The 69,482-nt window shown below is 36.7% G+C and overlaps 2 long non-coding RNA genes and 1 pseudogene across 2 annotated transcripts; 1 reads left to right on the top strand and 2 right to left on the bottom strand.

Moving 5' to 3' along the window:
* The window catches only part of LOC116525907, a 2,071-nt pseudogene extending 594 nt beyond the window's left edge, over window positions 1-1,477 (bottom strand).
* Window positions 1,478-8,741: 7,264 nt separating this feature from the next.
* LOC116526019 lies at window positions 8,742-18,304 on the top strand. Its single transcript, XR_004257926.1, has 4 exons — window positions 8,742-8,753; window positions 14,635-14,640; window positions 15,972-15,974; window positions 17,846-18,304. It is a non-coding gene; the product is annotated as an uncharacterized LOC116526019 (long non-coding RNA).
* Window positions 17,348-37,218, bottom strand: LOC116526018. The gene is made up of 4 exons (XR_004257925.1): window positions 37,207-37,218; window positions 26,964-26,967; window positions 20,804-20,813; window positions 17,348-17,902 (listed from the first exon to the last, which is right to left on the bottom strand). It is a non-coding gene; the product is annotated as an uncharacterized LOC116526018 (long non-coding RNA).
* Window positions 37,219-69,482: the final 32,264 nt, after the last annotated feature.

The following is a 69,482-nucleotide window of genomic DNA, read 5'->3' as shown; positions in this document are numbered from 1 at the left end:
GCCTCCCGGGAGGTGGGCTTTGTCTGCGTGCACGCGAGAGACCGTCCGGCCAGACAGACTTCCGGCTCAGCTCCCCGGGGGATGGGCTCCACGCGGGCAGCACGGGCTCCACGGGGGGCAGCACCTGCTCCACCGCAGCCCGGCCTCTCAGGAAGCCCTCCAGGCCCTCCTCCTGCCCCTCTGGGTTGCCGCCGGCCTCCCGCCGTTGCCAGGCGGATGGTGGCTGCTGCCACCAAGGCGTACTTGAGGTTGAAGAGCTTGGGAGCCACGGTGGAGGAGTAGTGGTGGCCAAGCTGGCCCGCCAGGCCCAGCTGCCTGTGCAAGTCTACGTCCTCGGAGATGGCGTACAGCTCCCGGAACTCTGTGTCAAAGGGCTCCACGTTCTGCCCGGTCAGGAGGAGGAGGAGGTTCCTGTCCAAGTAGGAAGAAGTCCAGGTGAACCTGTAAGATCCAGTGGCCGCTTTGTCACCATCCACCATCAGGAACCTTGATGACAGGGCCCCTTGGTGCTCCCCATGAGCATGTAGAAGCTGACGCCTGTCACAGAGCGGACACGGATGTTCCGAATCCGGAAGTCGGTGAGCTGCAGGGCCTGACACATCTGGAAATAACTTCACTCCCGCCTCGTCCAGGATGAGGCACACTGGGACCCGGTGCTTACAGGCGACATCCACAAGGTCTCGGAAGATACCACCATCGGTGAAGAGGTCCGGGACCACAGCAATGACCTGCTGGGCCTGTTGGATCTTCTGCCTGACCACCTGCTTGAGGTGAGGCGCCTTCTCGTCCTTGAGGGGGTGGGTGAAGAGGGTGACTTACTTATAATAGTTGGGTAAGGCTGGCGGGAACATTTTTATTTCTCTTGGTTATATAGTTGGGTTTGGCATTGCTTTTCTGTAGATCCTTTGGAATTTTCTATATAAATAGTCATGTTGCCTGTGAATAATTTAATTTTTCCATGTTCTTATCTGTATAATTTTATTTTCTTATTGCATTGACGAGAAACTTCAGTACAACATAAAATAGGCGTTTAGAGAGAAGATATACTTCCCTGACTCCCGAACGTAATAGAAAATTTTCAGCCTCACCATTAAGCATGATTTGAACTCTAACTTTTTACAATTGTATTTTGCAGATGTTTTCATCAGATTAGGAAGTTCCCTTCTATTCCTAGGTTCCTACAGAATTTTGTTTATTTTACCAGGAATGTTAAATTTTGTCAAGTGATGTTTTGACATCTGTTGAAATGATCGTTTATTTTCTTCTTCAATACTCTTAGTATGGTGCATTAATTGATTGATTTTTTTGAAAGCTAGAGCAGGGTAGTTTAAATTTACTGTTCTTACTTTTTTACTTATTAATCTCCTATCAGCAGATTGCTATCATCCATACCTCTCATGTCACATAGCTCTCTTGCTAAGCCAATGTTCTTCATTTTGTATAACTCTTTCACTATTTTACCGACGTTTATATACATGGCCACCTTCTAGAAATATACTTTCCTGGTTTTCTTTTTTTGTTTTATGGTCACTGCTCTCAATTTCCCTTGTCCTCCTAGAATGTGTGCCCTCTTGATTTCATTTTCTTGCTCTATTTATTTATCTGCTCTACAAGTCTATGTTTCCAATAATCATATACACTTAGGTGACTGCCACATATAGGTCTCCAAACTAGAACTCTCTCTGGTGAAATCTATATCCAACACATTTATCTGGATATTATTTTGCAATCAATGTGTATTACCAAATTGAGCATGTTGCTTTCCCTCAATTCTTCAAAGCCACTTACTACTTTTAGTCTAAAAGTTATTAACCTATCAACTCTAAGCCCTACTTAACTTTTCAGATTTATTTATTGTTTCTTCCCTAGCTATACTCTTAGCTTAATTATATGGAATATTATAATTCCAGATCAAATCACATTATGCTATGTCACGACTCTGAGCCTTTGTACATATTGTTTTCTTTCTGTGTAATGCTCCTCTCTCTTTAAATTTCTTCTCATTTGTCAAAGATTAGTCTATTTCACCCTTTGTGGGGCCTGGTATCTACACCTTTCTGCACTGTTCAGTGTCAGGCCACTGATGATTTACTTACCTGTGCTTTCAAATCATCTATTCACAACTGACAACATCATGCTGTAATGTTGTAAGTATACTGTTATAATTGGTTTACATGTTTTTTTTTTTTTTTTTTTTTTTCACATCCTTTTGGTAGCAGGGACTAGATATTGATCCTTTAGCACCTATAAAGGCCCTGATACATAGCTGGCAATAAATCCACATTTGTTGAATGAATAGCCTTAGGCAATCTTGAGTCCTAAAAATTTCAGCACTATAAGTTGAAATCAGACCTTGGTATGGTAAAATTTGCCAGAATATAACCAGCAAACTAAGCGGGGAGGTTCTGGCTGTATGCTGAACAAGAGGGAAAACTTCAGTGAGAAGGTGGAGTGTTGAGGGTTAACCTTAAGAAACATCACATAAATCTGGGTCAGATGAGGGCTTTGTAGGAACTGAACATCACCATGGAAAAGTTTCTCAGACATAGAGGGCACCGGAAATGGAGCACAACGTGGAAGATGTCAACAGCATATATACGTCAATTTAAAATTACTGTTGCTCAGCTAATGGCTTCCTATATCGTATGCCTCTATGACAAATTTCTGGAGGCTACAAGTATGAAATGACTCACATCCTAAAGATGAAGAACCATTTCTATTGAACACTTGATGACTGATAACATCATAAAATTGATGCTGCATGACAATCTTAACTCCTTCTTCCAAAGGTTTCAGAGGGTCATTTCTTAAACTTTATCCCTTATGCCCAAAGAAAGTTAAACTTTTGGTTTTACTTTAAAAATCTATGTTTAAAAAAAAAAAAATTTAAATATAAAAGCCACTCTGGAAAGCATTTGCTTAATTAAATTAAGCTGTAGGCCAAAGACAAAATAAGGGCCAAGGATCTCAGACTGGAAAAGAAATAAAGTATGAATCAGCATCTTACTTATAATTACACTTGAAAAGCAAGGTCATTTTTGTTCTGACAGTATAAAGGAAGCTCTGTGTTTCAATAAGAACTGTAATAGAAACATTTTAACTGTCCTCCTCTTAATCTACTTTGTGGAGTAACTGATGCTTTGAGTTCCCCATCTAAAACATAATGACTGGGGCCAATGACACACTGAAGCTTGTGACTGTGCCCCAAAAGAGGGGTTAGCAAATACGGCTCAAGAGGAAAATCTAGCACACTGCCTGTTTGGCTTTTATTTCATTTTTTAAAATCTGTGATAAAATACACATGAGATTTACCATCTTAAACATGTTAAGTATACAGTTCAGTGGTATTAAATGTGTTTATAATATTGTACAACCATCACACCATTTATCTCCCACATTTCATTTTATAAAGCTGAAACTCTGTACCCATTGAATAATAACGTTCTAATCCCCCCTGCCAACCACCATTCTACTTTGGTGGTTGGCAGGGGGGATTAGAAAGTTATTATTTATCCATTCTACTTTATAAAGTAGAATGGTGATTGGCAGGGGAGATTAGAACGTTATTATTCAGATTTTGACTACTCTAAAAACCTCATATAAGTAGAACCATACTAGAGTATTTGTCTTTTTATGACTGGCTTATTTCCCTTAGCATAGTGTCCTGAAGATTTATCCATGTTGTAGCCTGTGTCAGGTTCCTTTTCTTTTTAAGGTTGAATAGTATTTCATCATTATGTAAATGCCACACTGTGTTTATTCATTCCTTCATCAACAGACACTTGGGTTGCTTACACATTTTAGCTAATGTGAATACTGCTGAATTAGTATACAGATATGTCTTCAAGACGCTCCTTTCAATACTTTTGGGTACAGACCCAGAAGTAGAATTACTGGATCCCATGGTAATTGTATTTTTAATTTTTTGATAAACTCTCATAAGTGTTTTTCCATAGTGGCCATATGATAACATTATGATAAACAGTGCAGAGGGGTTTCAGTTATGCTGCAGCTTTGCCAATGCTGTCATTTTCACTTTTTAAATTTTATTTTTGATACTAGCATCCTAATAAGTGTGAGGTAGTATCTCATTAGTAGTTTTGATTTGTATTTCTCTAATGATTAGTGATGCTGAGCATCTTTTCATGTGTTTATTGGCGATTTATATATCTCCTTTGAAGACATGTACATTCACATCCTTTGCCACTGTGTGAATCAACGTGTTTCTGGTAAATTTTTCTCTAGTTTTAGAAATTGTCTATATGTTGTGAATATTAATCCCTTATCAGATATATGATTTGCAAATATCTTCTTCCATTCTGTGGGTTACCTTTTTACTCTACTGATAATGCTTTTTTGTACAACATATTAGAAATTTTGTAAAATCCGATTTATTTTTGTAGTTGCCTGTGCCTTTAATATACATCCAATAAATCATCACCAAATGCATTATTGTCAAGTACTGTCCTATGCTTTCTTCTAAGAGTTTTACAGTTTAAAATTTTACACTTAGGGTTTGATCCATTTTGAGTTAGTTTTTTTTATTGTATAAGAGCCCAACTTTATTCCTCTGTATGTGAGCATCCAGTTTTCCCAGAACCACTGTTGAAGAGACTATCCTCGACCCATTGATTGGTATTGGCATACTTGCCAAAGACCATTTGACTGTATACACAATAGTTTATTTCTGGTATCTCTATTCCATTTCATTTTATTGGTCTATATGTCTAACTTCATGCCAGTACCACGCTTTGAGATCAGGGAATGTGAGTCTTCCAACTGTTTCCGTCTTCTTTTGAGATTTTTTTGGCTGTTTGTAGTCCTTTGGGATGCCACATGAATTTTAGAATATGTTTTTCTTGTTCCCCCCACCCCAAATTCATGGGATCTGGATAGGAATTGCATTGAATCTGTAAATTGCTTTGGTAATATTGATTTCTTAACAAAGTCAAATCTTTCAATCCATGAACATAAAATGTGTTTCCATTTATTTATGTCTCTTTAAATTTGTTTTAACAATTTTTTTCCTTTTTTTTTTGTTCTGGTTTTTGGTTCTCTTTGTTATTATTTTTTGGTTTTCATTGTACCTGTCTTTCATTTACTGGGTTAAATGATTCTTTGTAATGCTATTGTAAATGAAGTTCTTTTCTTAATTTTGGGGAGTTGTTTATCGTTAAGCTCTAAAAATGCTACTGACTTCTGTGTGTTGACATAGTATCCTACTACTTTTCTGAATTCATTTATTTGTTATAACAATGTTTTGTTAAATATTTATGGTTTTCTAAGTATTAGGCTTTATCATGTGCAAGTGAAGATAATTTTATCCTTTTCAATTTGCTGCCTTTTTTTTTTCCCCATAATTTATCTGACTGGAACTTCCTGTATTATCATGAATAGAAGTGACAACATGAAGGTGTATTTTCCTTGCTCCTTATCTTACAAAAAAAGCTCCCAGTCTTTCACCATTGAGAATGGTGTTGACTGTGAGTTTTTCACAAATGGCTTTTATTATGCTGAGATAGTTTTCTTCCATTCCCAGTTTGTTGAGTATTTAACACTCATGAAAGGATGTTAGATTTTGTCAAATGCTTTTTCTGCATCGATTGAGATGGTCATGGTTTTTGTTTTCTTCAGTCTGCTAATGTGGTGTATTACATTAGTTAATTTTCCTATATTGCATCTTCCTTGCATTTCAGAAATAAACCCCACTGGGTTATGTTATATAATCCTGTATGCTGCTGAATTTGGTTTTCTAATGTTTTGTTGGGAGTTTTGCATCTATGTTCATAGGTATATTGGTATATAGTTTTCTTTGCTTGTATTTTCTTTGGCTTTGGCATCTGGATAATACTGAACATAGCATAGGTCAGGATGTGTTCTGTTTTTCTTTTTCTTTTTTTTTTTTGAAAAACTTTGAGAAGGATTGGTGTTATGTTTTTCTTTAAATGTTTGGTAGAATTCATCAGGGAAGCCTGGGCTTTTTTTCCTTGGGAGATTTTTGAGTACTGATTCAATCTTCTCACCAGTGTGAATCTTTACAGATTTTATATTTCTTCATGATTTCATCTTGGTAGGTTTTTTGTTACTAGGAATTTGTTCATTTCATCTAGGTTATTCAATCTGCTGGTGTACGTGTTTATAGGTCTCTCTTATAATCCTTTTATTTATGTAGAATTAATAATAATGCATTTCATCTCTGATTTTGGTATTAATAATTTGAGTCTTCGTCTTTTTGCTTAGTTCATCTGAACTAAAGTTTTGCCATTTTTTATATTTTTTCAAAGAAGAAAATTTTGTTTTACTGATTTTTTCATATTGTTTATTCATATTTCATTCATCTGTGCTCTAGTCTTTGTTATTTCCTTTCTTCTACTTGCTTTGGGTTTAGTTTGATCTTCTTTTCATAGTTCCTTACGATGTAAAATTAGGTTGTTGATTTGAGATCTTTCTTATCTTTTAATGTAAGCACTTATCGCTATAGAATATCTCTTCCAATGTGTTCCATATATTTTGGTGTATTTTCTTTTCATTACTCTTTAAGGACGCTGCCCCAAAACAGCAGAGTTGAATTATTGTGTCAGAGACCTTTTTGCTCTCAAAGCTAAAAGCACTTATGTATGAACAATAATGGAAACATTTCCCCTAGAAGATTTCCACTTTATGAAATGTATGAGGCAGTTATGTTGTTTCTAATCCTTAATATCACTTGTGTTTATTATTAGAGGCAAGCTAAGTTACGTAAACACCTAAGAAACTGATGACACGTGAGTGCAACAACAAAAGCTGATACTATTTGAACAGATTGAGTTCGGATTTAGAAAAACAAGCAATTATCTAAAATGTTGATATTAAATTGGTTTAAAATCATGTTAAAAAGCTAGGATTTTAAGATTTTTTTACAACTTCCTCCATTTTCACTCCATACTATAGGTAGAAGCTGGAAATTGTAAACAATGCATTACAGATATAATTCGTTGGCACACACAAGAATGATATGGAACCCAATCAGTAGACCTGTATTAAATGAACAAGCCTTGGCCTCTGATTAACAGTTGCCTGGGCCAATGTTTAATGTCGAAATATGGTTGGTTTACGCATTAGAGGAAGTTTATTGAGCACTAATAAGATAAAATTATCCATGTTATTACCTGTGCTCAACAATAAAATTTGAAGGTGATTAATCTGCATTGAATATTGAAATATATATAAACGAGAAGTTCTTTCCTTCCTAAATAATAAAATAAAAATCAGAGCAGAATAAAAAAATTAAAAATTATAAATCATAGTAGCCACTGGAAGCAATGCTGAACTCACAAATTATAGATCTTTTTCTTTTTCTTTTTGTATTTTTATAGTCATCAGAAAAATCACTAAATCTTAAGGCTTTTGAAACCTTTTATGGTTTATCTTTACCAATTTTCTGTCCTTATAAAAACAAGAATGTGCCGAGTGTAGGTTATTCAACAATAGTTGTATCAGTCCATTTTCACATTGCTATAAAGAACTGCCGAGACTAGAAAGGAAAGAGGTTTAATTTACTCACAGTTCAGCATGGCTGAGGAGGCCTCAGGAAACTTAAAATCATGGTAGAAGGTGAAGGGGAACCAAGGCACCTTCTTCACAAGGCAGCAGGAAGGAGAATTGCCAGACAAAGAGGGTAAAGCTTTTTATAAAGCCATCAGGTTTTGTGAGAAGTCACTCACTAGCATGAGAACATCTTGGGTGAAACCACCCCCATGACACAATTACCTTGACCCCGTCTCTCCCTTAACATGTGGGGATTATGAGGATTTATAATTCAAGATGAGATTTGGGTGGGTACATAAAGCCTAACCATATCACTAGTCCTAGACTTACACATTGTATAAAACACTTGAAGAAAAAATAATTTCAATAAATATTTATTTATAAATAGCACTTTTTTTGCTTGTGAAGAAATAAAAGTTACTTATTTATCATAAAATATAGCTGTTGATTCAGCTAGTTCAGGAAGCTCTGGAAATGTTGAAAAAGGTGATATAAGTATGAATGCCTGAGGTACGTATTTTTTAAATTAAGAGACATTAAAAAATCATCAAGTTACAAAATTTATTTACTTTTGTTACATTAGTGGAGAATAAAATTCAAATAAATTTGCTAAAGCTTATATAAAACTTGGGCTGAGGTTGAAAACTACAGAAAATTCTGCACTACAAAGAGATAATCAGGAATGTAATGTTACTAATCTCTCACACACTGAAAGTTCCGTTTACAGAAATATGACATACAACAATGGATTGGTCATACTTTTTTTCCTAAAATTAAGAATGAAGTTGGAATCATGTAGTTTGTGACAGAAACAAACAAATCAAAGTGTGGAAAGGAATAAGAAGAGGAGGAAGTAAAAAGAGGTTGAGGAGAGACCAAATAAGATAAAATATTTATAAATTAGGAGCTGGAGACAGTCTAGATATCATTTTGTTTTCAGTTGAACAAGAACACAAAGCAAGTCAATAATATGCATTGTATAAATGGAGATATTATATTGGAAAAACTGAACTTAATTCATAAACAGCTTTACTGAAATCTTAATATATAGAAACAATAGCCAAAATCACTATTTTAAGGTAAGTATGTAAAGTGTAAATTTAAATCAATCAATTACTAGTATCGTTTAAGAATTTGAAAACTATTTTCACTAAAATGCAAGGAATACTAAGGATAAAATGATGGAACCTTAGACTGAGTAGAGACTTTGTAGGTTACCTAAATCAGTCTGCTGCTTAGTACTGTCAATACAATCCCATTTAAGTTCTGGCTCATGAGACTGCATCATACTTCACTAAGGAGTTTCCAGAGGGGAAAGAACCACCGGGACTAGCTCCAGCACAAAGGACTGAGGGAGAACAAGAAGTCAAATTCTGGGAATGAGAGTAATAATATCAAGTCCAAAGAAAGGGACCATTCTGAATGGGAGCTGGAGCCAAGAGTGAGAAACTCGGCGTATTTTGAGCAGAAAAGAAAGACTCTCTGGCATTGGGTCAAAGAGGCTTTGTGACAGTGGTTCACATTTGTTACTCAATGGGCACATGGGCATCTCTGGATGTTTTGGGCTGGCTTAAGGAATCTCAAGTAAGAGTAGATGAATGTAGTGGTTTCCTTCATTACATCTTGAAAAATCATGCAGCTTCTGTTTTGACACTTCCAGTAACAAAACAATTTTTACTCCTTTCTTAGGAAGCTGTTTGTTACATTGACTCCAAATTTTCACTTTGACACTCCTTTTACCTGTGAAGAACTAAAAAAATATTTACTTATCATAAAATATAGCTGTTGATTCAACTAGATCAGGAAGCCTGGAAATTTGAAAAAGATGTATGAATATCTATCTGAAAGAGAGACATAAAATAAGAACACTTTAAAATATTAAATAGTAACATGTAATATTAAATATTAAATGTTCTCTAAATATTTCATTCAAAAGGATAAATATCTTGATTCTTCAGTAATCCCTAAAATGAAATCTATACTCATATTTTACTGCTTATATAAATTATCTTTGTATATACTTCAGTTTCTCTATCTATATATCATAAAGAAATGAAGATCATAGACTTGTACCTTAACAGAGGTAGTAGAATTATTACTTCTAATAAATTATGGCAGATATTATTAGGAGTCAGGCAACAAAACTGTCTCAGAATGAGCTAAAAGTTTATAATTATTATTTGTTTTTTTAAGATGGAGTCTTGCTCTGTAACCCAGGCTGGAGTGCAGTGGCACGATCTCCGCTCATTGAAACTGCTGCCTCCCGACTTCAAGTGATTCTCCTGCCTCAGCCTTTCAAGTAGCTGGGATTACAGGTACCTGCCACCATGCCCGCTTAATTTTCGTATTTTTAGTAGACATGGTATTTTGCCATGTTTTGATCTTCTGACTTCAAGTGATCTGCCCACCTCAGCCTCCCAGAGTGCTGGTATTATCATAGTCATGTATAATCATTAAGCTGTATTCACACACTGCTGCTGCTCAGCAAGCTAAGTTTCTCTCATCCTCTATATATGCTGCTGAACATTTGAGCATGTTGACTTCTCTTGAGTCAATATGTAAAAAGCACTTATGAATATTAGTTTGTCAAAAACCTAATAAAATTCAGAATTTTGATGTGGCTGTCAAGAAAGTTAATATGATGAAAATAATTGAGGACATTTTGTCTGGAGAAATAGAGAGGACAATTTGTCTTTAAATATTTAAAGATAAGTTAGATGAAGAGGAATTAAATTTTGCTTAGCATCAGGGGAGAAGCGTGGTAGTAGGATATTTGGGTTTAATAATATATCATGTTCTCTTACTTGCTTTGTACATTTAAACAGCACATGTCCTCTCTGAACTTTATTTTTCTGGTTTGCCAAATGGAAATTTAAAAAGATTCATACCTCAAAGCATTGATGAAATAATGTACTTGAAATTAACATAATGTAAGTGTGCATACTTGGGCATCACTTGACTTCTCTAAGCATGTCTTTCTCACCTGCCGAATATTTGTTCCTTCATTCATGTGTTTATCTAGTATCTTTCACCTGTTGAACAATGCTTCCTGTCTCCTCAAATCACAGAGACTACCATTTTCTCCTGTGTTTTCTTTCTTCGTGGAATAGCCTGGGACAAAGGCAGAAATCATACCTCCTGCTTCCCTTCAATGGGATAGTTTTATAACTTTTTCCTGGGTTACTAGTTTCTAAGAGTTGAGAGTAATTCTGCCAACTTTTAATCCTTCATGGGCAAAAGTGGAAGTCTCCGGTATTCTTTATTGATATATATGTATGTGTAAATGCATATTTAATGTATTTATTAATAAGTCCTTACCAAACGTGACAGTGTGCTGGCATAATTGATTGAATGTGAATAAGATGCAATTTCTTTTTTCCCAAAATATTAAAATCCCTGGAAGAGAAAACTTAAACAGGCAAATACAGTAATAAGTATAATATGATGCATTATATACCAACTGGGCTATGTCACATGTAAAATTATTTACAAAAAGAGTGCCACAGTATCACTTGATTGAAGATCTTGGAGAAGCCTCAGAAGGAAGTGATATATTTGATACAGATCTTGACACACAAAAAGGATTTTAACTGATGGAGAAGAGATGGGAAGTTTTCCATTAAGCCTTCCCCAATCTCTTCAGTCAGAATTTGCTACTCACTCTGCTGTATTTTGTTTTCAGATTTATCGTATCAATTATCTGTGATTGCTTTATAGTGTAACTGTGTAGGTGGATAACTTTATCACCTCTATAATAGCAGTCTTCTTCAAAGCAGGAGCTATAGTGTAAGTGATTCATCTTTACATCATTCTCCTTCAAATTTGAGTGTAAAGTCCTCTTGATCTAGTAATGCATCTTCTGCCTTCTTGCCAAATGCAACAAATCTGAGAAAGTAATATTTATGAAATGAGACAGAAACTGGGTGTTAAATTGAATTGGGGAGAAAGGATTGGGGGAGGATTGATAACATAAAATGTCACTAAATTGCAGGTCAAATCTCATCATAATATGCTTGAAGAAAATTGGCCAAATTTTCTGTATTGTATTGCATTGTGTTTTGTCATATTAAGAACTACTTGAAATAAGTAGATCAGTAATAGATTTTTCGTTTTTTTTTTTTTTTTTTCCCTAACCAAGGATGTCTAATGTTGTAGTATTTGTTTGAATGGGTTTTATTTGCACAAAACTTGGTTATTTATGTAAGATGTTTTCTGTAAACACAGACATAGGCTTATAATGACCTGAGAAGGTTTGAAATGAGGTAGGAGTTCCTTCTAGTATCCTGAAGGGAATTTGGAAGAGGAATAATCAGGAAAAGCATGCACACAACTATAGCCTTCAGTTTGTCTAAACTTTAAAGTTCAGGAAAATGTGACATAAATAAATAAAAAATTGGGGGAATTACAGATTATAGTCCTAATAGAGCAGAAAAATTATGTATTAGGCTTAAAATTATAACTCATCAAACATTACAATTAGTAAATATTTAGAAATTAGTGCACTTTAATAAAATGATGTATACAGTTTTGAACAATAGTCAATAATGTCATTAATATAGGGGTATTATAGCTTTTTTTTTGTTTTAGTGAGAAAAACTGTAGTAGGTTGAATAATGGCTACGTTGAAATATCAAGTCCTAATTTCTGGAAAGTGTAAACATCCCCCATTTTAAATTTATTTATATTACATTTTTTTTTACCATTTTGCATTTTTAAACGTTTTTATACATTTAACTTTTATAAAACTCTCATTATGAGTTTTATAAATTAAAGATAACGTGAACAGTTACAATTAAAATATTAAGATAAAAACTTAAACACTATTTAACATAAACATCAGTAATATTATAGACTTTTATTGTGAAGCTTTTGATATAGAGAGGGTCAGTTATTGTATCATGAGTATGTAGTTATCAGTATGAGATTGGATGAACTGAAGTTTAGATTGGGGAAGCCAAATGGCTTATAGATGTGATACGAAACTCTACAATGAGAAGCCTACCTTGGCCTTTTAAGGGCATATTCTCGAAAAGTTTTGTATATGTTTAATGTTATCAATCAATCATGTTTCAATTGTCTCATGGTTAAATCTGGGGTAAAATGTCAAATATATTGACTATTTAATTTTCTCTATATTGTTATTTGAAGTTTCATATAAAAATTTTAGGCATAATTAGGAACATAGATATTTGCATAGTTTTGATCTAAGTTTATGAGAATGTTAGTTTACCGAAATGGTACCATTTTAACCAGCAGTTCAGTAAGCACTTGTAAATTATGAAATGGCTGTCAATAAATTTGTTTTCTATGAAATATTTTATTAGAAATCACTTTTGTTCCATAGTCCAGGATTAGTTTGAGATATCCACTTGTGCACAGTTTAAAGGGTTCAAAAAGGACCTGAAGTCCTAGAGCTGATAATGCACAGGTTGATCTCCACAAGAGAAGAAGGTGGTTATGAAGAATAATGGTGCTGCTACAGCGTTAACTTTGTGTACTTAGCATGGGATACATTGTTTTAATCTTTTAACTGATTAAAACAATCTTTTGTGTTCATCTTTTTACTGTATCAGTTAAAAGTTTTCTTGTTAATTTTCTGTCTCATTGATCTGTCTAATACTGACAGTGGAGTGTTAATGTCTCCCACTATTATTGTGTGAGAGTCTAAGTCTCTTTGTATATTGTTAAGAACTTATTTTATGTACCTGGGTGCTCCTATATTGGGTGCCTATATATTTAGGGTCCTTAGTTCTTCTTGATGCATTGATCCTTTTACCATTATGTAATGCCCTTCTTTGCCTCTTTTGATCTTTGTTGCTTTAAAGTCCATCTGATCAGAGACTATGTTGCAACTCCTGCTTTTTTTTGTTCTCCATTTGGTTGATAAATCTTCCTCCATCCTTTTATTTTTAGCCTGTGTGTGTCCTTGTGCGTAAGATGGGTTTCCTGAATACAGCACACTGATGGGTTTTGACTTTTTATCCAATTTGTCAGTCTGTGTCTTTTGATTGGGGCATTTAGTCCATTTCATTTAAGGTTAATATTGTTATGTGTGAATTTGATCCTGCCATTTTGATGCTAGCTGGATGTTTTGCCCATTAGTTGACACATTTTCTTCATTGTGTCCATGCTCTTTACCATTTGGTACGTTTTTGGAGTGGCTGGTACTGGTTGCTCCTTTCCTTGTTTAGTACTCCTTTCAGGAGTTCTTGTAAGGCAGGACTGGTGGTGATGAAATCTCTCAGCAATTGCTTGTCCCTAAAGGATTTCCTTTATCCTTCGCTTATGAAGCTTAGTTTGGCTGGATATGAAATTCTAGGTTGAAAGTTCTTTTCTTTAAGGATGTTGAATATTGGCCACCACTCTCTTCTGGCTTGTAGGGTTTCTGTGGAGAGATCTGCTGTGAGTCTGATGGGCTTCCCTTTGCGGGTAACCTGATCTTTCTCTCTTGCTGCCCTTAGCATTTTTTCCTTCATTTCAACCCTGGTTAATCTGATGATTATGTGCCTTGGGGTTGCTCTTCTTGAGGAATATCTTTGTGGTGTTCTCTGTATTTCGTGGACTTGAATATTGGCTTGTCTTGCTGGTTGGGGAAGTTTTTCTGGGTAATATCCTGAAGAGTGTTTCCCAGCGTGGATTCATTCTCTCCATCACATTCAGGTACACCTATCAACTGTAGATTAGGTCTTTTCACATAATCCCATATTTCTTGGAGGCTTTTTTCATTTCTTTTAACCCTTTTTTCTCTGTTCTTGCCTTCTCATTTTGTTGCATTGAGTTGATCTTCAATCTCTGATATCCTTTTTTCTGCTTGGTTGATTCGGCTATTGAAACTTGTGTATGCTTCATGAAGATCTCGTGCTGTGTTTTTCAGCTCCATCAAGTTGTTTATATTCTTCGCTAAGCTGTTTATTCTAGTTAGCATCTCATCTAACCTTTTTACTAGGTTCTTAGTTTCTTTGCATTGGGTTAGCACATGTTCTTTTATCTCTGAGAAGTTTATTACCCACCTTCTGAAGCCTGTTTCTGTCAATTCATCAGATTCATTCTCCATTCAGCTTTGTTCCCTAGCTGGTGAGGAGTTGTGATCTCTTGGAGGAGGATAAGTGCTCTGTTTTTGGTGTTTTCATCCTTTTTGTGCTGGTTTCTTCCCATCTTAGTGGCTTTATCTACCTGTGGTCTTTGTAGTTGATGACTTTCAGATGGGGTCTCTGAGTGGATGTCCTTTTTGTTGATGTTGAAGCTATTTCTTTCTGATTCTTAGTTTTTCTTCTCACAGTCAGGCCCCTCTGCTGCAGGACCCCTGGAGGTCCACACCAGACCCTGCTCGCCTGGGGAATCACCCCCGGGGGCTGCAGAACAGCAAGGGTTACCGCCGGTTTCTTCCTCTGCTATCTTTGTCCCAGAAGGATACCCGCCAGATGTTGGCCTGAGCTCTCCTTTATAAGGTGTCTCTTTGGTATATGGCGGTTGGGTAGTTGCTTGAGGAAACAGTCTGTCCCTTATAGGAGCTCAAGTGCTGTGCTGGGAGCTCTGCTGTACTGTGCAGAGCTGCTGGGCAGATACCTTTAAGTCTGCTGCAGCTGAACTCATAACTGCCTCTTTTCCCAGGTCCTCTGTCCTAGGAAGGTCAGCTTTATTTATAAGTTCCTGTCCTGCTGCTGCCTTTTTTCGTAGATGCCTTGCTCTGCATGGAGTAGTCTAATCACAGTCTGCCAGCAGAGGAATTGCTAAGCTGCCGCAGGCTCTACCCAGCTGCTGTGTGAACTGCCTTGGTAGTGGTAGACTGCCTCAGTAGTGGGGGATGCCCTTCCCCCCACTGAGCTGGACCATCCTGGGTCCAGCTGCACTTGCTGCGAAACTCTCAATCCAGAGCGTTTCAGATTGCTTGTTTGTGGGGGTGGTACCCTCTGAGCCAGATTGCCTGGCTCCCTGTCTCAGCCCCCTCCCTTTCAGTTGAATGGGTGGCTCTGTCTCCCCGGCATTCCAGGCACTAGTCGAAACAGCCGCCCAGACTTGTGTGAGTTTCTGTGCGCCGACCCGACCTGGTACGGGCTGAAACCGCCACACTGAAAACTCGTGGTGCTTTTCGGCCCAGGAATCTCCTGGTCCGTGGGCAGTGAAAACTTGTTTGGAAATGCAGTGAGCACTCCCCCTCTGCGCTGTTCTCACTGGGAACTGCACTCTGGGTCTGTTCCTATTCAGCCATTTTGGATCCTCTTTCCAGCATTCTTAGAAGTTTATAGATAAAACAGGTTATTTAGAGAAATTAGATGACTAGCTTAAGGCCCCAGGAAGAATTAATCTTAAACCGCTCGGTTCCTCTCTCAGGGTTTGCAGGCGTGTGGGTCAAGAAGGGCCTTTACAGATGGAAGTGGGAAAACTTTATAGTGGGCAAAAGGGAAGCCTCCGGGTATGCCCCGATTGGAGGCTGTTGATCTGAGGAAGTTGTCTGCTAGCAATGGGGCATCCCATGTGATTGGTTTGGAGAACAGATTCAGCCCCTCTAGTTGGTCCCAAGTCGGAAGTGGGCACTCAAGTTAGGGAAACTGCCAGTTATTAATGAAGTCCTGGCCAATTTTCCAGATATTATTGTTTGCCTTCATGAATTGCTACTAGAGACAGCAGTCTGAGTATCTACAACTTGACTTCAGCAGGCTGGCTCACTGGGTTAATTATTGTACATAAGATGTTGGTTTAATATACAGGTTGCTGCAGGTTACAGGTTGGAGTTCTAGTTTTGTACAGGGTTTAGCTATTGTCCACTTGTATATGTGGATTCTCACTTTGCTGTCATAGTGATACATCCAAAACACAAATCGTACTGGTGACTTCCCTGCTTAAAATCTTTCAGTGGTTTCCTGTGTCCCCAGCATAAGTGCAAAGGCCCTGAGCAGGACACTAAAGATGCTCGATGTTCCCACTTTTTCCTGTGTTTGTGGTTTTATTCAAGATCACTGCTGGCAAAAGGTCGTGCTGATCCTAGAGCAATAACATCATTTGCATTTCCAGTGCATACACTAGACTGCTTGACAGCTCTGTTGATTGATGTCCTTGCAGGGAACACCCTCCACCCACTGCTTTGTTCTTCATCGCCTTCATTTCAGCCTGTTTAGCCACCATCCTCTCTGGAAGCCTGCAGTGAAGGTGTTCAGCTCTTCATCTGTGCTCTCAGAACACCACGTGCCAACTTCTGCCCCAGGACTCAGAGCATCACATTCCAATTCCATCTTCATGTATGTCTGTCTCCCATTCCAGACTGTAAGCTTCCCAACGGCAACATCTGTTTTATTTGTCCTCTTCCCTGGCACTTTGAACAGGTCCTGGCACATATTTAATGTAGTGTGCTGAATCAGAGTGATGGGGGATTAGGACCAACATATTCCAACTTCTGTTTGAGAGTTCTTTCTAGTAAGAAACATCTTATGAAAATGTGACATTAAAAATAAATGCTGCAAAGTAATTTCGAGTGGTCCAATGGAACCAAATATGATTAAGGCATTTTCAGTCTGTCCTCCATGGCATTTCAGAAAATGTCTCTGTCCTAAGCTTAAGTGTGATGAGCAGTCTGCAACAGCTATTGGAAGGCAAATCCTGTTCTTTGCCTGACAATCAAAACTGGATAAATGAGCTCTTCTTGAAGCATTTGTTTGTGTACTGGAATGTAAATATCTGCCACTTTTCTCATTAAGACTTCCGTAAGAGAACTCCAACACCCTGAGCAAAGATCCAACCTTAAGATAAAGAGAAACAGCAAATCTTAAAAACAAAAGTGGTAAAAATGGCCCCTAGATTGATGGCATACTTTTGAAGTGGTACCTTTCTGCCAAGGCCGCTATCTGTAGGGAATGTGAAGGTTCTTCTTGAAGACCAGGGGAACGTCACTAGGACCGTTGTCTTGTAGAACTGCCTCCTGCTTTCCCTCCTCCCTAACTCTAGATGAGTGCTCTCTCCTTATGTGATATTAAGGATTTTTAAGATATGTAATATGTAAGAATTTTAAGCTAAGTAATAATAAGGATTTTTAATATGGGGCAATAGTCGTGTGGGAAAGGATTGGATAGTCCTTTTATGGGGGAATGTGCTGTAATTGAGTGAAGAGAGTTTACTTCATGCTTATATACAATTATATACATGTGGGGAGCTTTTGGATGTGGTTTTGTGGGAAAATGTAGTGTGTACAAATAAGCATTTGTAGTACCTTAGGGTGTTCCAACCTTCATATTCTCCCTTCTCATCCTAGCAATTATTCCTATACTTCACATACCTAAACAACAAAATATAACATTCCAACCCTTAAGTCAATGCTTATTCTGAGTCCTAGTAGCTGACCTATTTATACTCACATGAATTGGAGGTCAACCAGTTGAATACCCTTTATTATCATGGGACAGACCGCATCTATTAAATATTTCTCCGTCATCCTCATCCTGTACCACTCACTACCCTTACTAATTGTAAAGGCAGTTATAATTGTTCTGTAAACTACTCTTTTCATTTCCCTTCTTGCCTCACCAATCCAAAGATTGGTGCTTCCTAAGGTGTACTTTTGATCTTGTCATTCACCTGCTCAAAATATCACAGTTTCTAAATGCCCAACCTATAGGCATGCGTCCAAGATCATCTGTTCTTAGTCCACGACTTGTCTTTCTATTTCTAGTTTACTATACAGTCTTTGAGTTATACTCCAGCAATTTCAGAATATATCTTGCATGGTCCCACGTCCATAAATTTCTTCACTTGAAATTTTCTACATGTCCATAATGGTTTTGCTGATCTTTTTATCTCAGTTTTCTAGACTCACCTGAAAAGGCTGGGGAGGAAGAATTTATTAAGTATACAGATTCCTTGGTCTGATGGCAGCTTATTACTTCTACCAGAAGTGTGCTTAAGGAAGCAAAATTTTGGGGGAACATTTTTGGGGGTGAAAATGGCTAAAGAATCAGTCTTCAAGTGGTATCAGTCAGTATATTATGAAAATTGTTTTACTTGGGTTGAATGACACAGATTAATAAAAATAGCAGACTCTCCTAGTGACATTTTATTCATACGTCATAGAAGAGGACAGCAATCAGTGACCCAGATCAGACATTATTATGATCTTCATTTGGATTTGGTGGGCTTTAAGAAGATTGATGGCAGCATCCAAATCTATAATATAGATTTTGCGTGCATCTAGATGCTGCATTAGTAAGAAGCACCCAAAGGGATTACTCTTTAGACTAAATTTTAACGAGTCCTTGTGAGAAATAATCCAGTATCTTTCATAACACTTTTGTAGTTGGTAAAACTTTATACCTGGGTAATTATGTTTTCCAGTGGATTATCAGCACAACAAAAGGCCCTGCATTACTTATTATTTTGTATTTATTTATTTATTTTCTTTAGAGAAGGGTTTTGCTTTGTCACCTAGGCTGGAGTGCAGTGGCGTGATCATAGCTCTCTCCAGCCTCAAACTCCTGGTCTCAAGTGATCCTCCTGCCTCAGCCTCCCAAAGTGTTGAAATTATAGGCATGAGTCACCACACCTGAATTTCAGGCCATATATTATTTCCCTTGAATCGCCATAGAACCTAGCAGTGTTCCTTTTAGACCAGAAAGAAACCCCTAAATGTTAAATTCTTGAACTATGGCAATATGAGGGAATACAGGTTGTTTGATATTGTTACAGAGTGATAATTTGGAGGTAATAACAGGGTATTTTAATGCAATTTTATTCAATTTAGAAGATACATCCCCCCCAAAAATTTAACTGCCCTATGATTCATAGTCTTAACTAGAAAAATAAAATTTAGTATTAGCAGGCATGTTAAACTTGCAATATAACAGAATGTGCGTTGAAATAATTTGACTCGAAAGACTCTGTACTTTATGAATTTTCAGTAGTTGAGGTGACAGATATTTGTCTAAAATTTGTCATATTGGTAGTTGCACAAGAATATTCTCAGTCCAAGCTTAAAAGCATGTGTCATCCTGGAACCTGGATAAATACCAACAATATGCAGGTGCGATGAAAGAAGGAACCAAAATGGCATAGACAGTTTTGAAGTAACAGACATTCTTGCTTCAGACACTTACTAACTGGGCGTAAAACCAGGCTGAATTGTCTTAAGGAATGTATATTAATTGTGGTTTGAAACCTGGCTTTGTCAATGGTGTGTCTTTTCTTTTTTAAATGCAGGTGCCTATTTAAATAATTTATAGATGACCTTAATTAGTCATGGATTGTTTAGTGGAGATCCTTGTTAAATTTGTAAAACAGATAGATCTACAGAGAACTGTTTTTGGTAGATCAAAGGCAATCTGCAAAGTTTTGGTGAAAGAATGAATTGAAACTACAGTGGGTGTTCCACAACAGGGAACACTCAATTAGCTGCATAGATTTTCCTGGTGTTGGGTGTTTTGATTTGAAGCCTCATTACTTCCGCTGTGTCATTAGGTAGCAAATTTACTTCATCCAAATTGAATTAATCCATTATCTAATTAATACTCATACAATATTTTTAACAGTTGAGGGAAATTGGGGTGGAGGGGGGAGGATGACAGATGTGGATGTGCCATAATTGGTAGTGTACCAATTAAGCCAATCAGATATGACAAATTGGATTAAAAGCTAGCAGATCCAGGGATGTGTTTTGCCTTTCTTTTTCCTCCCCTGCAGCTGTAATGCAAAGTGAAAAGAATATTCAGTGTGTACAAATAAACCTTTGGATTAGTCATGACTGTTTCATGCTGTACTGTACAGTTGAGCAACATCTTTAGGATGTGACATTAACTGGGAGGGAAAGAACATGTTGTTTGTTCTACCAAGGGATAGTCTAACTTGTTACTGTATGTGGCTCCTACATGTTGTTTCATGACATACGACTTGTCCTACGACACCATGGTGTATTAGGAATGTTCCGGATTCTAAATTTGGTGAATCCTTATATAAATGGTGATCTAAACTGGAGAAAAATGACAATTTAGTTTTAGGTAGACAGAGATGAAGAGCATGAATCTCAAAAGTTGCTCTTACGTCACCAAGTGTAAAGACACCGACGGGGGATTGTGACAAGAGCTTCTGTCTGTCCGTCTCGCACATGCAGCAGGCACGGCCACTTGACAGCAGCCACATTTTCCACCAGAGATTGATATCACTTTACAGATCTTCCACACACAGATTTCCAGGGAGCCACTACCCATTGATTGGACCCAACCTATTTTCCATTGTGAATTTACTATCAATTTTATATTACATTAGACCAACCTATCAAAAATTACTCTGTATCTTCTACCATCTCTTGCCTTCATCAATACACTAGGTATTACAGATGGTGAGTGAGTAACTCTAGAAGTCATAAATAAGTGAGAATGAACCATACAAATTTTATGATTGTAATAGGAAGGGAGAAGACAAACTTCAAAGAGCTAATGTCACTCCAAGCTTCTTTTTTTTTTCTTTTCTTTCTTTTTTTCTTTTTTTTTTTTTTTTTGAGACTGAGTCTCTCTCTGTCTCCCAGGCTGGAGTGCAATGGCATGATTTTGACTCACTGAAGCCTCTGCCTCCTGGGTTCCAGCGATTTTTTTGCCTCAGCCTCCTGAGTAGCTATGACTACAGGTGCACATCATCACACCTGGCTCAGTTTTGTGTTTTTAATAGAGATGGGATTTCACTACATTGGCCATGATGGTCTCAAACTCCTGACCTCAAGTGATCCACCCAACTTGGCCTCCCAAAGTACTGGAATTACAGGTGTGAGTCACCACACCTAGCCAAAGCCTCATTTCTTGAATAAAATCTTAGCTTCTAAATTGTTTTGTCTTCAAATTCCACACATCAGACATTGAGGGTAGGTGGCATGTATGCATATGAGTGTGAAAGGTAAGATTACAATCGTGTAGTCTGTGTACACTCAGGCCTGCAACAGTTGAGTAATAGTCACTAAATTAGAACCAAACAATGGTTCTCACTGTCTTTCCCTAAATCTTCATTTGTGCCGCTAGCAGTTATGGGCTAAATGATGAAAAGGTATGTGATATTCATATTTCATATTCTGGCATCATAATGTCTCCTGCCCTCTCCGTTCCCATCCTGAGCTTTAAGTCAGCCAGTACCAATCTGGGTCTCCCAGCTACTGGGTTTCCAATAGCAATGAGATCTCAAGAGTCCTGCTTTATCTGTGGCTCACATCCCAACCTATGTCCCCTTGCCAAGTTTCTTACTCTCTCTCTACCTGCTCTAGTTGCCCTTGTTGACCTCCTGTCTCTTGTGTCCTGCACATAAGATGCTGAATCTCTGGCACTGATGACAGTTCCTTTCTTAGGTCACATTTTCTCTTTGACCTTCAGTTTGTGCCTGCTTTTGATGTCACCATGTGTAGCACAACTGGAGTTTCCTGGCTTCCCTTTACCTGGCCAGTGTTCCCCCTGAATTTGCCTTTTATCTCACAAAAGTTTTTCTTGTAACCATAAGAGTTTTTCTTTTCTTCCCTTTGTGCAAAGGAAAAAACCGGTCACTTCTCAGATCCCAGCTCCTCTTTTCCTGGTGCCCTCATTTGACAAAGTGACATCTAGTTATTGGAAAGTGGCAATTCCTGTTACTCCATGAATAATGTAAATAGGCTAATTTGAGGGGTACAGCCCCATTTCCTGTTTAGAACTTACTAGAGAGGCACATGCTTTTTGAAAATTGCTTTCAGAGAAAAATCTTCCAGACCAAACTTGCCCAATCCGTAGCATGCAGGTTACATGTGACCCAGCACACCTTTGAATGCAGCCTAACACAAATTCCTAAACTTTCTTAAAACATTATGATTTTTTTTGTGTGTGAATATTTTTTAGCTCATCAGAGATCATTAGTGTTAATTTTATGTGTGGCCCAAGACTATTCTTCTTCCAGTGTATCCCAGAGAAGTCAAAAGATTGGTTACTCCTGTTCTAGATTTTTATTAAGCTAAAGTTCATAGGTTTCCTTAGTTATTCAGGTTTCCTAAGTTTCTCACCCTAGTGTTATTTTTGTCTCCCAGGATTTGATCCTGGAAATTACATTTCATCAATCGTCCTATCTCCCTAGGCTCTTCTCATCTGTGGCAGTTTTCCAGAGTTTCCTTGTTTTTTGATGACTTTGCCAGTTTTGGGCAGTCGGGGTCAAGTATTTTGTAGTGTCTCTTAATTGAGATTTTCCTAATGTTTATCTCATGATGGGACTGAATTCTGAGTTTTGAGAAAGATCACAGATGTAAGTTCTGTTTTCTTCATATCATGTCAAGGGAACATACCATCAACATGGTTTTCCACTGTTGTTGTTAGTCCTGGTCACCTGGCCACAGGAGTGTTTGTGAGGTTTCCCCACTGTAAAGTTATTCCTCCTTTTTAGCAGTGTTTGGGATTCTGGCATAAGTCATAGATGTCGGCCTCCTTTGTATTGTCTTCCAGGCTTTTGGTATTAGTCCCTATGAACTGGGCAATCACATCATGCTTAAAACAGTTCTGCTGTCTAAGAACTTCTTACTTCTTCCTTTTTTTGGGGGAAACAAAAACTTCTTTGGGTTTTTGTTTATTTTTATTTATACTTTTAGTAGATGCCAGGTAAGGAAGGAAAATAACTGTGATCCTTGTGGTGAAACTCTTCTGCATCTTGGCTGTAATGGTGGTTACATAAATGTATACATGTCATAAAATCACATAGAATAAATCATACACACACACATACAAATGTATGTAAAACTGATGAGATCTGAACACAGTCAATAGATTGTCAATATCAGTTTTCTGCTTGTGACATTATACTATAGTTACGTAAAATATTACCACTGGGGAAAGCTGAGTGAAGGATGAATCTGTATTATTTCTTACAAACTGCAGGTGAATCTACAATTATCACAAAATAAGAAGCTTAAAAAGACTAAATTATCAAATATAATTTAAAATATCTGTGTAGTTCTTTTTGTCTTTTGAATGCATCTCACAAAGCCTATATTTATAGTCAAAAATATGTATTTTAAAGTCACTTGAAAGAAAATCTGTGGACTTTTATTACTAATGCAATATTCAGTTAGAGTTATTGCCCACTTAATTTGTTTTCAATATCAGAGATTTCTTACTAAATAATCGGTAATGTATTTACATGATTCAAAAGTTAACAATAATATAAAGAGACTCCTAGAAAATCTTGCTTCTTTTAGTGCCTCTTCCTTTGTTTTTCCCCACAACCGTTTATAGGTAAATATTTTCTTATGTCATACTTACCTTTCCATAGTTTGTTTGTAAGAACAAATAACTGCCTTATTTTACTAAAGAAATCAACATACAATATATGCTATGATGCATTTTGCACTTTTCTTCAGTATATTTTAGAATAACAATATATTCTCTCTTTATCATAATACACAGAGAACATCCTTATTCTTTTTAAAAACTATATTATCTTTGACTGCAGGGATGTACCATAGTTTACTCAGTTTTCTTTTGCTGAACGTTGAGCTAACAGATGATACCACAATGAATAACCTGGTACATATGAAGTTTCTTACTTATTCAGGAATATCTGTAGTGTGCATTTCTAGAAGTTTGATTGTCAGGTTTAAAAATTTAAAAATTTGTAATGTTATTAGGTACTGTCAAATTTTCCTCCATAGGTATCAAACCATTTTCCACTTCTTCCAGAAATTGCAAGTGTCTCTTCAACGGCATTATTTTCAGACTTCTGTATTTTCCCCAATTTGATAGCTAGGAAATGGTTATTACCATAGTTAATTTTTGTTCATTTTATTATGAGGGAGGTTGCACATCTTCACAAATGTTTAAATGCTATTTGTAATCTGTTTTATGTGTGATTTGTCTTTTTATATCCTTTGTCTATTTTTTTCCTGTTGTGTTGTTCTTCTGTTTCTCCTCAATTTCTAGAAGTTTCGAATGTATATATTACATATAAATATATACTATATGTAATCAATATGTCTTTTAAATACATATCTGTGTATTGTATTATTTATTTATTATATATTTTATAAATACATATGTATTTATCATATATTATGTAATATGTATGAATATATTACATGCAATTCATATATAATGCATATGCATAACTTACATATTATATAGCATAATATATGTTAATAGAATATATATATAGGCAACTCTTAGAAATTTAAATATGTATACATATATGTAGTCATATTTTGGAGTGTCTTCACCGAAGATTACTTCTTTGGGTTTTTAAACTGACATCCTGTGGCTCAAAAGGAGATAGAGTGAGGATTGGCCAAATCAAATGCTCCATTTTTAACTGTTCCCAAACTAGAAGATGAACACAATGAATACACATATTATGATTGGACCACAAAGGTTAACACAATCAGTTCCAGATATTGATCTGAAAGCTCAGAATAACAAACACATTCCATTAGGAATCATAAAACATTCCATTAGGTAATAAATGAACCCACTACAATGCCTGGTGACATAGTAGATAATTAATTTTATTGAAATCATTAATGATATTTGGAATGTTTTATTTATTTAAGAACATATTACTGATTGACTAAAATATGTTAGCTATGTTAATCTGAGTTCCGTGTGTCTCAATTATGAGTGCTTTTTACCTTGTATTAACTACATCAGTTCCTCCAGGTAAAAACCTAACAATTGTTGTTGTTGACATGATTGCAACTATGTAAAAAAGGTACATACAGCAAAGTCTTCTATGAAATACACCAGAATGGTTGTCACTTTTCTAGATGCCAAAATAATAGATGATTCTCAACTTCATTCTTCTTTTATATATTGTCACATTTTCCACAACAAATTTTACTACACTGTTAACAGTTAAACATGCTTTATTTTTTTAAACATGCAAATGCTTCCACTGCTGATACATGTAGGCGGTTGGCCATATATAGGCATTTATTCCATATTTTGACAGTCGTTCCATATTTTGGTCCCTTTGCAATGGAAGCTATAAAACTTCTTACTGGGGAAGTTTAGGTAGATAACAAAAACTGACTTTGTCCCTGGTGCAATAGATTTATTAAAAACAAGCAATACAAGGATATGATTATATATCTTAGTTTCTGATAGCTATTCCTGATATGAAAATAGCTGAAAAGAGATCCCAGAGCAGCTAGGGATTCTTCTGTAATAAACTATGGCTGTCAAGATCAGAGCAAATTCATCCATTCTCTGCAGAGTAACTTTTATTAATTACATGAGCATTGTTTTCTTCCTGGCGAGTTATTTAAGTGAGCATTTTCCCCCACCACTGTCATTAGGATGTGGCCAGGCACACTTGCACTTGGAGTAGTGTGCTTTGAGTCTTTTATTTCTGACTAAATTGCTAAAAGTCAGAGATTGTGTGGAAATGGACTTTGGTACCAACCTGCATGAAGCAAGATGTTCTCCGAGTGCACCAAGGTTTTCCTTTGAAGTCTGTTAAAGGGAAAGTTTTGCTTTCTGACAACATAGAAATTATTCTTCTAGACTGTGCTTTGAGTTTATCAATTTGTGGAGGTCATATCCAGAGCAGAACTACAAAGAATTGCATTTGGCAAGCACTGAAGACCATTGACATGTAGAAACACTCTATGCTGAGATAATCTAGGGTACAGGGGAAAGGGTATTTTTAAAAAAGGGGAGAATCAAGGGCATGATAAACTTTACTGCACTAAATGTGTACTTTACTTTTATTCTTCAATGTATACACCAAAATATTAAATTATAAAAATATTCATAACCCTCTCATTTGCAAGACTTTCTATTGCTGTTGATGGTGCTGATGACGTGATGATTGTATTTTTCTTGAGCACTATGCATCCCCGTAATTCTTTGAACCTTTTCATACTTCATACTTCAGACCACATAATATTAGGGGTTAAAATTAAGCCAAATTAACGAGAACTCTTATAATTTTGACACTTATTTTCACTAGAACTTGCTGAGTCTCCAAGCTTTGTGCAATATCTGCATTTATCTTTGTGAGTCCCCAGGGCAAGCTTTAAGGATACTCATGGACAGATCTGATGAAGTTCCCAGTGTAATCATGAATTAATTCTCCTATCATGGCCCTAGGCCTGCTTTTTCTGACACCACAACCAACGCCACTAAAGACACATCAAATTTTGGAGAGAGTGTCAAAACAGCACAGTCTTGGTCTCGATACCCACCTCTTGAAGATGAAGCTGAACTGGGTGATGAGAAGGCTGCCTTTATTACTGATTTGTTTGACATGTTTATACATAGGCCTGTACCCTGAAGTCTCATAAGAGGAACATGCTTCTTGATTTAGATTTTTTAGCCCATTTTTCTCACTAGAGTTTAGAAAGCAGCTCCTGGAGTTTGGCATAAGGAGATGACCGATTTCTGAGACTGACCTGGGCTGCATTATCTGCTTTCATCCCATCCAGTGATCAAGCCCCTTCCATCCGAGTCTCACTTCCTTCTTTAGGTTTAGCTTACTATTCTCTAGGGGTCCATCATCAAATGCTTTGACAGGCAGTAGATCTCTTTCTAAGTTCTTCTATATTGTAGCATGAGTTATATGTCAGAAAGCATGGCCTTATTCTTACCTATACTAATTATTAACTTCCATGAGCCTACACAGTTTCTTATATCTGAATTTCTCTTTTCTCATTTGTCAAAAAGGGCAGAAATACCTCCCCAAGAGAGGTATAAAAATGACATGATGTAACATATGCAACATTTAAAATGTCTTTCTACTGTTATAGACTCTAATAAGGCAATGCATTAGCACTGGGTAGCTTAGAGCTGAGAATCTTCTGGAGGAAAGCTGGGAAAATAGTAAGTTCTCTAGCCAAATAATGGAAAGGATTAGGTTCTCCATATTTCTCTCTACTCCAGAAAATTCCCTTCTGGAGGAAAAAGTGAATTTAGGTAGGAACAATGATAGTAGTTTTGAGAAAAGGGAAAGTGATCACCCATAATGCAACCAAGAACATGATATCAACCTCACGTCTGTGGAAATTCTGGCAATTAAAATTCAAAGCATTTTATGAATTATGCCAGGTGAGCGAGTCTCTAGAGGCTTCAAGATTTTACAGCCTAGAAAGGTGGGAAAATATCACTGGCAGCAGCAGAGGTGAAAGAGAATTTACAATGAATCATCTAGAAGGTCTCAACGTCTATATACGGTCTTGGATTTGAGATATTTCCAGGACTGCTGAGAAAGGGAAATGTCTCCTCAAATCAAATATATCAACAGAGTAGCTACCTGAGAGCATCATAACAGGTTGCATGCATTATGGTGTTATCATGATCTCATCTCTATTGTAAGACAGAAGGAAACATATCTTAATTATCTTGGTTTATCTCAAAGTATGAGCTCATAGCCTTGTACATGATAAGCTATAATAATTTTATAATTAATTTTATAACTGTTGAAATAAACATGCAAAGACTAAATTTGCCTTTAAAAAGTTATTTGACTATTGTGTATCTGACTATGACAATTCCACATAGTTCTTTTGGCAGCTTTCCATTGTCCCAGCAGCTACTTCCAAACTGGCAGCCTGCTGCATCTGAAACTCACAGGGAGTGGGGCTCTTTGGCACAGAGGAAATAGACAATGTTTTGATTGCTCTATGAATGGAGTAGAGTTGCCCTGTGATGTGATTTCTTCACTATGAATATGCTGGTGACCTTGGCTGAATTATGCTACGATGTGTTCCTTACACATTTCTTTCTCCTGGCTTTTGTGCAATTACCTTCATTCAGTTCACCAAGGTGGCTTCTCCTGTATTAAGGTTTTATCTTATTTTTTTCCATGTTTAGTCGCATATAGCCAGAGACCAATAAACATGTCCTTCATTCTCAGAAACTGATGGCAATTCAGAACCTCATTTACAGAGGGCTTTGTCCTGCCACTTTCTGTTAAATGGAACTGGTAGAAATGCAGGGGAAAGTTGGCCTGACTCTGGCTTTGACTCTGCATTTTCAGAGCTCACATGCTGTTGGAAAGAATAATCATTAAATAGGTCAGGCAAGCTCAGGATTTCAATTTGGAGAGTTTCACTGAATTTGAATTAGTTCTAAGGTTGTGAGAAAAAGGGTTTGCTCTGCTATTCCATACCAGCAATATAAGTCTGAGAAGATGGTGGCAGGCTGTTGGGGAAGAATCCTAATGGGATCCTATTGATGAAAGAAAATGTTCAATCCTTAAGTATGCCATATAAAGATCTTCCTCTTTTAAAAATCCATGGAAGGGTCATAGTTTAGAAAAATACTTGCAGAGAAGCAAATTATAAGTAGTCAATTCATCAACATTTTGTACAGTGCCTACTTAGAACAAAGACAATGCCAACTTTCAACAAATTTTTATTCATGAATGCTTGCTGTATCCAGTCTGTTCTTACTGAAATGTGATGTTAAATGGAGACAAATTAGATTACTGATAGTCAAGAATCCCTGAAATGCTGTCTCACCTCTTGAAGGTCAGTTTTTGTAGGTATAAAATGGGATAATAATTCTTACTTCGGTTGTTAAATGAGACTTTTCCTATTGCCTTGGAGTTTCAGCAAAAGTTGCAAAGCTGAAGATATGATTGTTGATATCTAGGTGATAACTAGGTGGTAGTTGAATCCTTCCTTATTCTAAAGATTAAGCTGAGCAGGAGCCTAGAAGCCTCTCCAGTGTTTACTCTGACCCTCCACCTCCCATCTCAATAGAACAAGAGAGAAGACTAGAGAATTTGGAAACGTGTCTAGGAGGTCAACCCAGTTGAAGTACTGGGGCAATTTCTCTCCTCCCACTGTCAGGGAGTAGAGAGCGTGATCCCCAGGCCAGTTAGTTGGAGGGACTTTAAGAGGATATTCACAGAGATGTCCTGGCTGGAGGTATTTTAAGTTGTGGAAAATCATGGTGAGGTGAAGGTGAAAGGTTTCTGAGAAGGCCTTTATTTGTTCCCTTAAAAGTGAGGCCCATAGAGGATGCAGAGACTCTTTGCCTGAAGAATGCTGGAGGTGAGAGGCATGGAGAAAGAGGAGAAAAGGATCAGGGTGGGGCTGGCCCTTCTCCCCATTTGACAAGAATACATACATTTTCTGTGAGGCAGAAAGATGCTGTTAAATTCAGTCAGTCCTGAGGCAGGGAGATTTTGGCAATAAGGGGAGAGTTGGATGTGAAACTGCCATTGGTGGCAGGGAAGCCTGCAGAGGCCAGACAGAGTCCCGTTTGGGACTGTTTTGGGAAACTGCAATGTAAAAGACTGTGTGTGTGTGTGTGTGTGTGTGTGTGTGTGTGTGTGACTGTGTGTGTTTGGGACCGCCTCCTGAAGAAACCCACCTGTCCTCTGACAAGCATCCTTTCATTCATGAGTACTGATAAGTGAATACATCAGTGTCCAAAAGTTTTTGTGATTTTCTTCTAATTTGCAACACATGCTGTTCACTCTACACCCCTCCTCAAGTGCAGGCGCACCGCCACTGGTCAGTACCTCAAAGTCATGAGCATCAAGACTGAATGTAAAACACACCAGTGCATAATGAGGGCTCAGAAAGGAAAGCTCTTATGAACACAATAACAACGACTCTGTGAAAGAAGGTTGTGTTACAATAAAAAGTCATCCTATTTCCGTATTACTCTGATAGAAACATTTTTGAAAAATCCATCAAGTAGTGTTTAATAGAGTACACACCTTATTCTTGACTTAAATAATAAAACTAAAACTATTACTCTGAAAAAATTTTCCCAAAGTATTATTAAATAAGTACTTTAATTTAATAAATGATTAAAATCATAGAAACAGGCTGGGCGCGGTGGCTCACGCCTGTAATCCCAGCACTTTGGGAGGCCAAGGCGGGTGGATCACGAGGTCACGAGTTCGAGACCAGCCTGACTAACATAGTGAAACCTTGTCTCCACTAAAAGTACAAAAAAATTAGCTGGGCTTGGTGGCATATGCCTGTAATCCCAGCTATTTGGGAGGCTGAGGCAGGGGAATCACTTGAACCTGGGAAGCAAAGGTTGCAGTGAGCCAAGATTGTGCCACTGCACAGGCAGGAGAATCACTTGAACCTGGGAGGTGGAAGTTGCAGTGAGCTGAGATCATGCCGCTGCACTCCAGCCTGGGTGACAGAGCAAGACTCTGTCTCAAAATAAAATAAAATAAAATAAAATAAAATAAAATAAAATAAAATAAAAATCATAGAAACAAAAATACAAATAAACAAGTTGTAAATTTTTATTATTTTAAATCATTTCAGTTTATTTTCAGTTCAGGTTCATTAGCACTAAAATTTAAAGGAAAAATATGGGCTAGAAAATAGGGAAATAAAAAATCACTTATCTGCCATTATATCTTCCTAATTATTTTTGTTTGTTTTTCACACCCCCTTTTCCAATATTTTTCAAGCTACATTTTCATGATGATATATTCATTTATTCAAATACCAAGAGATTTTTCAGTGTGTGTTGTCATTTGTGTTTGTGCTACACCAAAGGAGTATGGAGAGAGAAAGATGCAGAGATGGTCAGACAGCAATAGAAAAATACAGCCAGGGATTACTCGAAAAAATGCAGAACTCCACAACACAGTGGGTAACACTTTTAATTAAATTTATAGACGAACTGATAATACAATTGGTAATTTCACTTTTGTTTTCTTTTAAATCGCCTTTAATTCTTAAAAATAAGATATCAGTAGTATGATTTTCTACTCTGAGTTACAGTTGTTCAGATTCAAGCTTAGGACATTGTTGTTTCTGAGGCATCTGCCACAGAAAAATACGTAGGACATATATTCTAAACCTTTGTAATAATCTCCACAAAGATGAATCTGATGAGTTACAAACAGCTGGAACTTACATGGGCCTGTGGGCCCTTTGTTCAAACAGCTAATCATTTTTTCCTGGTGGTATCAAGTGATAAGGGTAGAAATCATTCAATTTCTTGACACTAGGTCAAGAGAGGCAGGGTTATTTCTTTAAGCCTGTAGAGATCTGCTTTGAAAAGAATGGAGTGGTATGTAGCACTTTTCAATGCCAAATGGCCTATTTAAGATTTTTATCAGAGATTCTTACTTCTAGTAATGTCAAATTCGAATATTCTGATCAAACCTTCAAAGAAAATGCCTGAAACTCCTTAGACATAGTAAAGAGCTGGCAAGAAAGTGACGAGCTCCCTGGCCAACATCTAAGAGGAAATAAGAGAGTGTGCACCAGAGCACCGAAGGGATAGAGCCACTTTAGCCCTGAGGGTATTTGTGGAGCTCAGTGATTTGGGGCCCATGGACTCACCAGGAGAGGAGTCAAATGGGGGAATGCTCTGCATTAATCTCAGATCCCAAAAGGTATCCCTGTCAGAGGAGAAGTGAATTAGATTTACAACTCCACCTCACTACCACAGGGAACAGCAGGGAAATGGCTGTTTTGTGTCTTAGGTTGAGTTTCATACAGCTGACTTTAGAGACTGTATTAGTCAGCAATCCAAGAGAAGCAGAACCAATGAGAGATTATCTATCTATCTGTCTATCCATGAAACATCTATCTCTCTATCTCAATATGTATTGATGATAAGAAATTGTCTCATGTGATTACAAATGCTGGGAAGTCCAGTGATCTACCTTCTGCAAACTGAAGACCCAGAAAAACCAGTGCTATAATTCAGTCCAATTCTGAAGGCTTGAGAAGCAGGGAAGCCGAAGGTATAAATGCCAGTACAAAGGCAGGAGAAACTGACAAATGGTGTCCCAGCTCAAGCAGGGAGGCAGGGACAAAAAGGGACAGATTTCTTCTATTTCTGACTTTTGTCCTATTTAAGTCCTCAACATCGGGTAGGGTGATTTACTTTACTGCCCACTGCTTCAAATGGTAATCTTACCCAGAAACACCTTCACGGACTCACTCATAAACAATGTTTAATATGAGCACCGCATGGCCCAATAAAGTTGACATAAAAAATTAACCATCACAGAGGCAGATTTGAGTACAAAGAGTTTATTGGCAGCCTTGGTGGATGCTGTATTTTGCAGCTTATATTTCGCCTTCATGAAAGGCACACTCATTCCCCTACATCTGTGAGAGTGTGGGTTGCAGCTGGCTGTCAGGTGAATACCTCTCCAGAAGTTGCCCTCTGCTGAAGAGAGCTCCTTATCCATGGTCACCCTTTCCCTGTTATCAGCCATATCCATTGACTCGTTTGTGCAGGGTATCTACAGACCTGGCCTTTTTGTCTGAAGGTGAGAAATCTCTGAAGGTCATTCCTATCCTGAAGCTCCCTGACCCTGAAGTGGGGTCAGTTGAGGCTTCTGCTGAAACTGCATTGTGGTTTAGTTTTTCTGTCTCCTCAATTCTGTTTAATCTGCCTTTACAGATCCTTCAATAAACCTCTTTTATATAAAATCTCAGAGACTTGGACTTTGTTTCCTGGGAAACCAAACTGACAATAAGCAATTCCAGAGAATGTGGATATAAGCTAAGAAAGGGAGGAAGATGAACAGATTGTATTAGGCAACTGATTAGTGCTCAGAGAAGCTGCAGCTCAATCCCGCTGGAGAGCCCTGTGAGATGGCACAGAACCTGCCTCAGAGGGACAATGAAATTTGACTATTTTTCACTACCAATTTCCATTCATCATCAATTGGGAGTTGTCAGGCCTGTCCACTGTCATGTCCCCAGCATCACCAGCCTGCCTGGAAAATACGTCAGGACTCCTCCATGATCCCAGGAATATCAGGGGACATGCAGTAAGAAGCACTTCAGAAATGGAAATGAGGAGTTCTGACGGGATGTGATCAGAACATCAATGACAGTCACTATAATTTGATTTTAAAGGAGCAGAGTAAAATAAGACAAAGGAAATAACCCAACTCAGTAGTTGTGGCAAAGATTCAATTCCAATATGAATTTATACCTCTTGAGCACCCTACCTCTCCATGATCCATGGACTTGACACCCTGTAAACTTGCTTTAAGTGGGTATAGACTAGTACGGACTCCAAGATCCTGAATGAAGGAAGGTCAAATCTCCTGTAAAAGCAGAACCCATTATCCTAGATATTGGTAAATACCCACATATATAATTTTAAAGAACAATATGAAGAGAAAAGTAAACATAAACTCAAATTGAGAAATTAAGGAGGCACAGAGAGGGAAAACCTGTTGAAGCAATAAAAAGAAAACCTAGACTTATAAGGACTCTGGTTTAAATTGATTTAATTTAAATCAGTTAATGAAGAAAAGTCAAGAAGCATAACAAAAATATCAGCAAAATAGCTGCTTGGGAATTTAACCAAAAAGGCAATCTGAAGAATGGTTGGTAACATGTGATTAACCAATATAAATAAATCTATTTCTTGGAATAGATTGCATAACAACTAGTTTATTATGCATAGAGGAAAAAATATAAGCTTGAGTATATTTGTAGCAATAGAACTTTATAAGATGACTAGGCATATTTGAAAAAATAAAATGTCTAGAAACGAAAATAAAAGTTTCAGTCAATCCAAAATTAAATAGTAGAAAGATTGACAGCTGACTAGAATGTGTTGATAAGAGAAATGACAGATGTCAGAAGAAATTATGAAGAATATAAAATTGGAGAATGTTAAAGTGTGTGGTAAGAGGACAAGGGAAGTATGCTCATAATTGGAGTTCCAGAGTGAAGAGGTAGTACCAAAAAACATTTGAAAAATTAGTGGCCAAAATTTTGAAAATTTGCTGAAAACTGAAATCCACAGATCAGAAAATAGCAATAAAGCCAAAGATGAATAAATATAAAGAAAACCACAAGTCACATAAACTATTGTTTGAAATATGTGATAAAGATATCATAGTCAGAAAAAAAAGGCTAATTACATATAGAAGAGTGAAAATAGCAATTATAACCTGACTTTTTACCAGAAACTATTCAACCCAGAGAAAAACCGAAATGGAATATTTGAAGTTCCAGAAAAAAGTAAAGATTGTTAAACTAGAAATCTATACCCAGAATGAATATTTTTTAAACATGAAGGTGAAATAAAGGCGAGAGACTCCATTGCCAGTAGATCTGTACTACAAGAAATGTTAAGAAAAGTTCTTTAGGCAGTAAGAAAATGATACCAGATGCAATTTAGATCCATGCAAAAGCTTGATTAGTGTCAGAAAAAGTAAACTGTGGCATATTCATACAACAGCATGCTATTAACAATATAAAGGAACAAACTACAAATACACATAAAATGTAAATGAAGATTATAAAATCTTTAAAAATATTTGCTGAATAGTACATATTCATACTGAACAGTTTCATTTATGTAAAGTTGTAAAACAGGCAAAACTAATTTATGGTGACAGATATCAGAACAGTAATTTTTTTGGAAGTGTGGGTGTAAGGATAGGCTCAGAAGGAGCATGAGGTTACTTTCTGAGTTCATAGTAATATTTTATATTTGTATAGAGGTTTGGGTTTCAGAGGTGTATATGCTTTTCAGAATTTAATAAATGTACACATTAGATGTGTTCATGTCATTTAAGTAGATATATAGCTAGAGAAAAATCTAAACAAATATTGGACTCTGGGAAGATGTATGCTGATCTATGGGGAGGTCTGCTATCTGCAATGTACTTTGAAATGTATCAAAAAGAATAATAATTGATAGAAAAATAAATTGGCATATAGTAATATGGTAAGGTAAAATAAAGATGGAAGCTATACAGGTGCTCACTGTATAGCAGAGACTTCAAATCTGCTCTGTGTTGGAAATTGTTTATAATCTTTTAGAAATTAATATTGAAAAATGCTTCATGACATTGTGGATTTCTTAATGCAAGGCACAAAGAGAATGAACCCTAAAGTAATAGAGTGATTAATTCAACTACATTATATTCAAGAACTCTTCATCAAAAGACAAGATGAATGGAACATAAAGATGAGCTACTGAGTGCAAGATGGTATCCACAATACCTAATTTACCTAGTTTCCAAATCCTACAGAGAACTCCTACAAATCAAATTAATTGATTTAATTTAAATCAATTAATGAAGAAAAGTCAAGAAGCATAACAAAAATATTGAGCAAAATAACTGCTTGAGAATTTAGCCAGAAAGGCAATCTGAAGAAAGGTTGGTAACATGTGATTAACCAATGTAATTTAATACCATAATACCGCCCCAAAATACCATGAATATCTCAAAGGACCATGTATATTTACAAAGTCTAAAACACATTATGCTACTGAAGATGTGGACTACTGAAACTATACACTGTTGCTGTATTTTTTTTTACATCAGGAAACAGACATTATCTAATGAAGTCAAATATGGAAAAATGTGAAAAAATAAATACATCCCTATATTTATAGAGAAAATCTCATATATGTGCCAGTATGGTGAATGTATGATACATTTCATTTCAGGCTTGTACACTCCTTCTCTAAAAATACAAAAAAATGTCAACCCATCAACTTGGAAAGAAACAAAAACATAAGTTGAACAAGAGAATCAAGACACAAAAGAAAATACATTGTATATAAAGTTCAAAATAAGGCAAAACAAAGACTGAGGCGGGTGGATTACGATATCAAGAGATGGAGACAATCCTGTCCAACATGGTGAAACCCCAAGCCCCATCTCTACCAAAATTACAAAAATTAACTGGGCATGATGGTGTGCTCTGTAGTTACAACTACTCAGGAGTTTGAGGCAGGAGGATCCTTTGAACTCAGGAGGCGGAGGTTACAGTGAGCCGAGATCGCGCCACTGCACTTCAGCCTCGCAACAGAGCAAGATTCCGTCTCAAAAAAAAATAAAATAAAATAAAAAAGGAGTGCATATCTAATTGCCTGAGAGGGCAGTGACTTCCCTGTGCCTGGTAAGGATTCTTCCGGGGCACTGGCAATGTTGTATTTCTGCACCTGAGTGGCAGTGAGATGCTTAGTCATTTCATTTGTTAAAATATACATATATGTATAAACATGAATATGTTTAGTTCACTTTTCTATAGTCATGCTACATTTTACGAGAAAATAATCATAAAACAATATTACTGATAATGATTCTATATTTTGACATAAGAATCACCAAATGGCATTTTTCTTGAAAAAGAGTTTATCCACTGACTTTTGACAGTCTCTTTAGTGTCCCTTAGTCCCCTCTCTCTGCACGCTCCTCCAACATGCTTTTTTCATAGGATGTTGTGAAGAGGGGGTTCAGATACCTCCAAAGCACACAGCTGGTACTGTGTCAGTTGATGACTTGCCCTAAAGAGACGCAGTTTGTCTGTAAATCCTGATGTATACCTCCCACAGAAGCCAAGGCACCCTGTTACACTGGTGGTTCTGTGTGATCTAGATGAGGCTGGCACCTTTCCACCACTAGGGTTCTCTCTCACATTGATTCAGGGCCATCAAACACAAGAGAATGTGGTAGGCATCAAGGATGCATAATCACATAGTAATAACCAAGCCATAGTAATAATTATAAAAACAACAGCTAGCTCTTATTAAGTATCTATTATGAGCAGTGTATGAGTCAGTTCTCTAGAGGAACAGAACTAATATGAGAGATGTATATATGAAGGGGAGCTTATTAGGAGAATTGACTCACAGGATCACAAGGCGAAGTCCCGTGATAGGCCATCTGCAAGCTGAGGAGCAAGGAAGCCAGTCCAACTCCTAAAACCTCAAAAGTAGAGAAGCTGACAGTGCAGCCTTCAGTCTGTGACCAAAGGCCTGAGAGCCCCTGGCAAACCACTGGTGTAGGTCTAACAGCCCAACAGCTGAAGAGCTTGAAGTCTGATCTTCAAGGGCAGGAAGCATCCAGCAGAGGAGAAAGATGGAGGCCGGAAGACTCAGCAAGTCAAGTCCTTCCAGTTTCTGTCTGCTTTATTCTAGCCTCAGTGGCAGCTCATTAGAGGTGCACACCCAGATTGAGGGTGGGTCTGTCTCTCCCAGTCCACTGACTCAAATGTTAATCTCCTTTGGTAACACCCTCACAGACACACCTAGGAACAATACTTTGCATCCTTCATTCCAATCAAGTTGACACTCATATTAACCATCACAGGCAGGCAGTATTGTAAATACTTCATGTATATTACTTTATTCCATCCTTAATACTTCTTTGAAGTAGGCACTATTGTATTTCCCATTTTTCAGTTCAGGAAACTGAGGCACAAGTGAGTTGCTTGAGGTAATATAGCCCGTGAGTGTCAGAGCTGGATTTCAGACTCAGACTCCCTCACACTTCCTCTCTTGACTATCGTGCTTTTTGGTAGGAAACAAGTTTCAAAATATTATCTACTTGTTAAACTTGTGTTACTGTTATTTCTAATACAACATAGAGAATTAAGTAATGCATACATGCCTTTAAATCTTCAACAGAGTTGAGTGATTAGAAAGTATTTGTGGAAGAATAAATAATGAGAAGTGAGTTTTGAATTGAGTGAATATAACCAAATCTACTAGATAGCTTTACTGCCATATGAATATTTGATTCATTTGAGTCAGCTGATGACTATAAATGGCTCTGTAGTCCCACAAATAATTCAATAAACTAATCTTCAACTCTATGAAGAAGGGTGAAGTGTAAAATTGAGTAAGCAGCCTATCTCCAATTCAGATCAGTCACAGTTTAAGAAGTATTTTATGCTTTTGCTTTTACTCTTTTCTACTTTTTTTTCAGTTATAATACAAATCTTCTTTTTCCAGCATCACTTTTAGAGTCGCCAGAATGTTAATTTACAGTTGGTTTTTTTTTCTGTTATCATTATTATGACACACTTGGCTTCTGGCACTGTATTTCCAGATATTAATGAATCTATCACTGCTATACTGTTTCCAGACCCAACATGAGTATAGTAACTGTGCACCCTTCTCAATGGGGCTTGAAAACCTAACCAGGGTGTGAATAAGCCGGCTCCAAGCAAGAGCTTCTCTTAGGAGTTGGAGAGGCAGACAGCCAAATCCTACTTGCTAGAGGGATATAATTCATGCATAACGTTTCTAAGAAGTGTTGGAACTAGGAGTCAAAACTCCTTAACAATTTTATTGCAAGCCAGCCCCCTGCAGAGGTTTCAAGTTATCTCCAGCCCCCAGTTATGTGGCTCCTGATCCACAGAAGGCCTGAGAACTGAACGTTGTGAGATGAAAGAAGAGGGTTGTGTTAGTTCTTGCACTGCTAGAAAGAAATATTTGAGACTGGGTAATTTATAAAGAAAAGACGTTTAATTGGCTTATGGTTCTGCAGGCTATATAGGAATCATAATGCTGACATATGCTGGGCTTCTGGGGAGGCCTCAGGAAACTTATAATCATAGCAAAAGGCGAAGGTGGAACCAGCACTTCACATGGCCTGGGCAGGGGGAAGAGGGTGGGAGGAGATACCACATACTTTTAAATGACTAGGGCTGGGAGTGGTGGCTCATACCTGTAATCCCAGCACTTTGGGAGGTGGAGTTGGGCAGATCACAAGGTCAAGAGGTCAAGACCATCCTGACCAACATGGTGAAACCTCATCTCTACTAAAAATACAAAAATTAGCTGGGCATGGTGGCACATGTCTGTAATTCCAGCTACTCAGGAGGCTGAGGCAGGAGAATCACTTGAACCCGGGAGGTGGAGGTTGCCATGAGCCAAGATCATGCCATTGCATGATCTTAGCAGTAAGAGTTAAACTCCTTCTCAAAAAAAAAAAAAAAAAATTCAGCCCTTTGAATTGTGCCTAAACTAGCAAGAGCTATGGAAGTTTGTGGCTGTGATTTTTATTTCACTGAGAAAAGAGTGCATCAGGAGTGTTTCCTTGTGCTCTGTCGTCTGACCATCTGTATCTTAGGCCAATCCTCTTGTCACTGTAGTAAGGGTCTTTAATGTGTTCCCTGAGCAAGACCATTACTTCAGCAACTCACCCTGTCTCGTTGAATTTTCCTTCCCTGCTGGATTATTGCAAACACCCTAAAAGCATACTGCAACATCTTTCGTCTCAAAAACAGATAAGCAAACACAAACTCCATTTCCTCCAACCTTTGTCCTATCTGTGTTGCCCAATCCCTACAACAAAACTCCATGAAAGAGTTGACTCTTCTCCTTTCTCGATTGCATTCCAATTAATTTTCCTCTTTCTCTGCCAAACTGTTCTTTTCATTGTCACCCTAACACCTATGTTGCTAAATCCAATAATTAATTTTTCTCCTTGCGACTTGATTTATCATCATGATGCATGTAACTAGTACCTCTCAGCCCCCCTTGAAAGGCTGTTTTCCACTCAGCTTCCAGGACATCACAGTCTTCTATTTTTCTCCTACTGATAGGGTCTTGCAGGTTTCTCCTCATCTCTTCTAAATGCTCAAGTTCCACAGTGTTGAGGCCAAGAATTTCTGATTGTTTTCCTTTATCTGTGCTGGCTCTCCTGGTGACCACATCAATCTAATTGCTTTAAGATGCTTTCTCTAAACTGGTAGCTCACGTATACAGCTGTAGCCTGGTGCATTCCCAGAACTGCCAGGACATATCTCTTAATTGTGCACTCAATATTTCCTCTTACATATCTTTTCAGCCCCTTCCAATTTATGTATTCAAATCTGAATTCTTAAGCCTAATCTTTTCAATTTTATCCCTTTCAGTAAATGGCTACTCAGTCTTCTTATTACTTCATCCAATGATGCTATCTATGACTCTTACCTTTTCTTCAAAGGTCACATGCAATCCACCAAGATATCCACTTGATCCTATTTTTAAAACCACTTTCCATCACCAGGAATATAGTTTTCCTGATCTAAGCCACCACCATCTCTCCTTTTTGTTTTTGCAATAGATCCTAAGAGATCTTCTTATTTCCACCTTTGTCTCATCAGCACAACTGTCAGGGAGATCCCTCAAAATATAAAAAGATTATATCTCTCCTCTGCCTAAATACCCTCTGCTAGCATTCATCTCGGAGGGAAAATACAAATCTTTACAGGAGCTTCCAAGGACTTATGTAGCCAACATGAGTTCCCCGACGGTTCTGGTGCAGCAACACTGCCTTCCTGCTCTTACTCAACACACTAGGCACGTTCCCAAATCGAGGCATTTGCATTTTCTATTTCCTTTGCCCGAGATTTTCTTCCATCAGATATCAGCATGACTCATTCTTTATCTTTTTCCATCTGTGGTGAAATGTCATCATTTCACCCTTTCTCTTTCACCAAATTTAAATTTGCAAACATCCCTAACCTCAGTGTCTCTTATCTCCTTTCCCTGTTTCAAAAATAGAGGCTAATGCCATCTGACATACTATGTGTTTTACTTACTTGCTTATTGTTACTTTCATCCTCCAGAACCTAAGATCTTTGAGGGTAGAGATTTTGATCTATTTTGTTCATTAGTTTATCAAGTCTAAGAATATTATACAACATAGAACAGTTCTCGATAAATATTTGCTGCAGGAATGACTCCAAAAAGTTTTGTATCTTTTCTTCACATGTTCTTATGGTGTACTTTCTGATTTGTTAACATTTTTACAATATGAACTTATTCTACTCTCATAACAAAGCTGCAACCTACATTATGCAAATATATCTCCATTTCACATATAAATGTCATACTTTAGAGGGATTAAGTGAGTTGCTTAAGATTAGTCAGACAGTCCTCAGTCCTATCATTCTAAATCCGTGCTACTGCATAATTCAATAAAAATAATGCTAAATTTTTGCTTTGTGAAATTTGTAAAAAAAAAAAAAAAAAAAAAAAATCCCCTAAACTTTTTGACCACTCATTGATAATAAAAGGAAAAAGAGTCCTACAGGTACAAATACTCAGAATTTTAAAATTCATTTCTTTCTCAGCATTTATGATTCATTGACTAAAGATTACTGAGTACTACACTGAATTATTCACTGGCATTAGAACAATATAACGTGTGGGGTTTACTGCTTTTTATGTCCACGTATACCTTCAAAAACTGAATATTCTGGTAGATATCTAACAGTATTGTGTTCAGGATCATAATCGGAATGATTCGTTATAAGCTAAGTCTTTGGATGTGCATGCTTATTTGGTTTTAAACCAGTTGAACACTCCAACTCAAATGGTTTTTTTTTTTTTTGAGGTAAAGGATAACCTATTAACTTTTCATAGAAATGTACAGAACCAGGCAATACAAAAAGAGATAACACTGAGAAGCACTATTAATGTCAGGATGAATAAAGGAGTGGAGTGAACTCAGTATGATTTGGGAGCAGATGTTAAATAGACAAGAATCTATCATAGTCCCTTAAAGCAGTAATCCAATACATCTCTGGTTCCTGTGCTATTTATATTTCCATTTCTTTCATATTTTCTCAGATGTTTCTATCTGCTATTACTCAAGTCATTCCCAGTTATGAATTTTCCTTTGACTTTGATTGTAGGATATAATCCGTTGCATTATATAGTGGACACGGCTACTAATAGGAGGTTCTCACTATTTTTAGGCAAATTCTTATTGTTTCCTTTTTTTTGACACAAATTTTTGACCTCCCTTTAATTGCATTGATTGTTTCTAACCCTGCCTGCCTTCTCTGTATCCATTGTCTTACAGGCCAGTGCACTACAGCTGTCTTATTTTGTAATTCAGCAAATGTTCACAGAGATAAAATTGTGAACACCATTGTTTCTAGCTGTAAATAGACTCAAGTTGCTTTGTGTGTTTCTGGGTAATTTCATCTGTGGTTTCCATTCAGATACTCTTACAATGCTCTTGTTTCAGAAACAATTTAGTTTCTGCCTTCTCAGCCCTATCTCACTAAAATGTTTGTGATACATAAACTTAGCAAAAACTCACTTTTATTTAAATTTGCTAATTCTAGCTCTTTGTTCTATCCATCTTTATTGTATGCTTACCCCCTTATAATGCTCTAATTTGTATAAGTAAAGACTTCGAACACTGGAAGGCAGAAAATTACCCAGGTCTTGTGTAGTCTTGAAGGGCAGATGTGATGTCTTACTTTTGTAACCCCACAGTTCGTAGAATAGTGTGTGTGGATTGAATAAGTAGATATATGTGAGTTACATGACAACATTTTAAAATTCCATCACACTTATCAAAGTAGGGACAGAATGCACATTTCAGCCTGCAGACTCATTTTTTTCTTAGTTCTAATTTGTTTACCTACCTCTCAGTTGTCACTTTCCAGTTTTCACTTTCACAGTGTAAGCCTGTAACAGTTAGCAATTAGCTTTTCTCTATATATTATGACCCAAGTGTTGGAGTCACCACCTGTGGGGGTCTGTCCTGCAGACTCAGACTCAGTGACAGATGAATAAAGTACACTGACACACAGATATCATGCTTTCCCAGTTCAGCTGAGGGTCCGTGGCTGCTTACAGACTCCCTGAAGTGTTCTGTAAACAGCAGCTGATGGCCCCCACCAGCCACAGAAACCCACATTTATTTAGTAAACTTTAATTGACAAAGGCTTGAGTCAACATCACTAGAGTGAAGAGATTAAAGCAGTAGTTCTGATGCCCAAAGCAAACACCAGTAGAGGGTAATATCCCTGGTCTACCTCCCACTGAGGGGGCCATCTGCATCAAAGGTTAGTTTTAAGACCACATGTGTAAACAAGTTAGTTAGGTAAACTCCTCCACATACCCTAGCTATTTACTTTACTATTAACTAAATGTAAGGGGGATTTAGGCTGGCTTCAGCCAAAACTTCTACTGAAACTATGAAAAAAAACGCTTACGCCTTTTAAGAGGGTTTGAGACCACATTCTATAACTTTCCCTACTATTTTTCTCTTAATATTTTTGCCACCACCCTGAGTAAACCCCCACACCCACGTGAATGCATACATATTGATTAAAATATGAAAGGTGAAAAACACATCATTTATCTTGTAGAATTTTTGAGAAATATTTGAAGTGTTAATCAGTCAAATGATAATGAATGCCAACTATCTCGTAACTAATGACTTCATCTAGTGGTAGTCATAATACTTTACATGTATTATCCCATTTAGTCCTCAAGGCAGCTCATTGTTGAGTATAATATTATTACCATTATTCTACAGGTGAAGTAAATGAGGTTTGTAGTGGTTAAATAACTTGCCAAAGATGACAGAGCAATAAAAAAAGAAAAAAAAAAAACAACTGAGTAGAATTCAAACCGAAAGTGTATCTGAGTCCAGAGCCTATCCTTTTCCAAACTATAATACTTCAAACAATATTACATTAAGGCTTATGCCTTTAAGAGTCTTCATAGGTTATATATAATGTGTCCAAATTCAAGTTGGAAAGAACAATTCAAGTTAATAAGTTCTGTTTTGAAAGTATGTGTAGCACAGTACATTTTTCAAGAGAATTTATAATCTAAAACCTTTCCATATGAAGGTTAAAAAATATTGAACAAGAACAAACAGGGCTCTCGTTTAAAGGCAGATTATGGTTAGTTTAATTAAGCTAATTTGTAATGCCCTAGGGAATCTTGAGGAAAGAGCAAACATATCTTTTACAGAGTGTCACTCCTTGGGCGTTAGGGTGAAGAAAGAGAGAGGAAGAGACAGATATCCTTGCTAACTGTGGTAGAACATCTCTAGGCAGGAGTCTAGCAAAAGAGAAGAGTAAAGAAAGTGAGAGAAAGCATTTCAGACAGAAGAAAGAGGATGCGGTGAGATAGAGAAATGAGAAATTTATAAATTCTAAAAGCAGAAGTTAGATAAGAAACTAAAAGGAGCCAAGAACCTAGTTTTGGAAAAGAAAGTAAAATATCTGATAGTTATTTTTAATGTGGCCGAGGAAAGAAGAAACAAGTCAAATCTAAACATAACAGCCAAATGCTTCATGTAGTTTGTGATAGAAACCAAAGCTATGATTAGAAGATGCTTCAGGGTATTGAGTATACAACTTAGAGTTGTTTCTAAGTTATTTCTAGAGTTATTTCTAAATTGTATACTCTTCTCAATACGCTGAAACATCTTGTAATCATAGCCTTGGTCCCTATTACTTAGAAATAACTCCAGCCCGGGCATGGTGGCTTATGCCTATAATCCCAGCACTTTGGGAGGCTGAGGCAGGTGGATCACTTGAGGCCAGGAGTTTGATACTAGGCTGGCCAACATGGTGAAACCCCATCTCTACTAAAAATGCAAAAATCAGCCAGGCATGGTGGCATGCACCTGTAATCCCAGCCACTCGGTTGAGATTACAAGAATCTCTTGAACTTAGGAGAGGGAGGTTGCAGTGAGCTGAGATTGTGCCACTGCACTCCAGCCTGGGTGACAGAGCAAGACTCCTTCTCAAAAAAAAAAAAAAAAAAAAAAGAAAGAACTCTAGCTTTCTTGAGACACATAGTGTTGAATATAAAATGGTATTCATTTAATGCCAATTTTATTGACATTCATTAATTTTATTAAATGGCAAGTATAGTTTGACATAGCCACTTGTGTTAATAAAAATAGCAATTACAACAACAAAACTGTTCCATGGAGCAGATTTAAGGATCTAGAACTAGTAGGCAGTAAATCTCTTTGAAGGAAGGAGATGGTTCCCATCTCCCTCAACTGAAACCACCTTTACAAAATTACGACAGTGAGGTAAATCTGACATAATTGACTCCATCTTGCTTCTAACTCCCAAACTGTCCATGGTCATTCCTGGGCATGGACCAATCTGACTTTGGGAGTAATTTGGTTTACAGTTTAACCTTAAAGCAAGGATGATGATAGCCCTTCCCAAAACTAAATCACTTTTATATATCTAATGAAAGTCCACAAGGTTAGTATTAGGAGAGGAGCCTGAATTCTGCTGGAATGTAGGTGGAGTTAAATGATAACCAGCCATTGTTGTGAAGGTCACAAGATGTGTAACTTCCCCTGTTACTCCTGTAGATAAGATCATGATTGTAGAATGTACATTGGCCTTTTGAGAGGGCGTTTCAGAACTTTTGCATTTCTGATGACCAGCTGACTCTACCCAAGCCAAGGATTCGTGATTCAGTCGGTCCTGTGGCTCCCACCCAGAGGCTGAGTCAGCCAGTGTGGACTGTTTTCCACACCTCTAGCTATGATTTCATTCCCAACCAAATAACATTCCCCATTCCCTAGCCTTGACCACTAAAATATTGTTGAAAATCCCTAACCTGCACCTTCCATGAGAAATTGATTTGGGTAAATAACTGTGTCTCCCACGTGGTATTGCTGGGCTTGCATCAGTTATACTTTCTTCACTGCAGTGCATGGTCTCAGTGAACTTTTTTTGTCTGTTCGGTGGGCAGGAAGAGCCCATTAGACCGTTACATAACTTGGATGTCACTTGTATGTCACAGCCACTCAGGGACTGCCATAGATTCTAAGGTTACTCATTTAGTGGAAATTAAATAATTATTTCTGCTTTCCTTCCTATGAGTGCACTACTCCCACTGCCGGAATATTAACCCAAGTGGAGCTATAAGATGCAAAGTTCATAGTGCTAGCTTAAAGTTGATCCATGCCATTCTTTTAAAAAGGTTGGAAAGTGAATTTGTAACTGTGGCAACAAAAAGGCATTTTCAATAACAATTTACAGAAGTATCTTGGTTTTATTGTTGTCCTCTGGTAAGTTAAAGCATGTTATGCTAAAATATTCTCCACAAGAACCAAGAATTGCCTCAATAAATTCTGTTTTATGTCTATTGCACATACTCAAGTGGGAACTTTATAAATATTATTCTAATTAGAAAACCTTTAATATCTATTGCTATAAGAGACTTAGAATCCTTTATTAATTCATGATGTGGATCAATCTAGCTGTGAAGTTATGGGAATGTGAAGATAAGTATCATCAACTCCAAATGTCTTATGTAATACAGACCACAGTGAAGAATAAGACCTCTCTTGCAGTCATGCCAGACAGTCAAGAGATGTTGATTTAATAACTTTTTTGAGGAAAGCACAGTACAAGCCACGGGTGGGGGAAAAGGAGAAGAGTAAGACGCAGATCCTACCCCAGAGAAATACAAACTATGCAACAGAAAAGTGTGTTTTGTGTTTAAAATGGCACCAATCATTTTCCTCCAAGCAATATGTTAAATGTGAGGACTTTTGTAAACCCGTTTCTTGATTCCTTTTAGATTGCTGAGAGCCCAAAGCACTTAGTGCAACTTTTAAAGTATTCTAGAAAAATGTTTTACCTAATGAGAAAAAAACAACAACACATTTTCATTTGTTCATTTATTGAGGAGAAAGCAATCGGACTCTAATAAGGGTTTTTTTTTTTTTTTTTCTCCTCAGAGGACTGAATATTTTATCTTTAATTTCTAAGTCACAACAAGCTGGAGAATGTTAATTAGTTCATTTGGTTTTTCTATAAATATTTTCTTTTTAAGAGGTACAACGTTTGACGCATACAGCATTCTGGTTCAAGGTAGAAATTGTACATACACACACACACATGAACAAAAAGAAACATGACAATGGGTTCCCTGATGGACAACAATATCTAGTTGGGTATGCTACCATAAGCCAGTTTTCCAGTTTGCTCCATTTAAATATTGGTAATACTGCTCTTTTAAAAATCCATTCTCTTTCAGTTCAGTAAAGACAGTAAAAATGTGGAAAATTTTATTTTGAACCCTTGTAAGAGCATTGGTTCTTTCGCAGTTACTACAGATGCAAAGAACCGAATGGCACTCATAACTCTGACAGAAAATGTGAAATACAGGGTAACATTAGCAGGCTTCCTCATTTAGGTTCACACCTTACTATTGTGAAAATGATATTTTCAGACTTTTAGTGCCAGGAATTCCATTAAACCTAAAGATGCTTAGAGGACACATACATATTAATAAAACTCATAAATAATGAAACATGTATAAAATTCCCTAAGTTACCATGAGAAATAAAACTTCCATGCAACTGGTTAGCTGTTGTTTCTCATTTGTCCTGAGTTAGCAAATACATCCTTGTAAGATGTCAAATAACCATTAATTGCCTGATAACATCAAATATTCCTAATGGACAGTCTTACCATGCGTGCATAGTCAGATTGGGATAGTTACACTGAAGTCCTGTATCTGTTCATCAAAACCTTCTCCTAGTCATCTAGAGTTACACTGACAGATATTTACTATCAATCCTCATAAAGATTTGCTCCATGCATACTTCCTTACCCATCATTTACTGTCATAACACTTTAAAAGATGAACCATAAATCAGTTTGTTGAGGGAGGCACTGAAGTAGATTGTTTAGCACAAATCACCATTTACCGATTAAGTGACCTTAAGTCCATTACATAACTGCTCTTGACACTAATCCATTCATTTTCTTAAAAAGCATTTACTAAGTGGACTAGGTTCTAAGTACTGTGGGAGGCAGTGATAGTGAGGTGATGGTGATGGTGATTGATGAGGTGGAGGGAGTGAGAAGATTCTAAAATCTTCTTCCTTTATGGAGAACATGCTCTCGTGAAGGAACAAATGTCAAATACAAGTTACATGCTATAGTAGAAGAACATACTAAATGCTATGATAGCTCAACAAAGGCAAATTTTTAAAGACATTATTCCCCTCTTCTTTGACTTGCACCTCCAGCACTTCCCAAATCTCAGCTAAAAGCATACATGAAATATCTCCTTAATTGTGTTTTCTCTTTATGGTAAATATAATGCATTTTGTATTCCCTGGGTATCATATCTAGAAACACACAATGTTAATTTGTCCTTATTAATAACATTAATTTAATCACTAGGTGATGTGTTGTTTTCTCCATTGAATAGTTACTATTTCTTCCTCAAAAAAATCATCCTTATTTGGTATTCTCAAATACTGTGCTAAATATCCTTTACTAGCTGCATCCGTTATCTATTGAATAACAGGTGGCAGCTATGCAAGAGCAAGAAAGACAAATCATGCAAACTGTCTTCAAGCCTCTACTTCAGTCATGTTTGTTAATGTTTCATTGACTAATGCTCGTTCCATCCTGGGTGCAGAGTCCATTTGGGAATGTAATACAAAGATATATGACAGAAGGAAGGAATGCAGCGAGGGTAAAGAATTGGGGCCATTAATGCAATCAATTTACCACATGTAACAATTAATTAACAAACTTATGTCGGCACTAAGGAAATTTCTCATGTAAATATTCTAAGAAAAATGAACTAGTGTATTCACACTGTGTAACTGTGTCCTGTAATATAACACAGTACAATATAAAATACACTGTATAGGGAATGGGTACAGTGTTTTGTTTTAAGTCTCTTGGGGTTGTGAACTCACTTTACTGTTGTTTATTAAACTTTTAAAGCACTAGAAGCCATGTTTCTGGTGTGATGTTGACTACCATGATGGAACAAATACGAATTATGTATTTCAGATTATGTTTGTTCTCAGAAATGTCCCCGGACAATGAGAGAGTTCCCAGGTGGGAACGGGTCTCTGGAGAAACTCCAACCAGCCTGCCCACTGGGGTGGAGCCTCAGAAAGTTTGCACCATTTGCAGGGAAGAGGCCTGGCTCCTTTTCTTCCTTTGTGCAACCTGGGATTTGAATGGCAGGCAGAAAGCACTCTAATAGGGACTCAGGAAGCACTCTATCAGGGACTCTGGCCTAGTGAGAGTCCCTTTTTCCCCATTTTCTTCCATTTCACTCAATAAAACCCTGTCTCATTCAGCATTCAAATGGTCCATGAGCCTGAAGTTTCATGACCGTGGGAGAAAGAACCTCGTCTTTAGCTGAACTAAGGAAAAGTCCCGTAGCAACAAGTTTTCCACTACTGGAGATCTATAAAAACAAACAAACAAAGAATAAAAAACTTTAAGAATCTAACAGACTGTGGTAGATCGATTCCTACAAAATATGATTGTTACAAGTTCCACAAAATACCCCTTTTTATCCACAATGTCCCTTTTAGTAACCACGGCCTTTTGATGTCTCATAGTAAGTAACAAGAAGGCAACATTGAGATAATAACAACTTTGCATATATTATCTTTTATAGCATACAAGATATATATCCTTGTGTAAACTCCATGTATGAGGCATGCAACTGATTTCCTCAAAATGTTTTTAAAATGTTTCATTTGAGACCAAAATTTAGATAGCTTACAAATTCCTCCTTTCCTCTAATAGAACATTTTATTGTTGCCTCACCATTCATTTACCAAAGCAATTGGGATGACCCAAATCACTGATACTAGAGCCCTCAGTGGAATAGCAAAGCTTCACAAAAGCCCTGAGAATATGAAGATTTGATGAGAACAGACAAATCAACTGGCTACCTATGGACATTTGCTGTCTACATTCGTCTCTAAACAAAGTAAGTTGGTCCCTACCACCTTAAACTGTGGGACTGTCTCCAGCCATTATTTCTTTACGTTGAGGGTTCAAAGGCATAATCCTGACCAAGGTAGTTGCCTAAAGGAGTTAACAACAGTGTTGCAGAGGTGTTTTTGGCTCTTTCCACTGGGATGGAGTCCTTTCCTTCTATTTAGATGGGCTTTCCCCAATATGTAATACCAGACAGAATAGCTTACCCCTAAGGATCATAAGCTCATAGGCCAAAATAATTACCATCCTAAAGAAAATTACTATATCCATCAGAATAGAGTAGGTTTTGCTGTGTTAACAAAAAATATAAAAACCCCCCTCTAAACACTCTCTTACCATGTGCTCTCTCAGTCATGATCCTTAGGATTTACCCAAAGAAGTTAAAAAGTTATGCCCACAAAATATCCAACACGATATTAATAGAAGCTTTATTCCTCATTGCCAAAACATGCAAGCAACCAAAATGTTCTTTAGTAGGTGAATAAACAACGAACTGTGGTATATCCAAACAATGGAGCATTATTCAGCACTAAAAATAAATGAGCTATCAAGCCGTGAAAGGACATGCCATCAACCTTAAGTGCATATGGTTAATTGAAAGAAGTCAATCTTAAAAGATTACTTATTGCATAATTTCAACTATGTGACATTCTGGAAAAGGCAAAACTAGAGAGAAAATTAAAAGATTGGCCAGGAGTGGTGGCTCACACCTGTAATCCCAGCACTTTGGGAGGCTAAGGCGGGCAGATCACCTGGGATCAGGAGTTTAAGACCAGCCTGGCCAACATGGTGAAACCCTGTCTCTATAAAAACACAAAAAGTTAGCCTGGCATGATGGCGGGTGCCTGTAATCCCAGCTACTCAAGACGTTGAAGTGGGAGAATCGCTTGAATCCAGGAGGCAGAGGTTGCGGTGAGCCAAGATTGCAACATTGCACTCCAGCCTGTGCAACAGAGTGAGACTCCCTCTCAAATAAACAAACAAACAACAACAACAACAACAACAATAAAATAAAATAAACAGATGACTAGCTGCCAGAGATCAAGGTGTGGGTAGTGGATGAAGAAGTAGATCTCACACAGGATTTTTAGGGCAGTGAAACTGCTCTGCATGATACTACTATGGTGGATATATATCACTATATATTTACTGAAATCCATAAAGTGTACAAACATCAGGAGTAAATTGTAATATAAACTAAAGTCTTTAGGTGATAATGATGTGTCAGCATAGTTTCATCAGTTTTAACAAATGTACCACTCTTATGGAGATGCTGGTAACAGGGAAGGCTATTCATATGTGGAGTCAGGTGGTATATGGGAAATAGTTATCCTTCCTCTAAATTTTGCTGTAAGCCTAAACTGCTCTAAAAACTAAAGTTTCAGTTTTAGATTAGTTTAGTTTAGATTAAATAAAACAAAAATCTCAGTCAGGTAGAAACAATAAAATAAAGACAATACTAACTTCCAGATTTTCTTCCTTGCTTTGATAAAAGTATGTTTTCATTTATTTGTAAATTTCTGCTCCTCTCTTGTGTGCTTGGCAGGGTTCCAGGTACTAGAGACACAGCAGGGAGTAGAACAAGGACTCCCCATGGCATTGAATTCTAGTCCAGCAAACAAAGAAAAACTGAACAAAGAAATGGGCACAGAAGTACTCTTAGTTAGTGATGTGTGCTAGGAGGAAAACATTTTTACTGACCTGTGTTTCTCTGTCTAATTGTTCCTTAAGTTGTTGTTTCATTAGTTAGAAAACACCAGTGCTGGGCATGGCGGTTCATGTCTGTAATCCTAGCTCTGGAAGGCCGAGGCAGGCAGATCACTTGAGGTCAGGAGTTCAAGACCAGCCTGTTCAACATGGTGAAACCCCGCCTCTACTAAAAATACAGAAATTAGCCAGGTGTCATGATACATGTCTATAATCCCAGCTACTGGGGAGGCTGAGGCAGATGTTGCAGTGAGATCACACCACTGCATTCCAGCCTGAATGACAGAGGGAGACTCTGTCAAAAAAAAAAAAAAAGAAAAGAAAATCCTGAGGCTTTTACAGTTGGGCCCATTCATGAGGAAGCACATGTGAATGGGTATATGCACACGTGAACACACACACTCGCAAGACTCTTTCAAACTTTCTTTTTAAAAAGTACACGATTTCACTTATTTTATATTTCATCTCAAACTCCTTTGGAAGCTAATCTCAGCCAACTAGACACTAAGGAACCAAGCCATCCATCTGCAGTAATGAGGAAAATCATTAGATAATTCGTTTTATTTTATGTTCTACACATCAATCTTCTCTGAAAAGCCATTAAAATTTAATCCAAAAAGTTATTCTCAAAGGAAGGTAATGGGACTTCAGAGCACAGAAAATAACAAGGTTAACAATAAGAAAATATATCATTTCTAAAATATGGGGCTTTGTTGATCTGGCATTTTAAATCTCCCTCTTAACCACTAGCATGGAAATGAGTTCTAAGGGCTGAAATGCACACTGCATTGAACCATTGGATTTGTAAACCCCAGTAGATCTCAATGGAGTTTTACAACTTAATTTCTAAATTGAACTATTTTCTATCCTTTTCTTCATGTATGTCTCTATTCATCTCCTCTTTATTTTAGTGCATAACTATCCCTAGTTATCAGAAGCAATCACTAGTATATGTGTATATGCTTCTGATATATATATGTGTTTATATCATATATATGTTTATATATCTATATATAGATAGCTATTTATATTATGTATATATGGCTCAGAGCAATATCTCATTATGTAAGCTAAATATATTGTGAAAAAAAAAAAATATATATGTTTATGTAAACACACACACACACACAGACACACACACGACTAACTTCCAGGAAACCAACACGTCATTTCTTTACTCTCTTCTGAACAATAAAAAGTGTAATGTTTTTGAGCAGATCAATGGTGGTTTTGGGGTTTCGGAAAATGAGTCTAATCTGAGGAACCCTTATTGAATCTACTTTTGTTGTTCATTTTCATTAATTTTTAAACTCAAGCTATTTGTGCAACACTTATGAAGGAGAAAACAGTTGAAGAATAATCTCAGAAACTGACAGGACATGATGAAATTCATATCAATCCTTTTGGTATTTTTTTTTCCTTTTTAATCAAATTTCCATGTGCTTTTTATAAGAAGAAAGAACCGATAAGAAACAACTGTCATTTCTAATTTCTTATAGTGAAGTAATGATCTGCCAATAGGCTTCAATAATCTTGACCCAGAATGGAGTATAGGATCACCATCCAGAAACTTAATGAAGAGTAAATAAACACCAGGTAGTCATTTATAACTGGTAAAACACATATGAGGATAAAATGACCCAGCACATGCCCCGGAATTACAAGGCGCTGTTAAAGGCAGAACAGGTAACTATCTCTTGGCTCTAGCACAGCTGCCTGTCCTAATTAGATGTTCTACTGTCCTTGTAATATGGGTTGGTTGTGTCCCCACCCCAATCTCATCTTAACTGTAGCTCCCATAACTCCCACATGTTGTGGGAGAGACCCAGTGGGAGATAATTGAATCATGGGACCAGTTTCACTTATACTGTTCTTGTGGTAGTGACTAAGAATCCCAAGATCTGATGGTTTTATAAGGAGAAACCCTTTTGGCTTGCCTCTCATTCTCTCTCTTGTCTGCTGTGATGTAAGACATGCCTTTCGCCTTCTGCCATGATTGTGAGGGCTCTCCAACCACATGGAACTGAGTCTATTAAACCTCTTTTTCTTTATAAGTTACCCAGTCACGTCTTTATCAGCAGTGTGAAATGCGTGTGTCTTTATCAGCAGTGTGAAAATGAACTAATACACCTTGCCATGCCTTTAATTTTTTTAAAAATAAAGATTGTTTCGTTTTATCTTTCCTACCCAAGCTCCTATCATGATCATTTTAGTGTAGATAATAGGAAGCTTAGGGATCTGGAAGAGAATCCAGGCATTATTAAGGCTTAGATTTGGCAGTAATCAACAAAACTGGAGAAAATGGTATTGTTTTAGTCTTGATTTGGTATTATATCTTCCTTTCAGTGTCACATTTTCCTTCTTCTCTCTCTCTTTTCTTCCATTCCTCAAAGAACAGTTGCTATTCTACTGTTCGCTTTGCTTTTCTTCTACTACCTAAAGTCTCATATCGATGCCCACACTCAATTCACTTTGCTTTGAAATTACTCCTTCTTCCATTCTACTACTGCATCAAAAGAAGAAATAATTCGATAAATTATTGATGGCAAAGTATTTGACTAAATAACATTTCAGGAAAATATGAGGCTTTTAGTCACACATTTTAGTTTAATCCAAGGGGTAGATTTGCAAGAATAAGCCTTAAAAAATCCTTATGTATTTAAATAGTTATTTCCCAAACTACCTCATGATATAAGCAAAATATTTTGAAACATGAGGACATTTTCATACACCTTAAGTCAGAAACATTGGCAGGGAACTTCTTCCACTATAAGTAAATTCGGTCTAGTCTAGGACCATAAAAAGATCTTACATTTATTGGGCACTCCATAAATACAAGACAATATGCACACATCATGTCTTTGGATTTAAAAAATGACAAGTAGGAATCTCAGTTTACATTCCCAGGAGTATGACCCAAATAATAATTTCCTTATTAAAAAAAAAAAAATCAGCTTCTTTCTGATTTTCATCCTTCATCTGTAACTGATGATTCTGTGCTGAAAGAAAATTCATTCTCAGTCATATTGTCATATTCCCTACACTCTATTCCTCAATAGTTGTTTTCACCAAGTTCCCAGGGTATTATTCAAAGCCATAGCAATGACTACCAGAGAAACCATGTTATGCTATTGAAGGATACCTAACCCACACGACTTGAAATTCTCTGCTTGAAAACCACCCATGGGAAAGAGAACTCTTCTGTGGGATTGGCAGTGTCCTTAAGTGTGTCACACAGGCATTCTTTTTTAGGGGTTACCACCTCACCAGTGGCATTAAGGACGGGAAAGAGGGTGGCCAGATGCTAGGGGAAATTTTTTGACCTATCTCCCTTCTTTCCTTTCTAGTTTCAGAGAAAGTAACCTCCCTGCCTCTGACTTCACCACTTCACTATTGCTCTGCATCTACCTCCAAAATAACCAACAGAAAGTCTTTGACAGCATTAGGCCCTTAGAAAATGCAGGTAGAGCCACTGACCTCAAGTTGATTCTTCTTTATAACTTGGCTGAATCACAGAAGCAACAAATCACAAAACTCCTTGCTTGCTTGAAATGGATGAGAGGCCGTGGAGAAAAATAACGTTTTACCTCTATAAAACAAGATTTGTGCAAGGTAACGTAAGAGACTGACAGTGTCTTCCTAACTTCACTTGGTGCCAAGAATAAACATCTGGAAAGTACAGGGAACACTAAAAAATCATCATGCTTTCTATATGGTATTAGTGGATGACACAAAGTAGAATTCAATACTGTGGATGGCTCTCTTTTTCTTGCCATATTCTGTCTTCTTGCTTCTCTGATGTGCACCCAGTATAATAGTGTATAGTTTCTCTTTGTGGCTATTCCTTCATGGTTTCTGTTGCTGGTTTTCATTTTACTTGATCTGTATATGTCACAGCTCCTCAAGGCTTAGTCTTTACCTCGTGCTGTTCTCTGTATTGTACTATCATCAGTCATGTGATTTTAAATACAGTATACAGTCACTTACCATATAACAATATTTCAGCCAATGATGGACCCTATATACAATGGTGGTCCTGTAAGATTGTTTACTGGACCTTTTTATGTTTAGATACATAAACACTTACCATTATGTTATACTTGCCTGCAGTATTCTGAACAGTAACATGTTGTACAGGCTTGTAGCCTAGAAGCAACAGACTGTACCATGTAGCCCAGGTGTGCAATAGCCTATACTATCTAGTATTATGTAAGTATACACTATTATATTCCCACAATGAGAAACTCGTCTAATGATGCATTTCTCAGAATATATCCCTGTCATTATGTAATGTATGACCTTATATTTTCATAATTCCTAATGTTATTTTCCCTCAGATGCCTTCTTTAAGATTCTGATTAATGGACAGTTACCTACTTAAAATGCCTGACATAATTCCTCCAGATGCTTCAGTCTAAATTCTTGATATACTTCCCTCTAACACCTTTTCCTCATCATTTTCCTAATCTCATTTTTTCCTTATTTTTCCTTTCCTCATCTCTTATATCAAATCATTCAATATATCCTTAATTTGTCTCCCAAAATACATCTCAAATCCATCCATATTTTTGGTCTCCATGAAGATTGGAACTTGATTGTTTTCCTTACTATTGGTTCCCATAGCATAGAAGAGTGTCCTAGTAGTTGCTTAATACATAATTTTTAAATGAGTAAATTTAAGAAGCAATTAGTGCTATGAACTATGTTAAAGTAACTCAGCTCCAAAGATTCTCGTGCATAATAGCAGATAGTGGTCAATACTTATTTTGTCCTATGTGGTTATCAGGGTGTTCCAATGTTTTGATTGAAAAACACAACATTTGCCCCTTGAATTACCTTGACATTTTTGTCAAAATCAATTGATCACGGGAGCTTATTATTTAACTTATCTCTTTCATTGACACCCTTATTATCATTGTGCCAACACCATATTGCTGTTAACTGTAATATAAATTACATGTGAAAAACATCTTGAAATTATATTTTGAATTTTCATTCAAGTTTGAGGGATAATTGCCTTGGTGTTATAGAAAGAAGTATAAAGATGCATCTATATTTTGAGTCTCATGCATGATCTATATGAGCATTTGGGTTGGTTCCACAATTTTGCAATTGTAAACTGTGCTGCTATTAACGTGCGAGTATTTTTTTCATATAATGTCTTCCTTATCTCTGGGTAGATACCCAGTAGTGGGATGGCTGGATCAAATAGTAGTTCTACTTTTAGTTATTTAAGGACTCTCCATACTGTTTTCCATAGGGGTTGTACTAGTTTACATTCCCACCAGCAGTGTAGAAGTGTTCCCTGTTCACTTCATCCATGACAACATCTTACTGTTTCTTTAGTTTAATTAAGTCCCAAATATTTCTCTTTGTTTTTATTGCATTTGTTTTTGGGTTCTTTCTCATGAAATCCGTGCCTAAGCCAATGTCTAGCAGGGTTTTTCCAATGTTATCTTCTAGAACTTTTACAGTTTCAGGTCTTAGATTTAAGTCCTTAATCTATCTTGAAGTGATTTTTGTATATAAGGTGAGAGATGAGGATGTAGTTTCATTCTCCTACATGTGGCGAGCCAGTTATCCCAGCACCATTTGTTGAAAAGGGTCTTCTTTCTCCACTTTGTTTTTGTTTGCTTTGTCAAGGATCAGTTGGCTGTAAGTATTTGGCTTTACTTCTGTGTTCTCTATTCTGTTCCATTGGTCTATATGCCTATTTTTATACCAATACCATGTTGTATTTGTGACTATGACTTTATAATATAATTCGAATCAAGTACTATGATGCCTCTATGTTTGTTCCTTTTGCTTAGTATTGCTTTGGCTATGTGGGCTTTTTTGTGTTGTAGTTTTATGTGAATTTTAGAATTGTTTTTTCTAATTCTGTGAGGAATGATGGTGGTATTTTGATGGTGATTACATTGAACTTGTAGATTGTTTTTGGCAGTATGGTGATTTTCACAATATTGATTCCACCTATCCATGAGCGTGGGATGTGTTTCCATTTGTTTGTGTCATCTATGATTTCTTTCAGCTGTGTTTTGTAGTTTTCCTTGTAGAGGTCTTTTGCTTTCTTGGTTAGGTATATTTCTAAAGTTTTCATTTTTTTTTGCAGTATTGTGAAAGGGGTTGAGTTCTTGATTTGATTCTCCACTTGACTGCTGCTGGTTCATAGAAGAGCTACTGATTTGTGTACATTAATCTTGTATCCGGACACTTTGCTGAATTCTTTTATAGTTCTAGGAGCCTTCTGGAGGAGTCTTTGGGATTTTCAAGGTAAATGATTATATTGTAAGCAAACAGTGACAGTTTGACTTCCTGTCTACTGATGTGGATTCCCTTTCTCTCTCTTGTGTGACTGCTCTGGGTAGGACTTCCAGTACTATGTTGAAGAGGAGTGGTGCGAGTGAGCATCCTTGTCTTATTCCAGTTATCAGTTCTCAAAAGGATTCAACTTTTCCCTATTCAGTATTATGTTGGCTATGGGTTTGTCATAAATGGCTTTTATTACATTGAGGTATGTCTCTCATATGCTGATTTTGGTGAGACTTTTAATCATAAAGAGATGCTGGATTTTGTCGAATGCTTTTTCTGCATCTGTTGATATGATCATGTGATTTTTGTTGTAACTTCTGTTTATGTAGTGTATCACATTTACTGACTTGTGTATGTTAAACCATCCCTTCATCCCTGGTATGAAACCTACTCGATTGTGGTGGATCATCTTTTTGATATGTTGTTGTATTTGGTTAGCTAGTATTTTGTTAAGGATTTTAGCATCTGTGTTCATTAAGGGTATTGGTCTGTAGTTTTCTTTTTGAGTTATGTCCTTTTCTGGTTTTGGTATTAGGGTGGTGCTGGCTTCATAGAATGAACTAGGTAGGGAGGGTTTCTTCTTTCTCTGTCTTGTGGAATAACATCAAAAGGATTGGTACCAATTAGTCTTTGAATGTCTGGTAGAATTCTGCAGTGAATCCGTCTGGTCCTGGACATTGTTTTTGGAAATTTTTAAATTATTGTGTCAATCTTACTGCTTGTTATTGGTCTCTTCAGGGTATCTAATTCTTCCTGATTTAAGCTAGGAAGATTGTATTTTTCTAGGAATTTATCCGTCCCTTCTAGGTTTTCTACTTCATGTGTGTAAAGGTGTTCATAGTTGCCTTGAATGATCTTTCCTATTTCAGTGGCGTTAGTTGTAATACCTACTGTTCCACTTCTCAATGAGGATATTGGGATTTTCTCTTCTTTTTCTGGTTAATCTTGCTAATGGTCTATCAATTTTATTTAGCTTTTCAAAGAACCAGCTTTGTTTCATTTATCTGTTGTATTTTTTTTTGTTTGCTTGTTTCAATTTCATTTAGTTCTGCCCTGATCTTGGTTATTTCCTTTCTTCTGCTGGGTTTGGTTTGTTCTTGTTTCTCTAGATCCTTGAGGTGTGACCTTAGAATATAAGTTTGTGCTCTTTCAGTCTTTTTGATGTAAGTGTTTAGGGCTGTGAACTTACCACTTAGCAACCCCTTTGCCATATTCTAGAGGTTTAGATAGGTTATGCCATTATTGTCGTTCAGTTCAAATAATTTTTTAATTTCTATCGTGATTTTGGTTTTGACTGAATGCTCATATAGAAGCAGGTTATTTAATTTCTACATATTTGCATTGTTTTGGAAGTTCCTTTTGGAGTTGATTTCCAGTTTTATTCTACTCTGATCTGATAGAGTGCTTAATATAATTCAGATTTCTTAAATTTATTGAGGCTCATTTTTATGGGCTATCATATGGTCTACCTTGGAGAGAAAGTCTGAGGTTATCACCATATACAATTCACCAAAGAGGTGTATACAGACATGCTTGATATGTAAAAATATTTAAATATACAAATAATTACTATGCCCACATTTATAGTCATAGTATAACTTACAAACTGACAAAAGGAAAAAAAAAATGAAGCAAGTAACTGACAATGTATTTAGTAAACTTTTAAATGACAATGTCAGAGAAAATATTTCCATAAATATGGAACTCTGTGAAACAATAATTACAAATAAATTGAATGTTTTTATTATATGAAAAGCCAGCTGGTTATGTATACAGTTTATATTATAAGTATGGAGTCTGACTTATTTAAGAAAAGATATTTTTGTTGTTTACATCCTTCTTTTTGTTTTGACTTTAATTTTAACTGAAGCATTTATTTACAAATTCATCTTCATTACCTTGTGTTTAAATTTTCAATTACTCCATTTTTTTTTTTTTTCACATTGACTGCTATATGGGCATGAAATATTGAGTTTTCTACAGTTAGGAAGTGTCTGTAGTTACAAATAAAATTTTTTTTTCTCATTACAAATATACACATTCTACTTCATACATTCTGAATGTGTATAAATATATGTAAAATGTATATGTATATAAGATGTATTTGAATGTATATAAGAATGGAAGATTTTCTATTAAGTTTTTATACCCTCTTGGGAGTTTAGCAAGCAGACAACCCATGTATAATGGTGTCTGAGTGAATTATAGCACATAATCACCCAAACTTTACAATATGCCTGTTGACATATTCCATATTTTGTTCCTTCAAGGTGATCGTTGGAAATTTAGAAAAATGAAGCTTACTGGCTAAGTTATGAAGAAAAATGAAGGAGGAAGCTAAGGAATAGAATATGTGCTCTATTTTATACTCAGTATAATCTTTTTCCCTATTGCATAAAAAAGGGTTTGCTTTGTATTCTCCCTAATGCAGACCAATATGGTATTTCTTATAACACATATATTTTAAACAAATTATAAAAAGCAAGGCATGGCTCCCATAAAAAATTACCTTTCTACTTGTAGTTTAGTATGATCATCATTCAGTTATATGACTGACCAGATCATTCTGTCTGATAAAATCATTATGATAAATGACATAAACAGAGATATATACAATATTTTTTCAGTAACTATAAAAAAAGGGAAGAATATAATGATTAATTTTCAATACAGTATGCAGATTGAAATTCAAAGTTATAATTAATTGACAAATGGTGTGTTTCTGTGTAAGTGCATACACACACACACACACACACACACGTGCACACACACACACCTGGGTTGCAGGAGAGGGTGGTTAATCAGTGAGAGAATGGAGTTGGCATGTGTTCCTCACATCAAGAGGAAAATAAGCAATTGCTCCTTAAATGGAAACAATGTAAACCTAAAAGTAAATTAGAGTCCATGGGGTTTTGGAATTTGCTTTGAAATAATTTGTTTCTAATACCTTGTCTTCAAAACTGAGTTAGAGCAATTAAAACAGGAGGCTAGTATTATATAATCATTTTGTCTATCAGAATTTGAAACAGGAAATTTCAGATAATTTAATAAACATAAAATAGAATGATAAAAGGAACTCAATTATGAGACTGAACAACACTCCCAACCATCAGCAAGGATACCAAGATAATTGAATAATTCCAAAGAGTATGAATGGCAAACTTACAAAACTATAAAGTTAACTTCTGGGAAAGATAATTCATGAGAATGTAAAAATTCAGATGTTCTGCTTCAGCAAATATGAAGAGCAAAAAACACAATAAGTAGACAGCTAATGATGAATTTATTCTGGTCACTGAAGTCACTCTGGTTAATCTCCAACTAAATTGTTCATTTACATTTTGCTTTGCTCTGCTTCCTCGACTACTTCTCTTCACCGAATGTATGTAAAACAACTCATCTTGTGATCCCTATGATTTTAATCTACTTTTGAACTTTTTCTATTTGTATTTGGCCTGTCAAATTCTGTATACTTACGGAAATATACCACCTTATATTTCCATGGATTTCCTCATGTGTTTCAGCACTTCCTTAAATATGTAAACATTTTATTAAAGGCAACTATGTACATGACATAATTAATTCTATTTTGTACTGTTTCCCCTTAAGTTTAAGTATCAAGATATTTCCTTACATAATACAGAAATTCTATTCCTTGTCTTTTTGGAGAAAAACAAACAAACTAAACTTTTTTATTTGCACATTCAATGATTGATTAAGTTCTATGTTAATCTAAAGCCCTTTGAGGGATTTCAATATAACACCATGAATTTATTCACAACCAACCTAAGAAAAACAGACCTTTGATATTATAGAGGAATTAGCAGGCATACTGAGACACCTTGTCGCAGACCAATCAAGAATAGCAGTTACAACATGCTGACTACCTCTGCCTGCCAGCACCTCAGCTTCGCTGATCCCACAAGATCAGGGCGATCTGATTGCTTTCAATTCATTGCTGTGACACAGTTGGTTAGCACATAATTTTGTTCTATTTATCAACCTGAATCTTTGTTCTTCAACATAAAATCCCCATATTTAATTATGAGCTAGTTACTTTAAAAGGTGAAGAATACTAAATTCTCCACAGGCATTTTATGAAACAGTTGATTAAAATAATGTCAAGCTTATATTACTCCCAGTATCTTGTGAACAGCTGAAATTCAATAAGCTATCAGTAATTCTAATTGTAAACATCAAAATGCAGTTGGCCAACTTTTCTCTAATAGTTCTGTGTAAATATCCTCATCTTCAGATTGGCAAGACTGTATTCATATACATGTCATTAATCACTTTCCAATTATGTAATTGAAATATAATTTTAAGTGATTTTTCTTTTTCTTTATGAACTTGCAATCCAAAGACAAATAATGCTACTTCAGTATTTTCTCCTTTCTACCTTTATTCCACGACTGGCTTGTTCTTATTAAAGAGCAAAAAAGTTGGTCTAATGTCAAAATGAAACTCCATCAGATGCCCAGTGAGCTTTAGGCTAATAGTACTCTTTTCTCTGTCATCAGTTGACTTTTACCTTTTCCTTAATAATCCTTCACATGTCCCCATTGCACTGTGGATCCTATTCTAGATCTTCCTATAGGTTTCCTCTTAATTGACACTCTTCAAGATACTACCTATGCTCTAGTTCTCTTTTCATCTTCTATATCTTATACTCATTATTACTTCCTTTGAATAAATTTGTTCTACTTCTTACGGTGTCTTTTGGTAATGTCTACCTGTGATGCAAAGACAGGCGTGTGTGTGTGTGTGTGTGTGTGTGCGTGTGTGTGCGCTCACGTGCATGCGCACGTGCAGCAGTGGTGGGGTGGGAAGTATAGCTGAGTCGCAGATGAATGTCATCTACCTGTCCCTGTTTAATTAAATGTATCAAAATAATTTAAGATTTTAGACATTCATTTTAGTGGAACACTTGAAAGCAGTTATTTTATTTTATTGAAGAAATTTTATTTAATTATTAAGTTTTCTAATCCAAATGCTACCAAACTAAAGAAAGATTACTGGAGATAAGACTAATTTTAAATAAAAACTCTATTGGTAATAAAATAAAGGAGATGCTAATGTTTATACAAATTGCAAGTTTTAGGAATATGGTTCCTAAAACTGAAAACTCTAGGAACAACCTGATAATAAATTAACCTAACATAGTTAATAGCAGTAAACCTATTTGACAGTATTTTTAATGCACTAAAACATTAACATATGTGAAAATGTTTATATTGGTAAGCCTACCATTATGTATATCACACTAAATGTTATAAGGAAAAACACGGAGATATTGCTGAAAGACATACGGAAAATTGATATAAGGACAAAAGAATGTGATTTTTCAGGAAAAGGAAAAAACTTCATTCAAATTCCCACTTTGTTATTTATCATTCTTGATCACTTTATGCTTCCTGAATTTCTTCACATGTATGTTGGAGATGAAAATATGTAAAAATCTGTTACTTTAGTTGTGTGATAATTAATTGAATTAAACTCTATAAAATCCCTTTGGAAAATTAAGACAATATGAATATATTAGTTATAATCAACAGTTTGTATATTGATACTTAAAGAATGCTTCCTGCATTCATTTTATTTTCCATCACAATTGCATGACAGAATCTATGATATTCCATAATAAAATATTAAAAAGAAAGAAATATGTGTCTTAATATAGCAATTCAAGTTTATTTTCTCATCTATCCATCTATCTTTCCATCCATCTATATACTCATTAATCAAAGCAATCATGAAGCCATCTATGTTTTCCTCCAATAGGTGTTTATGGAGCATTTACTCTATGAAAAGTAGCTTGCAAAGTTCTGGTGATCGAAAGCTATGAATATAATTTTTTCTCTACCTTCAAAACTTTAGTCATGGACCCATTTTTATAAGACAGGGATATTATAAGACAATAAATTACCACTAGAAAGTTTTAGCAGAGGTATGGCACAGTTATTTTTTGTTTGTTTGTTTTATTTGTTTTGTTTTTGGAGGCAAGTAGAGGATAGGCTGAATGAGAGGACAGACATAGCACTCTAAGTTTGGAGACAATATCATTATGATTCAATGTAGCATAAAAACTATTCTAGGTATTTTAATCAAGAATGGAATTAGTACAGAAAACAAGGGCTTACAATACAGTTGGAAGGGCTAATGGGGCTTGTTCTAGGCAAGGCTACCACAAATGATTTCCAAAATAGTAGAACTTTAGGATTTCCTCCAGCCCACAATGGCCTTGATTGACAGCAACAGTAACCAACCGCTAAAAGTAAAGGATTTTGCCTCTGCCATACTTTGCCTTCCTAAGATCATGTGAGTGTATCCAGTTGGCTGAACCCATTGAGATATCAGACTTCTGGCTTCAAGGAAGTCTGGGAAATGTATTTTCAGCTTTCTAAATTTTTCAGTCAGATTGAAGACAAAAGTTGAATTGAGTCAGCCAATCAAGCTTCTGCAGCACAGAGGCCATAGGATGGGTGGGAGATGATGAGTGCCTGAATTAACCCAACGATAGTTGCAATGAAGAGGAAAGAATACATTCTTGTAACATATCTTAGATACTTCTTAGAGGGCATAAAATGGAGGATTTGGGTAGATTTTCGGTTTCATATCAGAACATGAAGGTATTAACTGAAATAGACAATGTATAAAATGGAATAATGGCAGACTACGAGTTCTCCATTTGCAAAACATTCAGATAAAAAGATAAATCATTGACTTTCTTAGTTACTTATTGCTGTGTGACATCTTACCCCCACACTTAATGGCTTAAAATAACACACATTTATTATCTCACGGTTTCTCTGGATCAAGAATCCAGGCACAGCTTAGCTGGGCCCTTGGCTCCAATCTCTCCATCCCGTTAATTGAGAATGTTTGGTACATTTGTACCACTGTTAGATTCTATTGTCGTAATCTGCCTTTCTTTCTAAGATATTGTGAACTCTACTGATTATTAAAATTTGCATTTATTAATAATGCTTCACTCTTTGTGCTATAAAATATTATGGGTTTTGACAAATCTATTATGTCATGTATCCTCTGTTAAAGGGAAAACTTGAACCGAATTGCATGTAAAAGAGTTTATAGGACCAAAGAATGATTCGCCAAGTGGGCAGTCTCCTTAGTCAGGGTAGACTCAGATACTCCAGCACAGCCATGTGGTAAAAGAAAATTTATGGACAGAGAAAGGAAAGTGATATACAGAAAACGGAAATGAGGCACAGAAACAGCCACAGTGGTACAGCTCAGCGTTTGCCTTATATGAACATAGTTAGAACAGTTGGCTACTTTTGATTGGCCAAAATTCAGTGATTGGCACAAAAGTAGATCACAGTCTGTATAAAATTCCATGTAAGTTGTAGTTGATGATGTGCAAAGAAACTTTTAGGCCAAACTTAAAATATGTAATGAGGCTCTCCTTACATATTTGTAATGTAGCTTTTTCAAGCTGGTATCTTTCACTTTAGAGTATGAATGTAAAGTTCCTCCAAGTCTTTGTGTGAGTTACTAACTCCTCTTTTTGTGTCACTGAATAATATTACATTGCATAGAAACAGCACAGTTTGTTTAGCCTTTGACTTATTGAAGGACATGTTGGTTGCTTCCAGAATTTGGCAATTATAAATAAAGCCACTATAAACATTTGCATGCAGGTTTTTGTGCTTCAAAATTAATTCAATTTATTATTGTGGGATTTTATGATAAGACTATGTTATCTTTGTAAGAAATGTACAAGCAGTCTTCCGAAGTGACTGCACCATATTGCATTCTCATCAGCAGTGAATGAGGGTTCCTGATGCTTTTGGCCCTCACTAGCATTTTACAACATCAGCAGTTTTTTTACTTTAAAAATTTTAATAGGTGGGCAATACTATCTCCTCATAGTTTTAATTTGAATTTCCCTGTTAACAAACGATGTTAGGTATACTTTGCCATCTGCTTATCTTCTTTGGTGAGGTGTGTGTTTATATTTTGGCCATTTAAAATTTTGGTTTTTTTATTGGTTGAATTTAAAATTTTATTTATATATTCTGAATACAGGTTCTTTATCAGGTATATGTTTTGCAAATACTCTCTGCCCATATCGAGCTTATCATTTTATTTTCTTAACACTATATGTTGCAGAGCAGATGTATTTACTTTTAATATAGCCTAATTTATTAACTTTTTGTTTCACAAATTATGTATTCTCAAATGCATAAAAACTCATCATGAAATCCATGGTCACATCTCCTAAATTTTCATCTAGAAATATTGTAGTTTTGCATTTTACATTTAGGTCTATGAACAACTAAGCTGATTTTTTGAAAGGTGTAAAGTCTATGTCTAGACTTTCTTTTCATATTAATATCCAACTGTTTGGGCACCAATTATTGGAAAGACTGTTATCCAATGACTTGCCTTTCTTCATTTGTCAAAGAGGAGTTAATTATATTTATGTGATTCTATTGTGATCTTTCTATTTTAGTCTGTTTATTATGCCTTTTCCCTGCAGTGCTGATAGAGACAAGTGGCAGAGATATTCTGGGGAGAAAAGGACAGGGTCTTGGTGAGGGCCTCACCCTCAAGCCTGGAAACATGGATCAAAGTGAGAACTTTATATCCCTGTTTATCCACTGGAATTTTGCCTTTTCCAAAGTGACCCTGGCTCACTCTGCCCTCATCCTGTACCCATAAAAGCCTCAGGCTCCACTGGCAGAGAACAGAGAGAAGGGGAGAAAGAAAGGCAGTTGGACATCAGAGACTGCAGTTTGATGTCTCAGAGAAGCAGCTTAACTTCAGAGGGAGAGCTTGACAGCTTTGCTTTTGAGAGGAGCATGGCTGGGGATGGCTAGACTCCAAGGGAAGATCATCTTCCTGCTCCATCCCCTTTTCAGCTCCCCTTCTCACTGAGAGCCACTTTCATTGGCAATAAAATCCTCCATATTTAACATCCTTTGATTCATTTGTGCTACCTGATTTTTCCTGGATGCCAAACAAAAGCCCAGGTGCCACAGGTGTGGACACTGAAAGCTGTCACACTGACTCTGTGCCCTTGCTGGCAGAGAGCAACCGCCTCATGCAAAAAGGCAGAGGGCCTACTGAGGCGTTTAACACTTAAGCTGTCCGCGAACAGCAAAGCTAAAAGAACACTGTTACACACTCCCTCTGGGGCTTCTGGGGTCATTGGTACTTCCCACTAGACACTGCCATGAGGCACGCAGGGAGATTCGCTTCTGCCAGCACCCAAAAGCACTCACTCTGGCTCCTACACTTGCTCACCTTCCTGCTCCTTCTCCTTCAACAGGTTGAGAGCTGCAGGCTGAATAAGTAAGGCACCCCTGTCACAAAGTCCAAAAAAGAATCAAGGAAAAGTTCCTGTTTCAGTGCTTTGGCAAAAGCTTGAATCAGCCTGGCATGGTGGCTCATGCCTGTAATTCCAGCACTTTGGGAGGCCAAGGCAGGTGGATTACAAAGTCAGGAGTTCGAGACCAGTCTGGCCAATATGGTGAAACCCCATCTCTACTAAAAATACAAAACAATTAGCCAGACATGGTGTCAGGCACCTGTTAATCCCAGCTACTCAAGAGGTTGAGGCAGAGAATTGCATGAACCTGGGAGGTGGAGGTTGCAGTGAGCTGAGATTGCACCACTGCACTCCAGCCTGGACAACAGAGCAAGACTCCGTCTCATACATATATTGGAAAGTTCATCTTGGATACCAGATTTTGTGTCTTCTTTTAGAATATTTACCTTCTAGAATATTATCTGGCCAATAGATAAGTGGCTTGTAAATTACCTATATGCTTTTGAGGCTTGCTTTGAAGGTGCTTATTTGCTGGATTTGGAATAATGTTAACTTTAAGGCCAAGTTAGTTATACTTCTAAGATGTGGCCATTCTGCTGTCTCCACTGTAGATCTCAAGTACTCAATACATTTTAATTTAAATTATCCTTGGCCGTCTGTGTGCTATGGAAATTACTAACCCTACACTTTCTAGGTAATTGTTTTTTCCTTAGAAATGTTCTTGCTAGGTAGCATGGATTTTTACTTTATGCATGAACAGATTAGTGGTCTGCTGATGACTCAGTGATACCCTATGACAATTTCTGTTCCTCAAATCCTTGATATCTGGCCCTCTCCTTGTCTTCTTACTTCAGGAAGAATGCTACATTTCATTTCAATTGTAATGCAGCAATTTTCTCCAATTTGAAGGTATTAGCAGTGGCAAGATCTTAATTTTCTTTTGTTTCCGTAACAGTCACATAGTCCTATGATACACATTGGTCAATGTTTGAGTTCTTTCTTGATATATTTTCAGCTTCCTAGCTGTTTCCAGTTAGAGGACAATTTAGTGCTTTGTTATTCTCTCATAGCTGGAATTGGAAATTGCCCTGAGCACTTCCTTTGAACTTCCTTCATGTATCAGGAAAATTTTGTCCATTATGAATAAAATTTTTCAAAGTTTGAAACAATAGCTCATTTCTCATTAAAAAAAAAATTCTTGCATAGACATGAGACTTGCATTCTGTAAATAGTGATTTTTAATAGTAATGTAAGAAAATCTATATTCAATAAAGTCCATTCTCTGAATAAAGTTAAGTAGACATTCTGAATTTGGGATGTGATATTGCTGGAGTTTCTGACATTCAAAGCCAGAGTAGTTGCAGAACTATCTACCGTTAGCAGCAGCAATAGAGATTTTATTGAACAAATGCAGCTCAAAAATGGAATTAATATTGTATTTAGAGGGCTGATGAAAATAGTAATTTTAAAAATTACACAGTATATAGTAAACTATCAATAATTGGTGACTATTATTTCTTAATTAATAGGGTGATGGTGTTTAGGAAAATAGATCTTAAATTTCAAACAAAAGTTAAATTTTGTTTTGTCTGCTCTATTATCATTCCTATCTCTTCCTCATTCTTTCCCTTTCCTTCCTTTTTCCTTTCTGTGCTCCCTTTAATTAAAGCTATGGATTGGTTTCTTTGTGCCTGATCTGTCTACAGCCCGTGAACTTAATTAAACTTTGCAAATTTATCATGAATTCCAGCTGAAAGGTGACATTTTTTTACTTAGCATACTATTTTCCCAAAATACAAGCAATGCAAAGTAAGTCTTCATCTGAGGATATATGTGGTGAATAGAAAAAGGTCTTCCCAGTTCAGGTCCTTTGCAGGGACATGGGATAAAACTGGAAACCATCATTCTCAGCAAACGGACACAAGAACAGAAAACAAAACACCGCATGTTCTCACTCATAAGTGGCTGTTGAACAGTGAAAACACATGGACTCAGGGAGGGGAACATCACACACAGGAGTCTGTCAGGGGATGGGGACTAGGAGAGGGATAGCAGGGGATGGGGAGATAGGGGAGGGATAGCATTAGGAGAAATAATTAATGTAGATGAAGGGGTGATGGATTCAAAACACCACCATGGCATATGTATACCTATGTAACAAACCTGCATGTTCTGCACATTGTACCCCCGAACTTAAAGTATTAATAAAACAAACAAACAACAACAACAAACAACAAAGAAAAAGCTCCTCCCAGACCAGCCTGGCCAACATGATGAAACTCCATCTCTACTAAAAATACAAAAATTTTAGTAGTGATGGATCCTCAAATTTAGCAACCCAGTTCTCCCATTGTTCTTTGAAGGCCCCGACTCGTACTGCACAAGCCCCTTTAGCCTGCCCTGAGTGAGTTCTCCGCCTGTTAATTCTAGGATCCCTCAAGCTCTAGTGTCCTATGTTGACAGCCTTTTAGATTG

Source organism: Sapajus apella, unplaced genomic scaffold (assembly GCF_009761245.1).
Source record: "Sapajus apella isolate SASKATOON/1434 unplaced genomic scaffold, GSC_monkey_1.0 scaffold49, whole genome shotgun sequence".
Taxonomy (NCBI): Eukaryota; Metazoa; Chordata; class Mammalia; order Primates; family Cebidae; genus Sapajus; species Sapajus apella.
Note: the sequence above shows the minus strand (reverse complement) of the source record. Positions and strands in the feature narration are given on the sequence as shown.